The sequence below is a fragment of the Schistocerca piceifrons genome, chromosome 7, assembly GCF_021461385.2.
Source record: "Schistocerca piceifrons isolate TAMUIC-IGC-003096 chromosome 7, iqSchPice1.1, whole genome shotgun sequence".
In the NCBI taxonomy this organism is placed as follows: Eukaryota; Metazoa; Arthropoda; class Insecta; order Orthoptera; family Acrididae; genus Schistocerca; species Schistocerca piceifrons.
The window spans coordinates 582,544,721-582,616,809 of NC_060144.1; the positions used below are offsets into that span (position 1 = coordinate 582,544,721).

A 72,089-nucleotide genomic window follows, 5' to 3' on the forward strand; every position below is an offset into this window, starting at 1 on the left:
CACATTGTGTATGAAACAGTTGTAGAAACAGAAGACCTCATCCTAGAAGTTCCGTCGCTGCTGGTACCTTTGCGGACATACCTGGAATCTTGGAATGGACACAACAATCAATGGTCCGACAATGTACTGCGCGCATGCAGGCCAGTCGTAGCGCATCCGAACATTCTTGTGAACGCCGCTGCTGTAACTGCCACGTGTACAACTAGGCTTCCGCCGTTTTGCAGTAGATGGCAGTAGCGGCAAATGGTGGTGCAGGTGGTAGGTAGTAAGTGTCGTACAATAAGCTTTGGCATTTGTAAACATAACGCAATCAAAATATTACTCGGTTCGTTACTGCGTCGTAAAGCTACTCTCGACTGAATATGTCAACAAACGAGCCTAAATCTCATCATTCGCCGGAAGTTTTATCTTTCTCCTTTAACAACATGTAGAAATCTTTGCCTGAGACTCATAAAATACTGGCTGAGATCTATGGAGAAGCACCTGTTACTGAAAGAACGTGCAGAGAATGGTTTCAATGCTTCAAGAACGGAGATTTTGACATCGAAGACCGGCATGGCGGCAGAAGAAAGGAAGTCTTCGACGCTACGCTGAAACCGACGGAAACTATCACAGTAGGTTGTTATCGAAATTAGCTGATGCGTTTGACCCGAGCACTGAAAGACAAACGGCCACAATACAGCGATAGACATGAAAATGCGATTTTGCAGCATGGCGATGCTCGATCCCGTGTCGCAAAAACCCGTCAAAACATACATGGAAACTTTGAAATGGGAAACACTACCCACCCGCCGCATTCTCCAGACATTGCTCCCTGTGACTACTGCGTTTTCCGATCAAAGGCACACAGCCTGGCTGGCCAGCACTTCCGGTCAGACAAACAGAAGCTAAACGATGTCAAAGTTAGCGTAAGGACGGCTATGCGTGAAGCGTTCAGTGGATTCGAAAGTAAAATTCTGTGTACCGACTTGACAGAAAATCCTAGGAAGTTCTGGTCTTACGTTAAATCAGTAAGTGGCCCGAAACAGCATATCCAGACACTCCGGGATGATGATGGCATTGAAACAGAGGATGACACGCGTAAAGCTGAAATACTAAACACCTTTTTCCAAAGCTGTTTCACAGAGGAAGACCGTACTGCAGTTCCTTCTCTAAATCCTCGCACAAACGAAAAAATGGCTGACATCGAAATAAGTGTCCAAGGAATAGAAAAGCAACTGGAATCACTCAACAGAGGAAAGTCCACTGGACCTGACGGGATACCAAATCGATTGTACACACAGTACGCGAAAGAACTTGCCCCCCTTCTAACAGCCGTGTACCGCAAGTCTCTAGAGGAACAGAAGGTTCCAAATGATTGGAAAAAGAGCACAGGTAGTCCCAGTCTTCAAGAAGGGTCGTCGAGCAGATGCGTAAAACTATAGACCTGTATCTCTGACGTCGATCTGTTTTAGAATTTTAGAACATGTTTTTTGCTCGCGTATCATGTCGTTTTTGGAAACCTAGAATCTACTCTGTAGGAGTCAACATGGATTCCGGGAACAGCGATCGTGTGAGACCCAACTCGCTTTATTTGTTCATGAGACCCAGAAAATATTAGATACAGGCTCCCAGGTAGATGTTATTTTTCTTGACTTCCGGAAGGCGTTCGATACAGTTCCGCACTGTCGCCTGATAAACAAAGTAAGAGCCTACGGAATACCAGACCAGCTGCGTGGCTGGATTGAAGAGTTTTTAGCAAACACAACACAGCATGTTGTTATCAATGGAGAGACGTTAAAGTAACCTCTGGCGTGCCACAGGGGAGTGTTATGGGACCATTGCTTTTCACAATATATATAAATGACCTAGTAGATAGTGTTGGAAGTTCCTTGCGGCTTTTCGCGGATGATGCTGTAGTATACAGAGAAGTCGCAGCATTAGAAAATTGTAGCGAAATGCAGGAAGATCTGCAGCAGATAGCCACTCTGGTGCAGGGAGTGGCAACTGACCCTTGACATAGACAAATGTAATGTACTGCGAATACATAGAAAGAAGGATCGTTTATTGTATGATTATATGATAGCGGAACAAACACTGGTAGCAGTTACTTCTGTAAAATATCACGGAGTATGCGTACGGAACCATTTGAAGTGGAAAGATCATATAAAAGTAATTGTTGGTAAGGCGAGTGCCAGGTTGAGATTCATTGGGAGAGTCCTTAGAAAATGTAGTCCATCAACAAAGGAGGTGGCTTACAAAACACTCGTTCGACCCATACTTGAGTATTGCTCATCAGTGTGGGATCCGTACCAGACCGGTTTGACGGAGGAGATAGAGAAGATCCAAAGAAGAGCGGCGCGTTCCGTCACAGGGTCATTTGGTAACCGTGATAGCGTTACGGAGATGTTTAGCAAACTCAAGTGGCAGACTCTGCAAGAGAGGCGCTCTGCATCGCGGTGTAGCTTGCTCGCCAGGTTTCGAGAGGGTGCGTTTCTGGATGAGGTATCGAATATTTTGCTTCCCCCTAATTATACCTCCCGAGGAGAACACGAATGTAAAATTAGAGAGATTCGAGCGCGCACGGAGGCTTTCAGACAGTCGTTCTTCCCGCGAACCGTACGCGACTGGAACAGGAAAGGGAGGTAATGACAGTGGCACGTAAAGTGCCCTCCGCCACACACCGTTGGGTGGCTTGCGGAGTATAAATGTAGATGTAGATGTAAAAGTACAAAATTGGGTAGATTTATGGATCTCCTCAAAAGGCCCCCAGTTCAGCCGCGGGATTCGTATGCTGCCCGAAAGATGGGTGAACGCAGTGGCCAACAATGGCGAATACTGTCTGCCTCGAACGCTGCGTGGCCAGCACTGCAGAATGCCATACAAAGGGGCCCCGGTTCGATTCCCAGCTGGGTCGGAGATTTTCTCCCCTAAGGGAGTGGGTGTTGTGTTGTCTTGATAACCATCTCATTCCCATTGACACGCAAGTCGCCGAAGTGGCGTCAACTCAAAAGACCTGCATCAGGCGACCGGTCCACCTGACGGGAGGCCCTGAGTACAGAACATTCCATTTTCATGACCAATACTTTGAATTGTCAATTTGTTGTAAATTTTTCACAATAAACTCTCGAACTTTGAAAAAAAAAAAAAAAAAACTGCGAAAGCAATGTTGTAAACGTAATAGCATGCTGAACTATCTTCCGTGTAAACTGTCGATATCATCAGAAAATGCCGTCGGGGGACCGTATGGACCTTAACCAAAGATATTTGTTTTGATAATCTCCCCCTCCAATATTAATTTGAACGAATGGTTTAGAAAGACCCTGTATATTCGATGTCCACATATTTTTGTTCTTCCTGGAAGCTTATCTGATTACTGCTGCTCCCCTGCTAGCCATTAAAATCACATCATGGCAGCAACAAACGTCAGATGTTTGGCATTTCAACGTACCCGCACGGTGAAGTTAGAAGTAACCCAAACGTCGCTCTGTATGTAAGGGAAGATTATGCAGCGGAGCGGTTCCCTCATTCAGAACTCGAATTTAAGTGTTGGTTGTTCGCGAGGAGATCGTGCTATGCTGATATAAGAAGGAGAAACTTCTACCAGAACATATCAGAATTCGGGAGCGGCCTACGGATACCGTGTTTATTGTTTCGCTATATTATTGGTCGCTTTTGTTGGGAGGTCGTGCTACGTCCATATAAGAAGGAGAAACTTCTACCAGAACATATCAGAATTCGGGAGCGGCCTACGGATACCGTGTTTATTGTTTCGCTATATTATTGGTCGCTTTTGTTGGGAGGTCGTGCTACGCCCGTATAAGAAGGAGAAACTTCTACCAGAACATATCAGAATTCGGGAGCGGCCTACGGATACCGTGTTTATTGTTTCGCTATATTATTGGTCGCTTTTGTTGGGATCCCACCACTGCCACGCGAGTGTGGAATCTGCGTTGAGAAGGGCCATACTAGCGCCTGAGAGGGTAGCTACATTGTTCGACGGACACCGCAGATTCGTACAAAAACTCGGAAACCCCGCGAGAAATGGATGCTTCAGCATAAATGCAGATGCTAGTCAAATTCTGGAAATTTGTGGTAAGTTCCTATGGGACCAAACTGCTGAGGTTATCAGTATTTAGGTTTGCACACTACTTAATCTAACTTAAACTAACTTGCGCTAAGGACAACACACACACACCAATGCCCGAGGCGGGACTCGAACCTCCGACGGGGCGAGCCGCGCGAAACTTGGGAAGGCACCTCAGACCATGCGGCGAATCCGCACGACAAATGCTAGTAAAAAAAGGTTCAAATGGCTCTAAGCACTATGGGACTTAACATCTGAGGTCATCAGTCACCTAGACTTAGAACTACTTAGACCTAACTAACCTAAGAACATCACACACATCCATGCCCCAGGCAGGATTCGAACCCGCGACCGTAGCGGTCACGCGGTTCCAGACTGAAGCGCCTAGAACCGCTCAGCCACACCGGCCGGCGATGCTAGTCAACCCTGCAGGTTGCACTGTTGTATTTCACCACGAACGGCACCCGAGCAGTGTTCTCAAAACGTTGCAAATGTCATTCGTGGTCGGAATAGTGTTTCCGTAGTTTCAATCGCATTATGTCGGATGGAAGTGAATTCGAACGTGGGCAAATTGTTGGTGTTCGTAGTGTGGGTGCTTACGTAACAAAGGGCGCCCGAAGTGTTTTGAAGAGGATTTATACCGCATTAAGGGAGAGTGGAAAAACGTCCTCCGCTAAGTCAGAACGCGGACGTAAGTGTGTGCTGAGCGATCGTGACGGCGGTCATTGAAGAGTTGTGATGTAAAATGAGACGGCGACCGCTGCAAAACTGCATAACTGAATGTCACACTCGCGAACCATATCAGCACCAAAACATCACGAAGAGGTCTCCATAAGCCGCGAATGGCAGGCGAGTTGAGTTCCAAAACCACCCATCGGTGATGCAAACGTCCATAACAGGAAAATGTGGTGCCGAAGCCACAAAACCTGGGCTACGGACCAATGAAAGAATATTTCACACTGTTTCCAACTTAAGGCCGAGTTTACGCCCCAAGAGTGAAACATGGCTGGGGTTCGGAGCGGATTTGAAAATGGCTCTGAGCACTATGGGACTTAACATCCATGGTCATCAGTCCCCTAGAACTTAGAACTACTTAAACCTAACTAACCTAAGGACATCACACAACACCCAGCCATCACGAGGCAGAGAAAATCCCTGACCCCGCCGGGAATCGAACCCGGGAACCCGGGCGTGGGAAGCGAGAACGCTACCGCACGACCACGAGATGCGGGCTCGGAGCGGATTTGTGCAGCCATAACGTGGTATTCCAAGGGATCCATGGTTACCCAGTCAGGTCACCTTATTTTCAAAGATCATGTGACCATTTTGGATGATCAAGCGCATTCTGTGGTACAATGTTTGAAAAATGTCATACTGCCGGCTTGAGCTGCTGGTAAAATGCTTCTACACAACCAGTTTCAGTCGTCTATCAGGTTATTCACAGCATAAAGACGACGGGTTGTGAGACTAAAGTCTTTTACCAGCAGCTCATGGCGGTAACATGACATTATTCAAATATGTAAGAGCTGTGGCGCATCACCTCCAGAAAATAGATCGGTACAATGTTTTTCCCCAGTGGTGATATTCTGTTCAGAGACGACGCGGCCGAAGTTCACACAGCTTGCATATTACAGTACTTGTTTTATCTGCATCTACGTCTACATAGGTACTCTGAAAATCACATTTAAGTGCCTGGCAGAGGGTTCATCAAACACCTTCACAATAATTCTCTATTATTCCAATCTTGTACAGCACGCAGAAAAAACGAACATCTATATCTCTCGGTGCGAGCTCTGGTTTCCCTTATTTTATTATTGTGGTCATTTCTCTGTATGTAGGTCGGCGTCGACAAAGTATTTTCGCATTCGGAGCAGAAAGCTGGCGACTGAAATTTCGTGAGAAGTTACGCTGCAACGAAAAACGCCTTTAATGATGTCCATCCCAAATCATGTGTCATTTCAGTGACACTCTCTCCGCTATTTCGCGATAATACAAAACGTGCTGCCCTTCTTTGAACTTTCTCGGTGTGCTCCGTCAATCCTATGTGGTAAGGGTCCAACGCGACTCAGCAGTATTCTAAAAGAGGTGGACAAGCTTAGTGTAGGCAGTCTCTTTCGTAGATCTGTTAAATTTCCTAAGTGTCCCGCCAATAAAACGCATTCTTGCTTAGCCTTCGCCACCAGCGTTTTCCATGTGTTCCTTCGAATTTAAGTTGTTCGTAATTCTAATTCCTAGGTATTTAGTTGAATTTACGGCCCTTAGATTTGACTGATTTATCGTGTAAAACACTAATGTCGATGACCTCACACTTTTCCTTATTTAGGGTCAATTGCAATTTTCGCACCATACAGAAGTCTTTTCTAAATCATTCTGCAATTCGTTTTGATCTTCTGATGACTTTACTGGTCGATAAAAGACAGCGTCATCTGCAAACAACCCAAGACGGCTGCTAAGATTCTCCTAATCGTTTATATAGATGAAGAACGGCAAAGGGCCTATACTACCACTTTAGGAAATTCCAAAGAGTGTAGTCGAGTCAGTATTGTCAGAAACCTGTTATGAACCAACAAATGCTTTGAATATTCTACGTTTTTCCTTATCAGTCTATCTTCAAAAGGTATTCAACGAGAGTTTCATCCGTATCTTTGTGATGTTTGCTGCCCCCTAAGTAGATTTCCTCGCACTACCACTATGGTGTCGTCTTTCTCGTCTGTCTCGTTTTGCGCAATTCATCGCTCAGTTAAAAAGTGTCAAGAGTTTGAGCTTCCCGTTTACCTTTTGCAAGGCCTGCTTGAGATATGCTAAGTCATGGCGGAGGCCAACAAACTAAACAGAGACAAGCAAAACGAAGAAGCATATCCTGTCAGCGTCAGACCAAACACTCGTACTCTTCTTAGAGATGCTTTTAAATTCCACGAACCACTGCAAAGCGATTGCTGCGTGACGTACTCCTTCAGGGCGTGTCCACGGACATCATTATTACAGCCGTTCCATTATTCCTTTGAAAATAGCGTGATTCACAAAACAGCGTCGTGATGCAATTTTCTTGTGGCGTTTGATACAATGGAACGTCCAAAGGGCCGAACAGAATACTCTATTGTACCGCTGTGTTCCTTAAATAAATGGGTGTAGTAAAATTACGCCGCCGTCAGACATGCGGAGACCTTATTATCGTTCGACTTCTGCCACAGTGAAATTAGAAGTGACGGCAACAAAGAACATAGGAAAACCTTTCCACAAGAGCAGAACAGGTTAGCTAGTACCTTTACATCTGGTTTGTGACTACCTATACATCAAAGCCACACAAGTTTAACAGTGTATGTGGAAAAACCTGTCGTAGGCAATTCTCTCCATCTTGTTTCCGCACAGCAATAACCAGAGAAGACCGTTGATCTTCTCAACGGACAGCCCGTCTAAATATCCCTGGACAATTTGAAAGCTCCAAGTAGCTAACGGTGGACACGCTACCGCATCGAAGAACTGAATTACGTTACGTACGCGTTTCGTCTTTTAAAGTAAAGGGATCTTCAGTAGATTTTTTTCTTGAAAAGGTTATTTTTTACTTACAGATTCGGAACAGTTCATACCATAGTTTTTATATGAATATAACTTGCCGATACTTGTCTATATTGCCAAAATATGTATTTCCTTTCATTTGGTAGTATGTTTCAGGGCGCACTTCTATTACACTTCTGAAAATTCAGGACATATTCACGTCTAAATCTTCTAATCTGAAAAATTTCATACTTCGTTTTTCGTAATCTGAGTTATGCGAACCACTTTCCTTGCAAATTGGCGGGAATCTCAGATGCGTTACACGAGAACTGTGAACAATTGCTCACAAAGCGCCTCTTGATTTGTTTGTGTTTATGAGTGTTGCAAACCTGCTGTGTTTTAGTTTCTATTCATTTCTCTCTCTCTCTCTCTCTCTCTCTCTCTCTCTCTCTCTCTCTCTCTCTCTCTGTGTGTGTGTGTGTGTGTGTGTGTGTGTGTGTGTGTGTGTGTGTGTGTGTGCGTGCGTGGGTTTGTTTCATAGAACAGCTGTCAATTAGTGGGTAAAGGTTCCAGGCGCTCGGACGAATAGATTTTTGATTTTGCAGTTACAGGAGATAGGCAAAATAATGTGAAAGCCTATACTTACTTGGGAATGGTTTATTAATAAGGGGTTGGACCCCAATTTGCCCGTAATGCAACTGCAATTCTTCTTGGAATACTGGCGTATAATGATTGTATAATCTCCAGTGGAATGTTATACCACTCTTCGATCAGAACCTCTTCTAACTCCTGTAGTGACGAGGGAGGCGGAAATCTGCTCCGGAGTCTGCGCACCAATACCGCCCACAAGGGCTCCATAATGTTCAAGTCCGGGGACTGTGCAGGCCAGGGAAGACGCTGCAGTTCAGTTGCATGCTCCTCATACCACCATTGTACTGTCCTAGATGTGTAAATGGGTGCATTGTCGTCCTGGAAATATGGCACCATTGTTCGGAACAAGATTTGAATCATGGAGTTGCACCTGATCACCTGAAATGTTCACATAATCGTTGGCTGTAAACCGGTCTTTGAGAGTAATGATGGGACTGCAGAATACTATGATATGGCTGCCCAAACCATCACACTTCCACCTCCATGCTTAACCGTTGGAATCAAGCAATCAGGATTGTAGGCTTCGTTTGGCGTTCCCCAGACGTAAACCCGACCCGATGGTGGAAATAACGAAAACGTTGACTCGTCGGACTATATGACGTGTTTCCATTGACCGGCCGTCCAGGATTTATGCTCCTGACACCATGTTTTACGCTTCTTTGCGTTGGTTGTCGTCACTGATGGTTTCGGTATAGCAGCTCGTCCATGAATATTCGCGTTATGGAGTTCGCGGCGGACAGTGTCGATAGATAAGGTGTCTCGAAGATGGCTATTGAGCTCTGCAGTCACTTTAGACGCCGTAGTTTTATGTTGTTTTGACAAAATTCGTGTTAGCGTACGACGATCTCTCTCATTTAGTTTTGATTTGCGCCCACTATTACGTTTACACGATTTCTTTCCAAGTTTCGTGTAGGCTCTCGTGACTGTTGAAACAGTGGCTCTTGAAACATTCAATAAGTCGGCTGCCTTGGTTACCGTTGCTCCAGCTAATCGAGCTCCCACAATCTGCCCTCTTTGGAACTCTGTTAGGTCTTTCATTGCACGTAGACTTCGGCCTCCGAATGCAAATACGAAGTGTGCACTACTCGTAAACAACCTGCACTGATGCCTGGTCCGTACTGAGCACGTACAGTCCAGCGCGACACGTGCCTTACCTGCCTTGTTGGTCGTCAGACACAGCCATCCCATTACTACCACTGTTCACATTATTTTGCCTATCCCCTGTATTTGTTGGGAAGACCAGACTGCAACTGTAGGCTTCCAAGAAAAAGAAGCAGTAGTTGAAAATGGATTGAGACATTGTTGTAGACTGTCCCCGATGTTATTCAGTCTGCAAACTGAGCAAGCATTAAAAGAAACCAACGAGAAACTTGGAAAGCGAATTAAAGTTCAGGGAGACGAAACAAAAGCTTTGACGTTTGTCAATGACGCTGCAGTTCTCTGATACGACGAAGAACAGTTGAATGCAATGGATATAGTGTTGAAAAGGGGTAATACATCTACATGGATACTGCAAATCACATTTAAGTGCCTGGCAGAGGGTTCATCTAGCCACCTTCGCTATTCTCTATTATTCCAATCCCGTATAGCGCGCGGAAAGAATGAACACCTATATCTTTTCGTACGAGCTCCGATTTCCCTTATTTTATCTTGGTGATCGTTCCTCCCTATGTAAGACGGTGTCAACAAAATATTTTCACATTTGGAGTAGAAAGTTGGTGGTTGGAATTTCGTGAGAAGATTCCGTCGCAACGAAAAGCGCCTTTCTTTTAATGATGTCCATCCCAAATCCTGTATGACTCTGTGACACTCTCTCCCATGATGATCATGAGAAAACATTAGACAATGGTAATGGAATGCAATAAAAGTAAACCATCAATTGAAGACATAGTCTGAAAATAAGTCCGTGGTCATATTTTTAGCACTCCATTTTAAAGGTCCATCTTGATCACATACATTTTTACATTTCACTATGACCGGTTTCGGCTACTGCCATCTTCAGATCATAAAATGTTCTGATGTAGTATCAACGCCAAACTAAACATGTAGGTACATGGTAAGTGCTCATTAAACCAGACGAAACTGAGAGAATTAGATTGGCAAAGAAGACATTAAACGTAGTAGATGAGTTTAGGTATTCGAACAGCAAAATAAGTCATAATGACTGAATTAGAGAGTATATGAAACGCAGGCTGGAAACGCCGGCCGAAGTGGCCGTGCGGTTAAAGGCGTTGCAGTCTGGAACCGCAAGACCGCTACGGTAGCAGGTTCGAATCCTGCCTCGGGCATGGATGTTTGTGATGTCCTTAGGTTAGTTAGGTTTAACTCGTTCTAAGTTCTAGGGGACTAATGACCTCAGCAGTTGAGTCCCATAGTGCTCAGAGCCATTTGAGCAGGCTGGAAACAGCAAGAAAAGCGATTCTGAGAAAGAGAAATTTCTCAACATCGAACGTAGGTATAAACGTGGTGGAATTTTTTTCTGAGTGCAGCCTTGTACGGAAGTGAAACGTGGACGATACGAGTTCAGACAAGAAGAGAAGCTTCAACTTTTATAGTCCTGTCTTCCTCAGTTGCTGTGTTCTATTACGGTATATTAATAATTTTTACTTATGGACCGTCTGACAGCAACTGAATAAAACACAATTTTAGTGCCATACGCGTTTCGCCTTTATTTTCTGCAAGGCATCATCAGTGGCTTGGGATATGCACATATGTTAGCTATTTTATTTACATTTTTGTCATTGTGCCTATAGGTTATAAACAGTTCTGGTGGTTGGTATTTCCTATTAAGTAGTAATGTTTTGAACTGTACTTACAGGTTGCGTGGACAATTTCCTACATATTACGCTCCTGTTGCATTTTTGGTGTTGTTCTTCTTCTTATGAACGCCAATTTGCGGTTTTTTTCCCCCATTCCACAACACTATGCACTGAACGCTTGTTTTAAAGCAATGTTTTGGTTTCTGTTGCCGACTGTCAAATGTTTTTGCCAAAGATCGAATGCTATTGCCAAACAATAGTGGAACTATTGAACAAAACTACTTTCAGTTTGAGAAAGAATATTATCTACAAACTGATGGACTGCCCATGGGATCCCCAATATCAGGAACACTAGCAAACATTTTCATCAGTCACCTAGAAAATCAGATATTTGATAAGATAACCACAAATGAAAGTTTCAAAATCATATATTGGTACAGATACGTGGATGACATTATTTGTCTGGTAGATGAGCCAAGTGAAAAAATAGATGAACTCCATTCAGAAATAAACAGAGCTCATCAGAACATAAAATTCACACTTGAAAAAGAAAAAGAAAATCAAATAAATTTTCTTGACATTACAATTAAAAAAGAAAATGGTAAACATACATTTAACATCTTTAGAAAACCAACAGCCACGGACACAATAATACATTCCACATCCAACCACCCCCACAGCCACAAACTTGCAGCACTAAGACACATGTTACATAGATTAAACAGAATCCCACTCAGCAAGAGAAACCATGAACAAGAAATGAGTACAATCATAGAAATAGCTAGGAACAACGGGTATGACACACATGTGGTACACAAGCTCAATCAAAAAATAAAAACACAAATAAAAAACAAACACAACAGTTCCACAATACAAAAGAACTCACAAGCTGAAAACCTACAAACACACTCAACAAACACACACAATGACAACACCACACAGAAAAGAACCAGATGGTACACCATAACCTACACACAAACTAACACACAGAGTTGCAAACATCCTAAAGAGACAGGGCTTCAAAATAGCATATAAGCCTGGGCAAACCCTTCAATCACACCTAAGCCAGCCAGCTACCAAGAGAGACAAATTCCAACAATCAGGAATATATAAACTTGAATGTCAAAGTTGTGATGCAGTATACATAGGCATGACATGCAGGAATTTTCAAACAAGTTACAAAGAACATGTCAGATGTTGGAAGTATGAAACAAACCATTCCACATTTGCACAGCATTTAAAACACTACAACCATCATCCTACAAACATGGAACAAGAAATGAAAATAATGAGAATAAGCAACCATGACAAACATGTTATACAAACGCAAGAAAACTTCCACATCCAGAATGCCATAGCAGAAAACAAACATTTGATAAATGAACAAACACACATCAGCACAGGCTCCCTACTACACTTAGTGAAGGAAATGATAAAATAAAACAAAAAATAATAAAAAAGAAAACTCTTCCCCCCATCATCTGGAGATACACACACACAGCACAAAAAATATATATCACACCAAAAAAACACACACACACAGCACAAAAAATATATATCACACCAAAAAAAAACACACACACACACATACACACACACACACACATACACAAACGCACACACAAATGCATACACGAACAGACCACAGATACTTCAATAGTTACACTCATAAGTTTGGCAATAACATTCGATCTTTGGCAAAAAAATTTGACAGTCGGCAACAGAAACCAAAACATTGCTTTAAAACAAGCGTTCAGTGCATAGTGTTGTGGAATGGGGAAAAAGGCCGGCCGCGGTGGCCGTGCGGTTCTAGGCGCTTCAGTCCGGAGCCGCGCTGTTGCAACGGTCGCAGGTTCGAATCCTGACTCGGGCATGGACGTGTGTGATGTCCTTAGGTTAGTTAGGTTTAAGTAGTTCTAAGTTCTAGGGGACTGATGACCACAGCAGTTGAGTCCCATAGTGCTCAGAGCCATTTTTTGAATGGGGAAAAAAACCGCAAATTGGCGTTCATAAGAAGAAGAACAACACCAAAAATGCAACAGGAGCGTAATATGTAGGAAATTGTCAACGCAACCTGTAAGTACAGTTCAAAACATTACTACTTAATAGGAAATACTAACCACCAGAACTGTTTATAGCCCATAGGCACAATGACAAAAATGTAAATAAAATAGCTAACATATGTACATATTCCAGGCCACTGATGATGCCTTGCAGAAAATAAAGGCGAAACGCGTATGGCACTAAAATTGTGTTTTATTCAGTTGCTGTCAGACGGTCCATAAGTAAAAATTATTAATATACCGTAAGAAGAGAAGCTCTTGAAAGCGGTACTACGAAAGAATGCAGAGGACTGGATTGGGCGATCATGTAACCAATGAGGAGGCATTGAACAGAATTGAGGAGAAAAGCAATTTGAGACATAGCTTGATTAAAACAGGTTGACAAAACATATTGAGGCGTCAAGGAACAGTCAGTTTAGTAATGAGAATAATTGTGTGTTGGGGGGGGGGGGAGAAGGGGGAGAGGAGGAAAGGGTGAGAGTAAAGGTTGTAAAGGGAGAACGTAGCTTGAGTAGAGTAAGCTGACTCAGATGGTTGTAGGATATCATGGTGGTTTGATCAGAAATATGCAGACACTGTTGCATAATGCAGAACTGGCCATTAGATGTCACGAGACTCGGACCAACCAATATGCAGTGTGGAGAAAAATGGTCACGAAATTTTAACCCTGGATAGCTGATGCCAGTAGGAACCAAAATTACTAATGTTACCTAGGTCGACAACGTACAATTTTTAAACTACGGAAACATGGCGTCACGCGCTCCGATTGGCCGCGGGGTTGCCCTGTTGCCGAATGCTCTGGACAACGCATGACCGCGAATGCTTTGCCTGCCGGAGATTGCGATGCATCCAAGGCACCCCGCATGCTTAGTGGTAGCGTGCCAGCTTTCTACTTTGGGGGCCGAAGCGAATCCGATGGGGTCCCGACGCATCCATTGTGGTAAGACGTACCGGGAATAAACCCGTCAACAGCTGTTAGTTCGCGTGCAGAAAATTTTTTACAAATGGTGTAGGCCTTTTTTGTAGCTCTTTTTTGTAGCTAGGACATTGTTTACTTAAAGCAGGTGCTCGAACTGGCGACCATCTGGCGCGACACAAGCTTGGTAGCGTCGAATGGTGTTTTGCCGAACTCTTTCAAAGATTCCCGGCATTGCCCTGATGTGATTGGCGGCATGTTGAATGCGATCCATTAAATCCTCTTCTTTTCTTGGTGGTTCGTGTCCGGGTGGGTGAACTAAAACCTTGAAGAATCCCCACAGGGAAAAGTCTGGTGGCGTGAGATCTGGTGATCGCCAGCGCCTGTGCCAATTACCCGGCCGTCGAAGAGTTCATTTAAATATCCGCGCAGAACACGATTTTTGTGTGCAGGCGCCCCATCGTGCTGCAACCACATGCGTAGCTGTATGTCAAGGGGAACATCCTCCAGCAGGCTGGGTAAAGTTTCTTGCAAAAAGTGAGGGTAATTTGCCCCAGTAAGTCGAGGAGGTAGACAGACCATCCCATCAGATGGTCATCGACAATGCCTGCCCAAATGTTGAGCGAAAATCGTTCCTGGTGTCCGCGGACGTACGTGACCTGATGATTTCCCCTTGCCCACTGATGAACGTTTCGAGTGTTGTAAAGGCAATCCCGATGGAAGGTGCACTCGTCGGTAAACAACACAATGGCGGGAAAGTCGGTATCTCGTGCAACACGTCGCAGAAATCACTGGCAAAACCATAGCCTGTGTTCATAGTCCGCCACAGGATTTAGGTCTTGGACAGAGTGGAAATTGGGTGCTGGCAGTCATCCCTCAAAATCTCCCAGACTAACTGATGAGTGAAACTACTGGCGTTGATATGTCAACGGGGACAGTTGAAAATGTGTGCCCCGACTGGGACTCGAACCCGGGATCTCCTGCTTACATGGCAGACTCTCTATCCATCTGAGCCGCCGAGGACACAGAGGATAGTGCGACTGCAGGGACTTATCTCTCGCACGCCTCCCGCGAGACCCACATTCCAAACGTATTGTCCAGCACTATATTCATAGTGCCCCTGCCCAAATACACTCATTACTCACGGCTTTTTGCCGATTCCAGTAAGAGTTTGAGATGTTTATATTTTCCCATCTCCGCATTGCAAATGTTTTGAGTGAAATGCCCAGTCGATGCGCTGTTGTTTTCACGTCAATTCTACCAACATTGAGAGTTGTTTAGTTTTCGTGGTTTTGTAAAATTCCTGGATTCGTCTCGTCGCTGTGCAGCCTATGAAAAGGATTGCGGAAGAGTCCCAAATAAATTCCAAAGTACAGTGCAGTTTTAACACCAATATATTTCCAGGACTCTGGTGTCCGAGCCTGGTGAACTGTACCGGTTACCTCACATGTACCCAAAGTTGACATCAAACGACACAGTTCACAACAATCAACAAACGAGTGAGCCTACAGTACATTTGCTCGCAACCCTAGCCAAAAAACGAGTGCCCAAAGGCGCCTGCGTGACCTCTATTTATACTTTTGTTAACAATTATCTACAATGAAAATTACAATTTTATGTAAAATCACAATTAAAAGTTAAACCGAATATGAGCTACACATTGCTAAAAATTTACAATCTCAGTGCTGAACAAGGTGAGCATATTTTCAATTTAAGTTACGAGTTAATATAACGTTTTCTGACTAATTACGTTACAGGTAACAATTACATTTCTAAATTTGTGTATAACAGATCAACTAGTACCTGAATTTTAGTGCTAACATATATCGGAGATTCAATTAACATGCTTTATTTATATTTTCTATTTAATTTGCTGTAGTAATTTTATACTGATAGGTTTACTGGTACATCCTGACCATGTGCTACATTTCTTTCAATTAGTTACAGTATTAATTTCACATTTATATTATGTTTCTCGCATAAGAACAATGTTAATCAGCAAAGCATCGTTTTCGAATTATATGTATACCGAAATAGTGGTTATTTTTGTATCTAATTTGGAAACAGGTCCCTTTACAATTGGACAATTAGGACTGGTGTTTATCTTTAATGCATTCCGAGAGGTTTTGATAGGTAGCAATGAAATACAGTAATATTTCAAGTTCGGGCACTGTTTGTGCATCCGCACAGAAGAAGATGGTCAAATGGCCGGTGAGCCTTATATAATCTCCGATGAGTGTCCAACCGCTCGAGTATTTGTCGTAGGTGCTTCCTCGAAGCGCTCGAGAAGAGCCTCTTCAAATGCAGCATCCCGTCGTGGTCGAGGTCTTCCAGCATAACCATGATATCCCGCTAAAGAGCCTGTTTTCCCAACTCGCCGGTCAATTGCTATAAACGTTTGTGGGTGTAGGTGGCGTCTTGCTCCATATTGTTCCTCAAACAACCGTCGAGCTCCATGCGCATTACCCTCAGCTAGTCCATAAAGAAAAACCGTATTTCGTTCTTCAGACGAATACTGTGCCGCCATGATTACTGTATGACTAAATCGCAGGTGACGTGTGGGGGCTCCGAAGAGAAGCTTACGTGTGAATGCCTCTGACGTGAGGTGGAGACAAACAGCAAGACCTATTAGACACGCGTGCGTATCACGTTGGGGCAGTCACGAGGCGAGGGTCGTTTGTGTGTGTGAACTAGTGTTGCCAACTCTAAAAAAACCCGAGTCGCTAGATTCAGTATCAAAAGTCGCTAGAAAGTCTCTAAAACTGATTTTACTAGGGGTGTACTGAAAATTTCGTGCTGTGAATGGTGCAATAAGCCAGTGAGGAGGGGGGGGGGGGTAATAAAATATTAATAAAAATTGTCTCATACCTAATTGCTAAATTGTCTTAATTAAATGACGCATCGCTTGCAACAACATACATATAAAATACGCTAACGTTTAATTAAACATGTTATCATAATCGACGCAACACAAATTGTTGTTTCAATCACAGTTGTCAAATATACTGGAAATATGCAACTATATTTGTAACAAAAGAAAGCAAGAACTCAAATTAGGTTACAAAATATATACATACCGGTATGTGAGCTAATCATCGTCGTCACTCGGAAGATCGAATAACTCTTCTCCTTCATGCTCTAACAGAACTGTAGTTGGTATTCACTGAGGCGTGCGAAACTGCAAGCTAAAGAGAGTGACAAATCCAACGGATCACTACCAAATGCTCCAAACCATATTCTCTCTTGAGTTGTTCGAAAAGCCCATTGTTTATTCCAACTATTGCAGAAGCATTATCTGTGCCAGTTCCTACCATATTAGCGATTGGAAGTTTGAGATCTTTCAAAGAATTCACATGAACAGCAGTTTCTACTACAGCGAGTATGAGAAATGCTGATCTAATGGTTTGGTTCTTTACACTATAGTACCGTATAACGATACCTAGCATTTTAGATATTGATACATCTGTGGTTTCATCTATTAATACACTGTATTTTTGGTCACCTATATCTTCAACCAATTATTGTGTAAAATATGGAGCCAAAACTTCAGTTGTAATGTAAGTGCACTTTGTACGATGTAATTGCATGTTTTTAGTGCCCTCCTCACCGGAAAACACCTTCTTGCACAGTATTCCTAAATGATCTACAGCTAAAATAGTACAATGTTCAGCAATAAATAAAGAAAGGGAGCCTTCCTCTCTGCTTGCTATTTTAACTGTAGTTTTCGGAAAAATTTTCATAGGTAAGGTGGTTTGTGTTTTCTTTAAATCAATTTTTTGTTTATGCTTAATAGTTTTCGAATGCTTTGTAATATCAAACAATTTAGCATAAAACTCTGTTGCACATACTAGACATCTTGCCTTGGATAAGTCTCCAACGACTGGTTTCAGCCACCCATTGAATTCAGGTTCTGCTTCCCACGGATCCCGATATTTTTGAGCGTACTGCTTCTTCTTCTGCAGTAAATCCATTATGTAAGCCACCACAAAATAAGTTTCACCAATTTGTAATCACTGAAAATACATTAAAACTCAGGCGAACTAGAGGTCATGAAAAAATCTACTCACTCAATAACTTGATATCAGTCCTATTGTTCATTGTTTATAACGTAATAATGTCTGAGATACCCCCACCGAATTGTTCTTGTGTTACCACTGTGCATGTGTTAATAATTTGACTGCGAGTTAACACTCCGAAAAATTAGAGGCTGCTGGACAGAAATGTATTTTATTATACTTAATATTACGTATGTTTTTTGTCAATTCGAAAAATAAAGGGAGTTCAAAAGTTGAAGAATTATAGATCGATACGCTATCGACGATAACAGGCTAGTGGGTAATGAATAATGAATTGTTCTATAGTCAAGGTTTTCTTACTGTGTAGGCAATTCCCACATTCAGGTTTACTAAATGCTGAACAATGCTACATGATCTGCTAAGAACTTAATTTAACTTAGTAAATCTACAACAAAGTCAGTGTAGTACCCATTCTATAGTTAAAATCTTAGTGTTGTTAATGAAAATACTGGCCCAAAATAGTTTTGATTTGTACTTCAAAAGTCGTCAGTACTCCAAAAGTCGCCAGATAAGTCGCTAAATAATTTTTGTCGCTAAAAAGTTTTTTTTGCCGCTAAGACGAAGGCAAAAGTCGCCACTTCTAGCGACAAAGTCGCTAAATTGGCAACACTGGACTGTGAACCGACAACCGTACCGCTGCCCGTCAACCGACGAACGGCAACAGTGCAATCCCTCGGCCAATTGGAGCGCGTGGCGCCAAGTTTCCATAGTTTAAAAATGGTGCGTTGCCGACCTACACAGCGTTACAAATTTTGATTCCTACTCGCATTAGCTAACCAGGATTAAAATTTTTCTCCACCCTGTAAAAGGAAGCGGGGAGTATTTTGTTAGTAGAGAAGTAGTAAGAGCGGAATGGGTCTGTCAGGAGAGCACAATGATTTCGAACACGATTTACTCATTGGATGCCACTTGATTTAAAAAAGCCATCGGTGACATTTCAACCCTTCTAAACCTGGCCAAGTCGACTGTTGGTGCTGTGATCGTGAAGGAAATGCGACGGAACAACCATAGCTGTATCAAGAGCTGCCTGACCTCATGTACTGAGGGACAGGGACCACAGAGCATTGCGGAGGATGGTTATAAATAGTCGCATGAAATCAGAGCAGGGAATCACGAGTGAGTCCCAAAGTGCCACCAGCAGTCCAGCTACTGTAGCACAGCGACTGTTCGTAGGACGTTAAAAAGAATGGGTAGAATGGTCGAGTGGCTCTTCATAAGCGACTCACTGCAAGTCAGTGCACAGTGGATGACTGAAAATGGGTGATTCGGAGTGATGAATCACGCTGTAATCCGTGACAATCCTGTGGAAGGGTTGGGTTTGGCGAATGTCTGGAGGACATAACCTACCCATACATGTTGTGGCAACAGTAAAGTGCGGAAGACGTGGTGTTAGGTTGTACAGGTGCTTTTACTTGTTGGAGTGTGCTCCACTTATTTCCGTTAAGACCACATGGAAGTATGTAACGCATTTTCCACGGCTGTGTATTTGAACAGTAGAGGAACAGTTCGGAAACGATGATTGGTTGTGCTGTTGTGGTGATGTACTGTCATAAAGCATCATCTGTAAGTAAATGGTTTGTAGACAATAACGTTCTGAAACGCAATGGTTCGCGTTCACCTTGACCTCAGCTCGCTCCCAAAGGAGGTTACCCCAGCTTCGGTATACCGCTCACGGTTTGTCGAACTTCGTTCGAAGTTCATTAATACGATCTTCATTTATACAGATGGCTCTAAGACCAATGACGGTGTCGGGTGTTCTTTTATTGAAGGGGCACACAGTTTCAAATACCGGCTCCATGGCCATTGTTCGGTCTTCACAGCTGAGCTCTTTGCCCTCTACCAGGCTGTTCTTTACATCTGCCGCCACCGACATTCTGCCTATGTCATCTGCTCCGATTCCCTGAGCGCCATCCAGAGCCTCAGTGATCCGTATCCGGTTCACCCTTTCGTGCACCGGACCCAACGCTCTCTTCAGCAGCTGGCGGACGACGATTCTCCGGTTACCTTTTTGTAGGTTCCTGGCCATGTCGGTATCCCTGGGAACGCAGATGCCGCGGCCAAGGCTGCGGTCCTCCAGCCTCGGACAGCTTCTTGTTGTGTCCCTTCATCTGATTGTAGCGCATTTTATCGCTGTGGCATGCCGATTGGGCTACACTTACGGACAACAAGCTTCGGGCCTCGAAACCTCTTCCCACGGCTCGGACGACCTCTTCACGCCCTTCTCGGCGGGAGGAGGTCGTTTTGGCCCAGTTACGAATTGGACACTGCCGGTTCAGCCGTCGCCATCTGCTGACGGCTGCGCCGGCGCCGCTCTGCCCGTGTGGGCAATTGCTGGCGGTCCGCCACATTTTAACGTCCTGTCCGGATTTTAATACACTGCGCGTTGATCTTGGCCTGCCATGTAGTCTGGATGCCATTTTAGCGGATAACCCGGGAGCAGCTGCTCGCGTTCTTCGTTTTATCCACTTGACAAACCTGTCTAAGGACATTTGATTTTGCTGTTTTTTTTTAATCCTTTGCCTGTTGATGTCTTTTATAGTGTTGTCCCTTTTAGTTGCTGTTTTAACCTAACTTAGTCGGGGCACTAATGACCATTGTAGTTGTGCGCCCTAAAACCACATAAAAAAAATCGTCCAGCGCTATGGACGGAATCTGGTCACTGCGCATCGGCCATGGCATCCTGCTCCGGATAGGGCACTGTCTTTTTAGCCATCGACATCTTTTAAGCGGTGATCCTCCCCCACTCTGTCCCCACTGCTCTCAGCTGTGGACGGTAAGACACCTTTTTCTTGAGTGCCCCTATTTTACTCCGTTACGCGCCCGTCTACAGCTGTCGCCTGATATATCTTCCATTTTAGCAGATGAGCCGATCGCGTTCTCGAGTTTATTAGTGCCAGTGAGATGACGTCAGTCATTTGAAGCTCTTTTTGGGGACAACCAACCCCCTTCTATAGTGGTTTTTTAAGCTTTCCTTCTGTTTTTAGTTTCTCCAATTTTTTGAGTTTCGTTCCCATTGCTGCTGGTTTTCGGTTTCGTTTTTTACCATTTCCTAAGTCACAGACCGGGCGCTAATGACCGTAGCAGTTTTGCGCCCTAAAACCATTAAAAAAACGGCATCCTGCGCGGACTGCACGTGCAGGCCCCGTGTCGACGAGGTGGCTACAGCGCGGCTGAGTTTGTGTGTGTGGGGTTTCAGCAGGCGGCCCGCCGGCGCCGCTACCGCTGTTGGTGGTGGTGGTGGTGCAGCTGGTGGTGTGGTGGAGCGGGCCGGCGCGCTGCTGGGACGACCTGCCGCAGACGACGTCGGGGTCGCTGCGCGGCGAGGGCGTCGCGACGCCGTCCGGGCGGCGCGTGCTGCGCCTGCTGGGCGTGCGCTACGCGTCGGCGCCGCGGCGCTTCGCCGCCCCCGAGCCCTTCTCGCTGGAGGACACGGCGCGCGTCGTCGACGCCCTGGAGTGGCCGCCAGCCTGCCCGCAGCCGCACAACCTCACAGAGGTCGCCTACCCGCAGGTAGGGGCCGCACGCACTATCCACTCACCGCGAGAGTCGCAGCACCGTTTCCCTACCTCCTCACACACTTCGTTACTCGCATCTTTTCGTTCCTGTGCCTACGTAGGCCTACCGGTTCGCTGGTGTTCGTATTCCTACAAAAGACGTCGAGTTGGAACAGGGTTTTGGAATAATTTGTGTGTCGCAGATTAGTGAATTATATAGTGGTCCATTGATCCTGACCGGGCCAAATAGCTCAAGAAATAACCGTCAAACGAAAAAACTACAAAGAACAAAACTTGTCTAGCTTGAAGGGCGAAACCAGATGGCGCTATGGTTGGCCCGCTAGATCGCGCTGCCTTAGGTCAAACGGATATCAACTGCGTTTTTTTAAATAGGAACCCACATTTTTTATTACATATTCGTGTAGTATGTAAAGATATACCAATGTTTTAGTTGGACCACTTTTTTCGCTTTCCGATACATGGCGCTGTAATTGTCACAAACATATGGCTCACAATTTTAGACGAACAGTTTGTAACAGGTAGGTTTTTAAAGTAAAATACAGAACGTAGGTAAGTTTGAACATTTTATTTCGGTTGTTCCAATGTGATACATGTACCTTTGTGAACTTATCATTTCTGAAATCGCACGCTGTTACAGCTTCTTACCTGTAAATACCACATTAATGCAATAAATGCTCAAAATGACGTCCTTCAACCTCAATGCATATGGCAATACGTGTAACGACATTCCTCTCAACAGCGAGTAGTTCGCCTTCCGTAATGTTCGCACATGCATTGACAATGCGTTGACGCATCTTGTCAGCCGTTGTCGGTGAATCACGATAGAAAATATCCTTCAACTTTCCCCACAGAAATAAATCCGGGGACGTCAGATCCGGTGAACGTGCGGGCCATGGTATGGTGCTTCGACGACCAATCCATCTGTCATGAAATATACTATTCAATACCGCTCCAACCGCACGCGAGCTATGTGCCGCACATCCATCATATTGGAAGTACATCACCATTCTGTCATGCAGTGAAACATCTTGTAGTAACATCGGCAGAATATTACGTAGGAAATCAGCATACATTCCACCATTTAGATTGCCATCGATTAAATGGGGCCAGTTATCCTTCCTCCCATAATGCAGCACCATACATTAACCCGCCTAGGTCGCTGATGCTCCACTTGTCGCAGGCATCGTGGATTTTCCGTTGTCCAATAGTGCACATTATGCCGGTTTACGTTACCGCTGTTGGTGAATGACGCTCCGTCGCTAAATAGAACGCGTGCAAAAAATCTGGCAGCGTCCCGTTATTTCTCTTGTGCCCAGTGGCAGAACTCTACACTACGTTCAAAGTCGTCGCCATGCAATTCCTGGTGCATAGAAATATGGTACGGGTGCACTCGATGTTGATGTAGCATTCTCAACACCGATGTTTTTGAGATTCCCGATTCTCGCGCAGTTTGTCTGCTACTGATGTGCGGATTAGCCGCGACAGCAGCTAAAACACCTACTTGGGCATCATCATTTGTCGCAGGTCGTGGTTGATGTTTCACATGTGACTGAACACTTCCTGTTTCCTGAAATAACGTAACTATCCGGCGAACGGTCCGGACACATGGATGGTGTCATCCAGGATACCGAGCAGCATATGTAGCACACGCCCGTTGGGCATTTTGAACACAATAACCATACATCAACACGATATCGACCTTTTCCGCAATTGGTAAACGGTCCATTTTAACACGGGTAATGTCACGAAGCAAACACCGTCCGCACTGGCGGAATGCTACATGATACGTACTTATACGTTTGTGACTATTACAGTGCCATCTATCACAAAGCGAAAAAAGTAATCCAACTAAAACATTCATATTTCTTTACGTACTACACGAATATGTAGTAGAAATGGGGGTTCCCATTTTAAAAAACGCAGCTGATATCCGTTTGACCTATGACAGCGTCATCTAGTGGACCAACCATAGCGCCATCTGGTTTCCCCCTTCAAGCTAGACGAGTTTCGTTCTTTGTAGTTTTTTCGTTTGATGCTTATTTCGTGAGACATTTGGCCCGGTCACTATCAATGGTCCACACGACAAAAATGCAGCACTTCGTGATCGGCATGTGATTTCTCATCCCAACTCAGAACAAAAGTGTATCTAGCAAAACCTAGTCTCTCTAGTAGGGTTAATAGAACTACGATTAAAAAAAGAAAAAACGAGGCTCTGGCAACTCTGCAATTGCATGCAGTGTGGCCAAGAGCACGAAGCATGTACTCTTTACTGTGCCGCAGCTGGCCCATCAGTTCAGTGACACAAAGAAATGCCTTGGGGAACGGATATGCAGACTGCTGCAATGTTAGTTGTTTTACAGTTAAAGCATCAAACTATATCTAATATCTAATTTACACCTCCACAATGTAGTATATTGTGTATTTATTTCTGTTAATGTTACCTTTATTTAAACATTATGACGTAACATGAGCTTCTTGCAGACGTAAGCAACCACTTAGTTTCGTTCGTGGCAGAAAGTAATAGTGGATACGAGTTTGTATCCAATGAGGTACAAAAAGCACAAGAGTTAGGCTACATCAGACTGCATGTTATATGCTACGCACAGTAACTCCACTCTTTATATTTGACGTCCAGGTTTATCTTCATAGAGCCAATACGTACACATCTGAGCAACATTAATTTTAGAGGTGATGTTCAAACCGAGCACCTTGCATCTGAAAATGCTTTTCCACTCCATGGATCAAGCTTCGCTGGACCCTATACAACATACCTGCATCCACCATTGACGAAGCGGCGTGCACACGAGCTATTAGGTCGTGTACATCCGTGGGTGGAGTGCCTCTCTCAACAAGCTACGACAGGTGGTAGCGTAGTGCGGGCTGCTACACATTTCTCTGTACATTACGATGTGCTGCACGACGTGACAGTGTTGCCAGCTCCACTGGCAGTGTTGCCAGCTCCATGTGACAGTGTTTCCAGCTCCTTGGGTATATATAGGATTAAATATTCTCAAAGTCAAGATCGGAAACAAATTTTATTGTGCTTACTAGTTTGAACCACACACGAGCCATCTTCAGATCATAAAAAGCAGCCTTCATTAGTGTATTTGCCATAACGCCTTAACACGTAGTTTGTTTAAAAATTTATTTTGACAATATTCATACGGATTGTATTGGAGAGTAATTTGACATATTGTTCATATACAATCAACTAGAGCGAAGGCCATAAAACTAAGGCATTATATCGCTAAATCTTAGTAACTAACACATTTAATCAGTATTTGTGTTGTGTCTCAGTTATGGAACAACACAAACACCGATTAAATTTGTCAGTTATTGTTGCTTTTACGATAAAATGTCTTAGTTTTATGTCTTTCGCTCTAATTGATTGTCTATGAATGATATGTCAAATTACGATACCAATACATTCCATATCAATGTTGTCAAAATAAATTTTTAAACAAACGATGTGTTAAGGCGTTATGGCAAATACACTAATGAAGGCTGCTTTTTATGGCCTGAAGATGGCTTGTGTGTTACTGGAACAAAAACTATCTGTCGATACATACTCACTGCAGATTGAGGAAATATCTTTCTTTCAAACACCTGGTTCCGTATTCATACGAAAGAAGGACTTCTGTCAATGGGATATCGTAGAAAGTTAATAGTAATTGACAGAATGTCAGAGTAAATTAGAAGTAATATCTAGCGCTCCGCAAGGAAGTGTTACAGGCCTTCTGCTGTTCCTAATCTGCGATTTAGGAGACAACCAGTAAAGTGCCGGTTCTTTAAAGACTCGAACTTCCGTGTATAGAAAGTGCTTCAAACTTCTCGTCACTTCCCAAGTGAGTTAATGGGTTACATATGTGACCTTAAGCACGTGGCGAGAAATGGTATAGAAAATATTTGAAATTATATTTAAAGTTTGTTGAAAGACGCCAAATGCTCTCGTTATCAAACATTTAATGAGTGTAGTCTGGACAATTTGCGCTCCATCTTAAGCATAAGCTACCTCTTCACGCAACGGCTTTTCGCGGATGATGCTGTAGTATACAGAGAAGTTGCAGCATTAGAAAATTGTAGCGAAATGCAGGAAGATCTGCAGCGGATAGGCACTTGGTGCAGGGAGTGGCAACTGACCCTGAACATAGACAAATGTAATGTATTGCGAATACATAGAAAGAAGGATCCTTTATTGTATGATTATATGATAGCGGAACAAACACTGGTAGCAGTTACTTCTGTAAAATATCTGGGAGTATGCGTGCGGAACGACTTGAAGTGGAATGATCATATAAAATTAATTGTTGGTAAGGCGGGCACCAGGTTGAGATTCATTGGGAGAGTGCTTAGAAAATGTAGTCCATCAACAAAGGAGCTGGCTTACAAAACACTCGTTCGACCTACACTTGAGTATTGCTCATCAGTGTGGGATCCGTACCAGATCGGTCTGACGGAGGAGATAGAGAAGATCCAAAGAAGAGCGGCGCGTTTCGTCACAGGGTTATTTGGTAACCGTGATAGCGTTACGGAGATGTTTAATAAACTCAAGTGGCAGACTCTGCAAGAGAGGCGCTCTGCATCGCGGTGTAGCTTGCTCGCCAGGTTTCGAGAGGGTGCGTTTCTGGATGAGGTATCGAATATATTGCTTCCCCCTACTTATACCTCCCGAGGAGATCACGAATGTAAAATTAGAGAGATTAGAGCGCGCACGGAGGCTTTCAGACAGTCGTTCTTCCCGCGAACCATACGCGACTGGAACAGGAAAGGGAGGTAATGACAGTGGCACGTAAAGTGCCCTCCGCCACACACCGTTGGGTGGCTTGCGGAGTATCAACGTAGATGTAGATGTAGAACGCTATGTCTATGACGTTATGTCTGCTGCACCGTCTCATACAGCGATACAATTGTGCAAGTACAGTCAGTGGTATGTGTGAGCACAGTCTGCAAAATGTATCGCGACTAGAGACAGTAGCGCAGAAGTAATAAATCTAAACGTCATGCCTGATGCTGTATTTTCACCTGACAAATAAGGGTATTTGTGCGCAGTGAATTACGTTGCCTTAAAACATATAAAAAGGTTCTAACTGTAATCAGTGAGGATCAAATTGTAGATATTTGAAAGTAATGTAAAATCTGTGCCCCTTTACCGGTGTGAAACATGGAAAGTGACAAAACAGTTAATCCACAAGCTACAGACATTCAACAACAGATGCCTGAGGAACATCCTGGGGATACGGTGGCCAAATCTCATCTCTAACGAAACTCTTTGGGAAAGAACAAACCAGAAGCCAATTGAGCTGCAAATCAGAAGCAAGAAGTGGAGATGGTTAGGACATACTCTTAGAAGAAGACCAAATGAACGTATTGCTAGAGAAGCAGTTGACTGGATCCCGCAAGGACGACGGAGACGAGGCAGGCCCAAAATGGCATGGAGACGGGCAGTCGAAGCAGAAGGCCATCAGCAAGGAATAGGATGGGAAGAAATGTACTAGCAGAAGACAGAACAACATGGCGATCCTTTGTTTCAGCCCTATGCTCCACATAAGGAGCTAAAGGAATTAATAATAATAAATAAATGAATAACTGTAATACCTTTAATGTAATAGCATATTTTCCCTCAACGACCCCACGTGGCTAGCGCCCGAGAGGGCAGACTTGTGGTTCCCTTGGCCGCGCAAGAACCTGTACGGCTACGCCGTATGGCTTGTTTGCTGCAAGGCCAGAATACGCAGAAATAGTGCGATGACGTATGTAATAGCATGGAGACTGTCAATACAGTGACTATTGTTGTGGCAAGAGAGGCGCGCCCTAACAGTGGTGCCCTAAACGGCAGCTCTGGACACAAGAGTGGGACCACGCCGTTTTTACCGATGGGGACCAGTTCTCCGAATACCATCACGACGGGTGTAACCGTATGTAGTCTCAGAGATGAACAATCGTTGCCACATTGTATTGTTCATTGCTATTCGGGTCCAGTACTTGGTGTGATGGTATGGAGTGCCACTGGGTATACCACTCGATCACCTCTGGTTGGCACAGCGAGTATTTTGGACACCGGCTGTTATATTTGCGGCCTGTGAACGCTGGTGCTTTTCTACATCTACATTTATACTCCGCAAGCCACCCATCGGTATGTGGCGGAGGGCACTTTACGTGCCACTATCATTACCTCCCTTCCCTGTTCCAGTCGCGTATGGTTCGCGGGAAGGACGACTGCCGGAAAGCCTCCGTGCGCACTCGAATCTCTCTAATTTTACATTCGTGATCTCCTCGGGAGGTGTAAGTAGGGGGAAGCAATATATTCGATACCTCATCCAGAAACGCACCCTCTCGGAACTTGGACAGCAAGCTACACCGCGGTGCAGAGCGCCTCACTTGCAGAGTCTGCCAGTCGATTTTTCTAAACATCTCCGTGTCGCTATCAGGCTTACCAAATAACCCTGTGACGAAACGCGCCGCTCTTCTTTGGATTATCTCCTCCGTCAACCCGACCTGGTACGGATCCCATATTGATGAGCTATACTCAAGTATAGGTCGAACGAGTGTTTTGTAAGCCACCTCCTTTGTTGATGGACTACATTTTCTAAGGACTCTCCCAATGAATCTCAACCTGGTACCCGCCTTACCAACAATTACTTTTATATGATCATTCCACTTCAAATGGTTCCGCACGCATACTCCCTGATATTTTACAGAAGTAACTGCTACCAGTGTTTGTTCCGCTATCATATAATCATACAATAAAGGATCCTTCTTTCTATGTATTCGCAATACATTACATTTGCCTATGTTAAGGGTCAGTTGCCACTCCCTGCACCAAGCGCCTATCCGCTGCAGATCTTCCTGCATTTCGCTGCAATTTTCTAATGCTACAACTTCTCTGTATACTACAGAATCATCCGCGAAAAGCCGCATGGAACTTCTGACACTTCCCCATCTTCAACGTCTCTACGATGTTATCTTTCAGCAAGGTAACGCAAGACCGCATCCTGCACGTGCTCGAGCTAGTCCTGACCCATCTCGACAGAAAGTGCGTTACACTTTTGCCCTTGCTAGCGCAATCTCCAGACCTCTCTCCTAATGAAAACATCTGGCATGGGTTGCCGGGGATGCTGGCACACTATCACTCGCCAAATGCAACGACTCGGGCACGGAGTAAATCTGCGTGAAATTAGGTACCCATACTTGTCATGCCAGCTCAGTCTGTCTCGATGCTTGGCAGCGGTAGAGACATTGTTGACGCCAGATGTTGCAGCTTCGATTATTACATTTCTCCCTATGTACACCCTCAATGCGCCCACAAATTTAATAATGAGTTGTTCATACTATGCCGTATAAGGACAATAAGCAGCAGAGAGATTCGTGTATCTGTGAAAAGATCTCTGCGCGAAGTATACATAATACCTTAGGAAAAGATCTTGCGGAGAACCCGAGAAAATTCTCTCCCTATGTAAAATCGCTAATCGTGTCTAAGGTTTCAGTCCAGTCTCTCACTGACCAGTCTGGTGCGTCAGTACAAGACAGCAATAGGAAACCCGATTTTTTAAATTCCGTTTTTAGAAACTCGTTCACGCAGGAGAATCGTACAAAAATGCCGTCGTTCGACCATCGCACGCAGTCCCATGTGGTCGACATAGTAACGAGCATCCCTGGCGTAGAGGAACAACTGAAAGAGTTCAAAACAAGTAAGTCGCCAGACCATGATGGAATTCCAATTCGGTTTTACAGTGTGTACCGTGTGGCATTGGCCCCTTCCTTAACTTGTATTTATCGCGAATCTCTCGCCCAGCTCAAAATCCCAAGCGTCTGGAAAAAAAAACGCTGGTTATTCCTGTATATAAGAAGGGCAAAAGAACAGAACAGACTCGTAAAATTACAGGCTGTAGCCTCGAAATGGGCTTGTTGCAGTATTCTAGAACATATTCCGAGTTCGCATACAGTAAAATTCCTAGAGACTGAAATGTTTATGGCCACGAATGATCGTGATGTTAGAAAGCGTCGCTCGTGCGAATCTCAAAATGTTCAAAATGTATGTGAAATCTTATGGGACTGAACTGCTAAGGTCACCAGTCCCTAAGCTTACACACTAAATGCTTCAAATGGCTCTGAGCACTATGGGACTTAACATCTCAGGTCATCAGTCCCCTAGAACTTAGAACTACTTAAACCTAACTAACCTAAGGACATCACACACATCCATGCCCGAGGCAGGATTCGAACCTGCGACCGTAGCAGTCGTGCGGTTCCGGACTGAAGCGCCTAGAACCGCTTGGCCACCGTGGCCGGCCTTACACACTACTGAACCTAAATTATCCTAAGAACAAACACACACACACACACACACACACACACACACACACACACACACACACACACACACACATGCCCGAGGAAGGAGTCGAACCGCAGGGACCAGCCGCACAGTCTATGACTGCAGTGCCCTAGACCGCTCGGCTAATCCCGCGCGGCTGCGAATCTCAACTTGTTCTTTTCTCATATGATATACTGCGAAGTATTGATGAAGGGCAATAGGCAGATTCGATATTTCTACATTTCCGAAAAGCATATGACTCAGTTGTCCACTCCCTACTGTTAAGGTAGATACGAGCATGTGGAATGGGTTCCCAGGTATGTGAGTGGCTCGAAGATTTCTGAAGTAATAGAACCCGTATGTTCTCCTCGATGGCGAGCGTTGATCAGAGACAAGGGTATTGTCACGACTGCCTCAGGGAAGTGTGATAGGATCGATTTTATTTTCTATTTACTTAAATGATCTGGTGGACAGAAATCTGCGGTTGTTCGTTGACGATGCTGTGGTGTACGCGAAAGTGTCGAAGTTGAGTGACTGTAGGAGCATACAACAAGACCTAAACAAAATTTGTAATTGGCGTGATGAAGAGCAGGTAGCTCTAAATGTAGACGAATGTAAGTAGTAAAAACAAACTGTAATGTTCGAATACAGCATTAGTGTCTTGTTAGACACAGTCGTGTCATTTAAATATGTGGGTGTAACGTTGCAGAGCTATGGGAAATGGAACGAGCTTGCGAGGATTGTGGCATGGGAGGCGAATGCTACAATCCGGCTCAGTCAGCACGCAAGTATTATGAAGACGCTCCGGGAACTCAAGGAACACTTTTGAGAAAAATTGGAGATCCAGCCAGCATTTGAAACTGACTGAGAAAGATTCTACTGCCGCCAACATACATTTCTCGAAAAGGGCCACAAAGATAAGATACGAAAAATGAGGGCTCATGTTAGACAGTTATTTTTCCTTCGCTCTATCTCCGAGTGGAACAGGAAAGGAAACAAGTAGTACTACGGCGTACCCTCCACCATACAGCGTACGGAGGCTTGCGGAGTATGTATGTAGATATAGATGTAAGTGAAATTTATTTATTAGCCCATGTTATAGTAGTGGATATTGTGTTTTCCTATCTTCTTAAATTTTGTTGTGCTCTTTCAGTAAGGGGGCTATATATTTGAAAGAGAAAAGTGATTAAGGGTTAATGCAAAGCTGGATAAAGAAAAAAAACTACATTGTGCATAAGTAAGAACACAAGTAGGTGAAACAATTTTCAGTAAACATCTTTTATAACAGTGAAAAGTCAGCTGTATTGACGCAGAAAAATACAGTGAAACTTCCTGTGGCAGATTAAAACTGTGTGCCGGACCGAGAGTCGAACTCGGGACCTTTGCCTTTCGCGGGCAAGTGCTCTACCAACTGAGCTACCCAAGCACGACTCACGCCCCGTCCTCACAGCTTTACTTCTGCCAGTACCTCGTCTCCTACCTTCCAAAAGCTGCGAGGACAGGGCGTGAGTCGTGCTTGGGTAGCTCAGTTGGTAGAGCACTTGCCCGCGAAAGGCAAAGGTCCCGAGTTCGACTCTCGGTCCGGCACACAGTTTTAATCTGCCAGGAAGTTTCATATCAGCGCACACTCCGCTGCAGAGTGAAAATCTCATTCTGGAAACATCCCCCAGGCTGTGGCTAAGCCATGTCTCCGCAATATCCTTTCTTTCAGGAGTGCTAGTTCTGCAAGGTTCGCAAGTGAGCTTCTGTTAAGTTTCGAAGGTAGGAGACGAGGTCCTGGCAGAAGTAAAGCTGCGAGGACAAGGCGTGAGTCGTGCTTGGGTAGCTCAGTTGGTAGAGCGCTTGCCCGTGAAAGGCAAAGGTCCCGAGTTCGAGTCTCGGTCCGGCACACAGTTTTAATCTGCCAGGAAGTTTCACATCAGCGCACACTCCGCTGCAGAGTGAAAATCTCATTCTAGAAAAATACAGTGTTTCTGAACGTTGTGTGGTACAGCAAAGGAAACAAAACACAGTGAATAACGCATACGAGTTATATGCTTTGGCTTATAAATAATGTTCCTGTTTGTTTTTTGCGAACAGATAATTGTCGGTAACGACACATTTCCTATTGTTCTCTTTTCTCAGTGGTGTGAAATCCTTTGAGTTTTGTTTTGTCCATTAATAAGCTCTACCACTGCTAATTTCTTAATCTGTACTGTATTCAAGCTTTTTGTATCACGCATGTTACCTTATTTTCAGCGTTCGGTACTGGGCTAAGCGAAATTACGTTGTGTTGACGTTCCATCTCTTGTGAAGATATCTCCGGATGACGGTGACGTACCCTTCCGTTCCACTGGCGTCCACTAAAAAAATAAAGTGTCGTGTGACTAGGGCCTCCCGACGGGTAGGCAGTTCGCCTGGTGCAGGTCTTTCGATTTGACGCCACTTCGGCGACCTGCGCGTCGATGGGGATGAAATGATGATGATTAGGACAACACAACACCCAGTCCCTGAGCGGAGAAAATCTCCGACCCAGCCGGGAATCGAACCCGGGCCCTTAGGATTGACATGCTGTCGCGCTGACCACTTTTTGTTTTGTTGATCTTATTTTGTTCTATATTGTTCGTTGAAGTTGTTCGTGGCGGACGTCCGACGACACTCGTACAGGTAGTTCGTTGATCCGTTCACTCAGTTTTTTTTTATTACAGAGGGTAGGTAAACCCTCTGACCGAACACGCTGAGCTACCGTGCCGGCTATTCGTTATTGGTCGTTGTATTTCTTCGTGGCGGACGGCCGATGACGCTTGGTAAAGTTAGTTGTTGATCCATTAAATCAGTAGAGAGGGCAGCTAACCCTCTGGCTGAACACGCTGAACTACCGTGCTGGCGCCACTGAGCTACCGGGAGCGGACAGTCGTCCACTGAGAATCGACCACAATCGACCAGTTACCCTGCTGACGTTCGTTTGGTTGGGCAGAATGTACCGTTAGCTTCGACACGCCTGCTTGCTATATTTCGTCCGATGAGTCTACAATTTCCCGTAAAGACCACGTAATAGGCAGCAGACATACCGAACGCAGTAGGTGCTTCCTCGCCGGCTATTGGTATTTGCGTGTTTCTCCGGTGTCTCGGCGCTGGACAACGGCCCGCAGGAGCCAGTGCAAGGTCAGCGACGGCCGGGACAACCTTGGCGCAGGTTCGGCTCACCGACCGCTCTTTATCTGAAGCCCGGCGCCGCTGCCCGCTCTCCGGGAACGGTTTACGGGCGCTTCGCGTGCTGTTATCGCACCTCTGTCTGCTGACGTCACGCCAAACAACGCTTGCCCCCCTTCTAACAGCCGTGTACCGCAAGTCTCTAGAGGAACGGAGGGTTCCAAATGATTGGAAAAGAGCACAGGTAGTCCCAGTCTTCAAGAAGGGTCGTCGAGCAGAAGCGCAAAACTATAGACCTATATCTCTGACGTCGATCTGTTGTAGAATTTTACAACATGTTTTTTGCTCGCGTATCATGTCGTTTCTGCAAACCCAGAATCTACTCTGTAGGAATCAACATGGATTCCGGAAACAGCCATCTTGTGAGACCCAACTCGCTTTATTTGTTCACGAGACCCAGAAAATATTAGATACAGGCTCCCAGGTAGATGCTATTTTCCTGGACTTCCGGAAGGCGTTCGATACAGTTCCACACTGTCCTCTTGTAACCTCCCCCTCACTTATCGACCTTAATGACAGTGAAAAATTAAACCGCGTGTACCTAATGGAAATTTGGGAAAAGCAATCGTCACCGAAGTTAATCTATCGGTAAAGAGGGAGGAAAGGGTTACATCTAAATGAAAGGAAAAATGCAAATGAAACTGGTGGAAATTAATTTTGAAAAGGGGTAAAGTTAATAAAGAAAGTAAATGTGCGGCCGTTACGTTAACAATTAACTAGCGGTAATTAGATATTTGAGATTTGGGGGAAATCACGGTCGCCAGTCCTAAGGACAATTACTATAGTAACTGAAAAAGAAAGGTTATTACACATATAATTAACACTAGAAGCGTGGCAACTGAATGTTGACACGTGTAGTGTGAAATCTGAAAGTTTGTCAGAAGTAATAAATTTCGCTACACTCTGACTTAATTTAGCAAAAGAATTAATAAAACCGGAAAATCGAAAGTTAATTTAGTGACTGAAGTTAATAGTGAGCTTTCTTTCTGAAGCACATCGAAATCCAGTAAAATACGGTTAGTCTTGGACTACCTCAACAATCATTTCAAAAGCAACTTGACTCTACGCAATTTAGAAACAAGAGATTTAACTTTGAACTTGAATTAAATGATTCTGAACTATTAACAATAGTAAAATTTAGTACGTACCAAGCTGAGCTGCAGTCACAGGTAAGCTAAAATATGCTAACAAAACTCGCACTCTAAATTTGTGCTCGTGTAACCTAAATATTGTAGCCAGCTACTGAACTTCGAAATTAAAGCAGTGAAATCTAATTATATTATTTTAATGCTGGCGTTTGAATTTCAACGACACTCGGGTTCATTTCGGAAAAGGAAGGGACCCTGCTTGGCAATGCAATTGGGACAATGAGCAACAAAGGTTCATGCTAAGTTGCTGTAATTTTGCGAGGCAGATGGAACAATTTGAAAAGCTGAGGTCTGCCATACAGTTCTGAAACTTTACGTACTTTTAGTCTTCCTTGTTGGTTGATTGAAGGTTTGAAGCCGTCGATCGAGGAGGTGGCGACAGTCACTCATTGTCGGCCGTCGCTGTTGCAGAAGCTGGATGTTGGCGCGCCTTCATCTCGGCACGGTCTCCAGGCGAAACGGGCTCTTGATGTGCGCCAGCTAATGCTTCCCGTCCGCGACACCATGTCAGAAACTATCATCGCGAGTCGAGCGCAATTACATGCTGCCAAACCCCGAAAGCGCGGCAACTCGCGGGAGCGTCACACAACACCTGCTCCACTCGCTACTCCCGCCAGACTCTCTCTGTTCTGCCCGCGCTCCACGCGGCAGAGTTAACACTACCAAAGATCCTACACACTTTGATTCTTCACACGACCTATCGATGTAATCGTTCGATAGCAGTTTTCCCTAGGCAAGACCCAGCGTAAAAATACAAATGATATTTACGAAACAAACCAATTATACATCGACATAAATGCATAAATATATATATACAAATAGTAAAACAATTACAATATATAAAGAGACAGAAATGTCATATCTTGAGATAACAAAACAAGGAAAAAAAATAATAGTACAATAGATGAAAATAGGAGGATATGCATTTCCGGCGTTACACGTGCCCCACATTGTCTGAGGATGTTCGTGTAACGTAAACAGACTCAGAAAATGTCCCAAAAAAGAAACAGCGGAAATGCATATGCTCAAAACATCAACAAAAGTTAGCATTCGTCTAATTAACCATAAATCGATTTTTAGACCATAATAATTGAGTGGAGACACTCCTAATCTTATTCCACTCTGTCACCTTGCACAAAATGAAACAGGTTGACAACATATTAAAATTCATAGAAAATATAGAAAATGGTTTAGCTATTCCAAAGTCATTAAAATTCGTAACACTATGAGAAATGGAATACTATTTGCAAAATTAATTAGATTGCATGGTCATAAAAACAGGTAGATCAAAATACGCAAATAAATAATTAAATAGACTACACATTTTATATAACCTTTTCATAATTAATATTCTCGTCACGAGAATCTACTTAACGCTAAACAAGAAAATAATATTCAGTAGATCGAAAAAAAACATAAATATTGACAGCAGAATTCTTTCACATCAGCTGTCCGGGAAGAAAAACTATTCCGCCTTGCGTACCCGCAAGTACAAAGAATGCCGAGAGCGGCACGGAGAGCCTACGGCGGCACAAGAGCCGACAGCGGCTCCGCCTCGTCAGTATTGTTGCGCCCGCCTGTGCGGCACGCTTGATCTCACTCGCCTGTCTAACGGCATTTCCAGAACGTCCGCTTCACTGAATTCTTTGGAAAAAACTCACTCCCGAGTAATCTCAAGGAGTCCATTAACACTATCACAGTGGATAACTCAACACTGTCCATCATCACACGCATGTACTAGCCTGAAACTTAAAACAGCGTCTAAGTACATCGGCAATTACTAGTAAAACACATATTCATGAAATCTTACAGCTAGTTACAAAATCATATTTACATTGCTTAATCTACTGTGACTCAGCTGAAAACTTAAACTAGCAGCTTGGATTTTTCAATTGATAAATAATCACTCTCTCTTAAATCATTTAGTCAAAATTAATTACTTATTAATTACAACTTCTTTAATGTCCTCTTGGTCAGGCAAAAGCATGGCAATCTAGCAAACCTTAAATCTTACACTCTATATTTACATATTGTACAAATTACCCATTGTGTGGTATTAATCGATCCTAGGTTGGTACAATTTCAAGTCTACTATATTCCGTATACCTAATCGTTTTCCAGAGCTTGGATACTCTAAGCAATAAGCATTTGTGTGAGGTATACCAATGACTTTATATGGTCCATTATAAACAAACTTAAATTTAGAGATTTCATTGTCTATCTCGCTCGATTTCTCATGAGCTTTTACAAGTACTAAGTCTCCGATTGCAAACTTAGCAAAACGCGCTTTAGCGTCATGACGACGTATGCGAGCATCAGCTTTTAGCTTCATTACTTCTCGCAAACGATCTTTTTTCACACCAATACTAATGTCAATCCGTGGAGGGAATTTGATTACCTCTTCCACTAAACTTTTACTTCTGTCATCCAACAGGATTTCCTCTGGAGAAAATCCCGTAGATTCATGTCTCAAGGTGTTCATAATTCTCTCAAATACTGCTACATATTTGCCCCATGCCCTATGGTTGTGATGGCAATAGGTACGGCAAAGTCGGCCTAGCTCGCGCATATACCTCTCAGCGGGATTCCCAGCCGGACAATAAGCTGAAATATGGATCACCTCGACCCCATTACTTTCCATGCCTTCATTCCACAACTTAGAAGTAAATTGTGCCCCATTGTCTGATAGAATCGCCTTGGGCTTGCCAATATGAACAAAATAATCGTTCACAAGCTTGCTATAGACCGCTTTGGCTGTAGCTTTCCTAATCGGGTATAGTTTGATGAACTTGGAAAAAGCTTCTAGCACTACTAAAATGTAGGCAAAGTTTCCTGATGACTTGGGCAAAGGTCCGTACAAGTCCACGCACAGTAACTCAAAGGTGTCGTTAGGCCTTATACTTTGCATAGGACCACGACTCGTACAGTTGGTAACCTTCACCTTCTGACATAAATCGCAAGTTTTCACTCTGTCAGTAACTCGTTTTAACATGTTGTTGAAATGCACTACTTCACTCAGCTTTTCCGTACATTTCTTTGGTCCACAGTGACCATACGCCAAATGGTAGTAGTCTATTATTTCCGTGACGTATTTGCTGGGCCAGCATACCCGCCAAATATTACTATCTTCGCCCTTACGTATGTACAAGATATGATCGTATATCTTGTAATACTTCCTTAATTTCTCTCCTGGACTCTTTTCATCATATCGGGTTTTCACCATATTTAAACAACCATCCTCGTTCTGATGACGACGTAGATTCTTACAAATGTTACCGAGAGGTTGTAACAATGGAAAATTGTATTGAAATGCAGGAGGATCTGCAGCGAATTGACGCATGGTGCAGGGAATGGCAATTGAATCTCAATGTAGACAAGTGTAATGTGCTGCGAATATACAGAAAGATAGATCCCTTATCATTTAGCTACAAAATAGCAGGTCAGCAACTGGAAGCAGTTAATACCATAAATTATCTGGGAGTACGCATTAGGAGTGATTTAAAATGGAATGATCATATAATGTTGATCGTCGGTAAAGCAGATGCCAGACTGAGATTCATTGGAAGAATCCTAAGGAAATGCAATCCGAAAACAAAGGAAGTAGGTTACAGTACGCTTGTTCGCCCACTGCTTGAATACTGCTCAGCAGTGTGGGATCCGTACCAGATAGGGTTGATAGAAGAGATAGAGAAGATCCAACGGAGAGCAGCGCGCTTCGTTACAGGATCATTTAGTAATCGCGAAAGCGTTACGGAGATGATAGATAAACTCCAGTGGAAGACTCTGCAGGAGAGACGCTCAGTAGCTCGGTACGGGCTTTTATTGAAGTTTCGAGAACATACCTTCACCGAAGAGTCAAGCAGTATATTGCTCCCTCCTACGTATATCTCGCGAAGAGACCATGAGGATAAAACCAGAGAGATTAGAGCCCACACAGAGGCATACCGACAGTCCTTCTTTCCACGAACAATACGAGACTGGAATAGAAGGGAGAACCGATAGAGGTACTGAAGGTACCCTCCGCCACACACCGTCAGGTGGCTTGCGGAGTATGGACGTAGATGTAGATGTAGATTAATTTACGTCCCTCAACTTCTTTAAAATAGTACAATTTGACCACTCCATCTGCCTCATCTTTCAATAGACCTTGATTAGACTCGGGCAACCGCGACAGCGCATCCGCTACGCAATTGTCGGTCCCTTTTACGTAACAGATGTCATAGTTAAATTGGTGTAAATACAGCGACCACCTAGTCAAGTCTTTCGTGAAGTAGTTTACAATCCTTCAGATAAGTGAGCGCCTTATGGTCCGTATGAATAATCACCTTACGGTCCCATAGGTAACCCTTGAACTTCTTGAATCCCCACACGATAGCGAGACACTCTTTCTCAGAAATCGTAGTTTCGCTCACTTTTTGATAAAGTTCGACTCGCGAACGCTATCGTCCGGTGTTCCTTATCCTCTCCTTTACCAACTTCTTGGAACAGTTCTACCCCCACCCCGTAATTCTACGAATCCGTTCCCAGATGGAAGGGTAGCGATAAATCAGGATGAAATAGTATGTTAGATCTTAACAACTCGTCTTTTAATCTCTCGAAAGCGGTCTGACACCCGTCAGTCCACACAAACGGAACATTTTTGTGTAAGAGGTTATTCAAATTTTCATCATTAAACACTTGTCCTTTTACAAATTTACGGTAAAATCCTGTGAGCCCTAGAAAACTTTTTAACTGTTTCCTAGACTTGGGTGGAGGACAATTCCTTATTGCCTCTAGTTTCTCTGGGTCTTTCGTAATACCAGCAGAGGTAATTACATGCCCTAAAAATTTCAGTTCCTGCTTCACAAATTCGCATTTCTTTAGCTTTAGAGTCATTCCGCCACGGCGCAATGCTCTAAAAACTTCATCTAACAGGTCACAATGGTCATGCCAAGTGGCATTGGCCAACAATAGGTCGTCAACATATACAGTTAATCTTGAACTCAAAGCCGGTCCTAGCACTTTATCTAGGGTCCTGATGAATACGGACACAGATATATTAAGTCCAAACGGCAGTACTCTATACTGATAACACCTGCCCGCAAACAAGAAGGCGGTGTATGGCCTAGATTCTTCTTCGAGTTCTATTTGCCAGTAACTAGCTGTCAGATCGAGGCTAGTCATGAACTTAACGTCATGAAAACGTTGCAAAATCTCCTCCATACTCTCTGGTCTGTCTGTTTCACGTTGAACGACCCTATTCAACGTGCGTGCGTCAATCACAATACGCACACTACCATCCCGTTTTGCTACAATGACCAAACCGTTATTGTATGGGCTTGTACTTCTTTCAATCACTCCCCATTCGATCATCTTATCTATCTCCCGTTGCACTGCTTCCTTTTTGGACAGCGGTATAGCATACGGTCTCACGAAGAATGGTTCGTGCGGAATGACGTGCAACTTGCATTTATATCCTTCCACAAGACCCGGTTTGTCTGAAAACACACTCTTATTCCTCATTATTACTTCATACAGGCCTCGTCTTTGTTCGTGTGTTACGTTTGACACACCGTCTACAATACTTTCCAATTCACTCTCTACACTATTGTCAATGCCGAGATTCCTCACATTACAGTAGTTCAAATTCATACCTACGTCAATACCATTCGGCCAGTTGACAATGTGTATAGGCTGGTATTGCCTATGCACACCGTCTCCTGCCTCGTCAAAACTAACTACTATTGTTTTATCTTGGGACGTACATGTCAAAGTTTTGCTTTCGCAGTTAATCACTGCACGGTACTTTAATAGCCAATCTAACCCGATAATTACTTCCGTAGTTAAGTCTGGCACGACGACAAACTCTTGTTCAAATCGTGCCCCACATATCTCGAAGTTGACAAAAATCTGTTTTGTGACCGGTTTACTGGCCATCCCAGTAGCACCGATAATTTTCACTCCTGTTACTGGCATAACTACGATGCCAGGTCTGTCTTTCAGTAACTCAAATATTTTCCCAGATACAGCACTCAATTCTGCACCGGTGTCAATCAACACGTTTAGTTGTAGGTCGTGCATATTAACAGACACTACTATCTGTCTACACTTGTCGTCGACTGTTTCTTTATTTTCCCGCAGTAAATCCTCGTCTATATCCAGGTCATTCCAGAAAAAACCATCCGGCTTTGACCCTAAATCCGGTTTATCTGGCGGCTTTTTCAGCCTCTGTTCACATACAGTTTTAATTTCAACACGTCTGTCCTGAGGCTTAGTCTGTAGCTTCGCCTCCAATACCGAAACCTTTTCCTGTAACTCGTCAACTAGTGAGTGCTGCTTTGCTATCACTTCACTAATTGTCACCTTCGTTGATTCCTCTTTGGTCAGATTGATCTCATCTGCCAATCTACCTGGAAGAATGTGCCCAGTAGCATCTGAAATTACTTCCTCTGGATCTGCGCAACCCACACTGCTACCGTCTGACCGTATAACGTCAGCTCTAACCTCATACACGCTGTAATCTACGTGCTTTTCTACCAATCGTTTCCGGCTATCACTAAAATTTTCGTAATCTTTCTCCTTAATACTCTCGCAATGTTTAAACTGGATGTTCGCGTCGGATGGGTCGGCTACTTCTACCACTACAACTTTCGGTAAAGTCTGCCGGTTAGGGCCAGAACTTTCCATCACTTCACAATCACTATCTTCCTGCGGGACGAGACGCGGCAAATCCTGCCCGCGCTCCCCATAAACACTTCTCCCGTACAGGCCCCTATAATCTCTTAGTTCGTCGTATAAGCGACCGAACTGCCTTAACCAGACCTCATCCCTCTCTGCATCCCCTCGCTCGATGACGGACGTTTTATCCGACATCTGATCTTCTTTCAACACTTGCGAATCATTCTTAAACTCAATCTCCAGTTCCGCTGTGGGTATTACAGCTGCCACTTTATAGTGGATTTCCGGAACACTACTTAAATTGTTCTCACTGACAGTGAATGTATTTTCTACTGCCGTGTCTACAGCTGATCTACTACTTGTGGGCGCACTCCTTTCTCCTAATACTGGCACACTCTCCCGCCGTTGATTATTCCATACGGAATTTTCATAACGACGACACCTGGGTTTTCTCCTGTTATTGGGCCGCCAAAATTTCTCCACGCCCGGTCGGCCCCTCACCGGCGCGGCTAATGGTTTCCCTGTCTCGTCCCAGCAGATATGCTCCCCGGATACTGCTGAGGCGGCTGGTCACACCCTCTGGCGTTATTACTATTCTGCGCAGCCCGTATCATGCTAGTATGATACTGGTTTCCGTCATTCCGGTTATTATTTGCATTGTACCGATTGTCATTACGGCCCGAACCATTATTGTGATTGCGGTATGCATTATTCCCATAGTTATCGTTGTTGTGGTTCCTGTTGTTGTTACCACGGCCTCCACCACTGTCGCGATTATTGCGCCAATTGTCCTCGTCCTCAACTCTTTCCAGGGAATCATTGATTGTCCTGTAATTGCTTCCTACGTAGCGTTTTGTATCATCTGGAAGCTTCTTGTAGAGTTCCCAGACTATTTCGGATTCCGTGCGGCGATCACGCAAATATTCCAACTTTCGGATCCAGCCCTCACAAAACTCCTTCATCGAAACGCGCGAATTCGCATCGAAAGGCCTCGATACGACAAATTCGCGCCAGACACCTTGCTGTTTCTGCTCTGACCAATATTGAGCCAGAAACAAATTTTTAAACTCGTCAAAAGTCAGGTTCGTAATGTTGAGGTTTAAGCCCCAACGCTTGGCATCACCAGCCGACACATCAATAACCGCATTAATTTTTCTCTCATTAGTCCATGATCTGGGTAAAACTCTTTCACAATTTTTAATGAAATCCGTCGGGTGTATACCGCCTTTTTTCAAGGGGTCGAACCGCTCCTCTTTCGTCAACAACTCCGAACTATGTGCACAGATTGGCACATAGCTCTGTTTTTCGTCAAGTTTCCTTTCTAATTCCGACACCCTCGTAATCACTTGGCAAGTGGTTGTCGCAAGCGTTTCCACTTCCCTCTTTTTCTCTTCGCAGGTATTAGCCTGCTTCGTCACTTTGGTATCTACTTCGTATACTAAAGCCTTTAAAGTTTCCACCTTCTGATGATCCTCTTTTCTCACTAATTGAATTTGTTCCGTCACCTTATTCTCGATGATCGGAGCAACTGCGTCTCCTACACTTTTCTCGATTCTGCTAATTTCGGAATCAAAACGAGTATTTATGCTCGCAATTTCCGCCTGAACGCCTATCATTTCCTGTTTAAGATTACCGATTTCGGTATTAATTACAACAATATCTTCTTTGATTTTATCAACTTTTGTGTTAACAACTCCAACATTGTTGATAACAACGTTAATAGCTTTGTTCTGATTGTCTAGCATCCGTTCAAATTTTTCAGACTGAGCTTCTTGCTTGGCAGCCTGAGCTTCTTGTTTGGCAGCCTGATCTTCTTGCTTGGCCGATTGACTCTTGATTTCGTTAATCAAAACATTCAATAAATCAGTTAAATTCCCGGAAACTACCGGTTTTACTTCCGTAGCGGCTTCCTCTTTAATTGTCCCCCCGTATTCGTCATCAAGGGATTCAGATTTGATTTTCACTTCTGATTCCGAAACATTTTCTAAACTTTGGAATTCCATTTCTGCTCTTTGTTGCGTTTCGGCGGTCGCGTCTTTCATGCTAGCCGCCTGCCCCTGAACAATGGGTACCGCGGTGCGCGTTTCCCACTGTTCGACCGATTGTTCCGTATCCAAGTCTACCAAATTTTGGTAATTGTTGCCTTCACTCATTTTAATAATTTTCAATATAAATGCCAAATCTCAAATATAATTAGGACTACTCCCACTACTTATTCTCGCTGACGTAACGGCCTGTACGTAACCAGTACTTTGTTACGAGATTTGCACCATACAAAATTCGTGTCCAGAACAACCTCAAAACTGAAGATTGTCCTGTCACCAGGTCGCCACGTGTAACCTCCCCCTCGCTTATCGACCTTAATGACAGTGAAAAATTAAACCGCGTGTACCTAATGGAAATTTGGGAAAAGCAATCGTCACCGAAGTTAATCTATCGGTAAAGAGGGAGGAAAGGGTTACATCTAAATGAAAGGAAAAATGCAAATGAAACTGGTGGAAATTAATTTTGAAAAGGGGTAAAGTTAATAAAGAAAGTAAATGTGCGGCCGTTACGTTAACAATTAACTAGCGGTAATTAGATATTTGAGATTTGGGGGAAATCACGGTCGCCAGTCCTAAGGACAATTACTATAGTAACTGAAAAAGAAAGGTTATTACACATATAATTAACACTAGAAGCGTGGCAACTGAATGTTGACACGTGTAGTGTGAAATCTGAAAGTTTGTCAGAAGTAATAAATTTCGCTACACTCTGACTTAATTTAGCAAAAGAATTAATAAAACCGGAAAATCGAAAGTTAATTTAGTGACTGAAGTTAATAGTGAGCTTTCTTTCTGAAGCACATCGAAATCCAGTAAAATACGGTTAGTCTTGGACTACCTCAACAATCATTTCAAAAGCAACTTGACTCTACGCAATTTAGAAACAAGAGATTTAACTTTGAACTTGAATTAAATGATTCTGAACTATTAACAATAGTAAAATTTAGTACGTACCAAGCTGAGCTGCAGTCACAGGTAAGCTAAAATATGCTAACAAAACTCGCACTCTAAATTTGTGCTCGTGTAACCTAAATATTGTAGCCAGCTACTGAACTTCGAAATTAAAGCAGTGAAATCTAATTATATTATTTTAATGCTGGCGTTTGAATTTCAACGACACTCGGGTTCATTTCGGAAAAGGAAGGGACCCTGCTTGGCAATGCAATTGGGACAATGAGCAACAAAGGTTCATGCTAAGTTGCTGTAATTTTGCGAGGCAGATGGAACAATTTGAAAAGCTGAGGTCTGCCATACAGTTCTGAAACTTTACGTGCTTTTAGTCTTCCTTGTTGGTTGATTGAAGGTTTGAAGCCGTCGATCGAGGAGGTGGCGACAGTCACTCATTGTCGGCCGTCGCTGTTGCAGAAGCTGGATGTTGGCACGCCTTCATCTCGACACGGTCTCCAGGCGAAACGGGCTCTTGATGTGCGCCAGCTAATGCTTCCCGTCCGCGACACCATGTCAGAAACTATCATCGCGAGTCGAGCGCAATTACATGCTGCCAAACCCCGAAAGCGCGGCAACTCGCGGGAGCGTCACACAACACCTGCTCCACTCGCTACTCCCGCCAGACTCTCTCTGTTCTGCCCGCGCTCCACGCGGCAGAGTTAACACTACCAAAGATCCTACACACTTTGATTCTTCACACGACCTATCGACGTAATCTTTCGATAGCAGTTTTCCCTAGGCAAGACCCAGCGTAAAAATACAAATAATATTTAAGAAACAAACCAATTATACATCGACATGAGTGCATAAATATATATATACAAACAGTAAAACAATTACAATATATAAAGAGACAGAAATGTCATATCTTGAGATAACAAAACAAGGAAAAAAAATAATAGTACAATAGATGAAAATAGGAGGATATGCATTTCCGGCGTTACACTCTGATAAAGTAAGAGCCTACGGAATACCAGACCAGCTGTGTGGCTGGATTGAAGAGTTTTTAGCAAACAGAACACAGCATGTTGTTATCAATGGAGAGACATCTACAGACGTTAAAGTAACCTCTGGCGTGCCACAGGGGAGTGTTATGGGACCATTGCTTTTCGCAATATATATAAATGACCTAGTAGATAGTGTCGGAAGTTCCATGCGGCTTTTCGCGGATGATGCTGTAGTATACAGAGAAGTTGCAGCATTAGAAAATTGCAGCGAAATGCAGGAAGATCTGCAGCGGATAGGCGCTTGGTGCAGGGAGTGGCAACTGACCCTTAACATAGACAAATGTAAGGTATTGCGAATACATAGAAAGAAGGAGCGTTTATTGTATGATTATATGATAGCGGAACAAACACTGGTAGCAGTTAGTTCTGTAAAATATCAGGGAGTATGCGTTCGGAACGATTTGAAGTGGAATGATCATATAAAAGTAATTGTCGGTAAGGCGGGTACCAGGTTGAGATTCATTGGGAGAGTCCTTAGAAAATGTAGTCCATCAACAAAGGAGGTGGCTTACAAAACACTCGTTCGATCTATGCTTGAGTATTGCTCATCAGTGTGGGATCCGTACCACGTCGGGTTGACGGAGGAGATAGAAAAGATCCAAAGAAGAGCGGCGCGTTTCGTCACAGGGTTATATGGTAAGCGTGATAGCGTTACGGAGATGTTTAGCAAAGTCAAGTGGCAGACTCTGCAAGAGAGGCGCTCTGCATCGCGGTGTAGCTTGCTGTCCAAGTTTCGAGAGGGTGCGTTTCTGGATGAGGTATCGAATATATTGCTTCCCCCTACTTATACCTCCCGAGGAGATCACGAATGTAAAATTAGAGAGATTCGAGCGCGCACAGAGGCTTTCCGACAGTCGTTCTTCCCGCGAACCATACGCGACTGGAACAGGAAAGGGAGGTAATGACAGTGGCACGTAAAGTGCCCTCCGCCACACACCGTTGGGTGGCTTGCGGAGTATAAATGTAGATGTAGAATGCTGCTCACACCCTCGAAGGTAGCGCGTCTTCGGCTTATGAGCTGAAATTTAAAAACAACTGTACGTAGAAGAACTGAAGGCAGCGACGAGTTACCAGAACAAGTGGTCAACAATACAATGCTCTACACTTACAGAAAACCAGTCCGGTTCGGACTCTTGAGTACAATTAGCAGTAGCTGTATGACGTAAGGATCCAAATAAATTTATCAGCATTCGACGGAGGTGCCACTGACATCAGTGATACGAGGGTCACTCCAAAAGAAATGCACACAAATTTTTTTTTTAAAAAATCAATCTTTTATTCTGCATGTTTGAAAGTTTTACAGTGTGTAGATACGTCCTTTAGCTCTATCGGAGAGCTCCGCATACGCTGCGCAGCGGACCCAGCGACTGCACCGTGCGGAGATACCTTCCCTGGTGCGCAGCAACCGACCGACTGCCTGCTGGTCCGTCAGCGACTGCTGCTCCGTCGCGACTGCCCTGCTGGTGCGTCTCCCACTCACTTCCACACACACGACGGCGGAAATGCTGGCTCGGACCCAACCATGCAGAGGAAACACGCCCACTGGCTAAACGACATCCCTGCACCCGGGAAGGGTAATAGTAGTTGAAGGGGCCCAGAAGCGCGCTGAGAACCAGTTACTCGTCGCCTGATGAGACGACCGACCTCTCACAGGCAGTACACCGACAACATGTAAGATGACTTGTCGAGGAAATAACGCCAACTACACACACAACCTGAGAAGCACTTGCACGAAGGCTTGAACGATACCTAACAGCAATTAAGCACGCACGAAGACAAATGGGGAGTCGATGCACACACACACAGCCGACTGATGAACGACCGGCGAGCCGAAACGCGTCGTCCGGTAGGACGACTGACCAGCGATCCACCGAGACCGTGGCCCGGCTCAAGTGATGCGTGGCGGCAGTGGTCGGGCGGGCCATGTCGACGCAGACCTCACTGCTCCATCCCGACTGCACTAGTGCCTCGTTGCAACTCCCCGACTGGCAGGTCCGGACTGCGCTCCAGACGCGTTCCCACTGACTGGCAGCGTGAACTCGAGACCCTAACTGGCTTACATCTACATCTACATCTATACTCCGCGAGCCACCTTACGGTGTGTGGCGGAGGGTACTTATTGTACCACTATCTGATCCCCCCTTCCCTGTTCCATTCACGAATTGTGCGTGGGAAGAACGACTGCTTGTAAGTCTCCGTATTTGCTCTAATTTCTCGGATCTTTTCGTTGTGATCATTACGCGAGATATATGTGGGCGGTAGTAATATGTTGCCCATCTCTTCCCGGAATGTGCTCTCTCGTAATTTCGATAATAAACCTCTCCGTATTGCGTAACGCCTTTCTTGAAGTGTCCGCCACTGGAGCTTGTTCAGCATCTCCGTAACGCTCTCGCGCTGACTAAATGTCCCCATGACGAATCGCGCTGCTTTTCGCTGGATCATGTCTATCTCTTCTATTAATCCAACCTGGTAAGGGTCCCATACTGATGAGCAATACTCAAGAATCGGACGAACAAGCGTTTTGTAAGCTACTTCTTTCGTCGATGAGTTACATTTTCTTAGAATTCTTCCTATGAATCTCAACCTGGCGCCTGCTTTTCCCACTATTTGTTTTATGTGATCATTCCACTTCAGATCGCTCCGGATAGTAACTCCTAAGTATTTTACGGTCGTTACCGCTTCCAATGATTTACCACCTATGGCATAATCGTACTGGAATGGATTTCTGCCCCTATGTATGCGCATTATATTACATTTATCTACGTTTAGGGAAAGCTGCCAGCTGTCGCACCATGCATTAATCCTCTGCAGGTCCTCCTGGAGTACGTACGAGTCTTCTGATGTTGCTACTTTCTTGTAGACAACCGTGTCATCTGCAAATAGCCTCACGGAGCTACCGATGTTGTCAACTAAGTCATTTATGTATATTGTAAACAATAAAGGTCCTATCACGCTTCCCTGCGGTACTCCCGAAATTACCTCTACATCTGCAGATTTTGAACCGTTAAGAATGACATGTTGTGTTCTTTCTTCTAGGAAATCCTGAATCCAATCACAAACCTGGTCCGATATTCCGTAAGCTCGTATTTTTTTCACTAAACGTAAGTGCGGAACCGTATCAAATGCCTTCCTGAAGTCCAGGAATACGGCATCAATCTGCTCGCCAGTGTCTACGGCACTGTGAATTTCTTGGGCAAATAGGGCGAGCTGAGTTTCACATGATTTCTGTTTGCGGAATCCATGTTGGTTATGATGAAGGAGATTTGTATTATCTAAGAACGTCATAATACGAGAACACAAAACATGTTCCATTATTCTACAACAGATTGACGTAAGCGAAATAGGCCTATAATTATTCGCATCTGATTTATGACCCTTCTTGAAAATGGGAACGACCTTCGCTTTCTTCCAGTCGCTAGGTACTTTACGTTCTTCCAGCGATCTACGATAAATTGCTGATAGAAAGGGGGCAAGTTCTTTAGCATAATCACTGAGAACGACCGGGAAGTAATAGCAGTCGAGCAAAGATACTACGAGAGGGGATACATCGATACGCGCCGCTCACGGTCAGGCAAAGCAGTGACAGTGGTAATTTAAATTAACGTAGTGAGATGGAAGTACGTTAAAAACAGGGTGTAAAATACACGATGGAGGGAACACGAGCCACACACTGCTCAATAATGTTATGCATCTGGTGTAACAGCGGCGGTGTAGTACGCGACGAATAGCTTCCCCAAGGTACAACCATCACTGCTGACATTTGTCAACAACTGAGACGTGCCACGCGGAGTGGCCGCGCAGTTTAGAGGCGCCATGTCACTGACTGCGCGGCTCCTCCCGCCGGAGATGATTCGTGTCCTTCCTCGGGCGTGTGTGTGTGTGTGTGTGTGTGTGTGTGTGTGTGTGTGTGTGTGTGTGTGTGTGTGTGTGTTCTTAGCTTAAGTAGTGTGTGAGACTAGGGCCGATGACCTCAGCAGTTTTATCCCTTAGGAATTCACACACATTTGAACAATTCACACACATTTGAACATTTTGAACTGAGACGTCTCGCAGACGCAGTCTAAGAACAACGACCAGGAAGTCTGCGAGACGCGATGCTTCTCACAGGTAACGCCCGCACTCATTCTACTAGACTGACAAGAAACACTATACAGGAACTGCGATGAGAAGTCATTTCGCACCCACTTTATTCACCTGATGTTGCGCCCTCAGATTTCACCTTTTCCGCTCTCTGTCGAACGATCTTCAAGCAACTTCCTTCCCGGGTGAAAATGCGCTCCGATCGTGGCTTGCCGACTTCTTCGCCTCAGAACCACGTGACTTCAACAGTCCCAGAGTCACTGAGTTACCCCAGCGTTGACAGACTGTTGTAAATAGTGAAGGAGAATATATTATTGATGACTAAAGTCTCTTATGTGTATCTGGTGTGTTTATTAAACTTACGGAAAAACGCTACGAATTTACGCACCAACCTAATATAAACTGGAATATCATGTCGCCATAAATATTTTTTCACTATCAGTGCAAATTCGTTCAAAGTTTATATACGAGGGACGACTGAAAAGTTCTCTGCCCACCCAATAAAGGTTGTCATTAATCCAAACTATTTTTCAACGTAGTCCCATTTCAGGGTCGTACATTTTTGCCACCGCGACATTATATCCTCCTTATAGAATTTTCTTCTTGAATGGCAGAAAAGACCACCACCGCAGCCGTGACGTCATCTGTTCGATGATGGGTTCGAGACATATGTTTCTTGAGCTTATCGACGACATGAAAGTCTGCGGCCAAATTGGCTGAATACGATGGGTGCCGTTGCAGTTCGAAACCACAGGAGTCGGTGGTAGACATCGCAATGACGGATGTGTGAGCGAGTGCGTTGTCCTGATGAAATAGCACCCGCTTTATCAACATCCCGAAGCGTTTCACTTTGATGTTGATGCCCCCCCCCCCCCTCGAACGTATGAGTTGAGCAGCATAATATGCTGGGTTCACTGTTACACCTTCTACGAGGTATTCAGCCGACATAACACCGGTGTAACGACCATCTGCTTTCACGACAGTCTCAACCGCACTAGAGATACCGTTTCACAAATGACCGCAACACTTCTCGAACGATCGACCATGGAATGTTCAGCTGTTGTGACACAGCTCGTACACTGCTTGAAGGGCGCACACAGCGTCTGGCTTTCCCAACCGTGGCAATAGTAACGTCAACAATTTCTGGCACAACCGGACGTCGGCCTCTCCTAGGAGCAATTCCCACATCGCCAGTTAATTCCAACTTCCGAATCACGTTCTTCAGCCCCTGTGCGGAAAGAGGACCTTCCGCATCCCTTTAATGCATCGATGTTCACGAAGAGCAGAAGCATTATTGCCGTTGTTTTACTAAAACAGCTATAAGAGTAAAGCCGTGCTCACCTTGTCCAGGCCCATGTTGACTGTCTGCAACTGTAATGCACATTGATGCTTCTGTTCCAGCCATATGTTGCCGTGTCAGTACCGGCACGTAACGACAACTTATAACATTAACGCTACCAACAACGCAAATCTCTCAGCGCACAGTCTGAACGTCATTACTATAAAGTTGTGCACCCACAGGGTGCATACATGATGGACGACATAAAACACAGTACATACGTAGTAGAGGTGAAGTGGTATATGCGTAACGAGAAATTGTACATATTTCACCACATGCGAAAGGAGTATAACATACGTGAATAACGTTCATGTTTGACACAGGTCACACTCCCCTATAAATGTCAATATCGAACTCTCAGTAAGGAATATACCCACATCGGGCACTAATGCACATTTTAACCCGTTATTCATGCTGGCTACCAAACTGTTGAGTTCCCGAAGCATCTCCACAACACTTTCGTGTTGTTCGAATGTACAGGTAACAAATCTAGTAGTCTGCCCCTGAACGGCTTCGATGTCGTCCTTTAACCTGACCTGGTACGGATCCCAAACAGTCGATCATTACTCAAGAACAGGTCGCACCAGCGTCCAATACGCGCTCTCCTGAACAGATGAACCACTCTGTCCTAGAAAACCCCCAAAAAACCGACCAGTCCCCTTTCCTACTACAATTTGCACATCCTCGTTCCATTTCATATCACTTTGCAACGTTACGCCTAGGTATTTAAACGACTTCACTGTGTCGACAGCACATTACTAATGCTGTATCCGAACATTATGGGTTTGTTTTTCCTACTCACCAGCATTAATTTATGTTTGTCTACATTTAGAGCTAGCTGTCATTCATCGCACCAACTAGGAATTTTGTGTAAGTTATCTTATATCCTCCTGCAGTCACTCTATTTCGACACTTTACTATACACAACAGCATGGTTATGTAGTAAGTTACAGCTGTTCCTTAGCAGTTGTCGAGCAGTGCAGTTTCCCGTCTACTCTGGCTCGAGTAGCGAAAGTTTAGTTCTAACTAACCAGTGTTAGATCACTGACTGCAAGGGATGAGTGCTGCTATAGTGAGCTGTTCCCACAACGACAGCAACCACACAGCTTCTGAGGTTGTTGCACTACCTGTGTTTCGTGTTAAACGTTTTGACGATTACATATCACAGGCTTTTCTTTGATATGAACGTATTTTCACAGAACAAAGGAATCTGCAGCTAAAAATCAGGTAAATCAAAACATTTGTAACGTTCTTTGTGCTTATGCAAAGACTTAAATGAATGCATACAAAACTGGAGCTATAGTGTAGCGTGTCGTAGCTGCAAGGGATGTGCTTACTCTGAGTCATTGTTAGTAAAACTTTATACGAACTGATTGGGCAATGCAACTCCCAGTACTGATAAAGAAACACAGTCAGTGCAGAATACATTCAGCCACTTAGGCACTGAATAATCTGTTCCTGTTCAGAACTGATGACTTCGGCCCCTGTGCACATAACAAATAAATAAAACTGTCTTACCTCTACAACGGCAACAGTGGATCGCGTTATATTGTGCTCTCTCAAGAAGAATAATAAAATATACTAGCTACAGGCTCAGCCGTGTGCAATGCTGGCCGTAATACTTTGAAATATACGAGGGTAATCCCAAAAGTAAGGTGTCCTATTTTTTTTATAAGCACATAGACCTGTTTATTTCTACAATGATTTACATGAGTTTACAGCTTGAACATTTAGCTATTTTTCGACATAATCACAATTTCTGTCGATGCATTTTTATAGACGCTGTGGCAGTTTTTGTATGCCCATCAGCTCTCCGCCATGCTGTTCAGAAAGTTATGAAACTCTTCTTTCTCCTGGTCATCGGAGCTGATCCGCTTTCCAGCCAAATGTTCTTTTAACCTAGGTAATAGGTGATAGTTACTGGGCGCCAAGTCAGGACTATAGGGTGGGTAGGTGATAACGTTCCACTGAAACTGTTGGAGGAGAGCAACGGTTCGCCGAGCGATGTGTGGGCGAGCGTTGTCATGGAGAATGTGTACGCCCTTGCTCAACATTGCTCTTCTCCGGTTCTGAATTGTCCGTTTGAGTCTCAAAGTACCTGTCAGCGCTAATTGTGGTACCAGCGATTCAGCTCCAACGACGAGGTGAAAGAAGAGGTTCATAACTTTCTGAACAGCATGGCGGCGAGCTGGTATGACATGGGCATACAAAAACTGCCACAGCGTCTACAAAAATGCATCGACAGAAATGGTGATTATGACGAAAAATAGCTAAATGTTCAAGCTGTAAACTGATGTAAACCACTGTAGGAATAAACAGGTCTATGTACTTATAAGAAATAGGAGACCTTACTATTCGGATTACCCTCGTACATGAAATTCTTTTGGCTGATAAATGAAAACATTTAAGAAAAATTGAAAGTCTTAAAAAAATACGTATGACCCGACCATGGAGGTGGTAGTGATTTGGGTGAGTTACTAACACTGAGTTTTTCGATAGTGAAGTTGTATTCGAAGTTACGTTCGGCCTTTCAAAACATCTGACAATTGAAATTACATTACTCAGAAAAATTACATCCTTTTTACTAAATGAAAACCTTTCTTTGCTGACATAGTCACAAACAATGAGGCAACTACTATCTAACATCAGTAAAAAGCATAAAGACAAATCTTCAAATTATGCATACCTGTGTTAACAAATCTTAGAAAAATTACAAACTTGAAATATCTAAGTAGCCTATACGTCAAATCTGTTTACATTCATACTGGAGTTACTCGATATTGAACTCACTGTTAGCAATTATCAGCCAACTCATTTGCACTAATGCGCTGGCAAAAGGCAAGTAATAAAAACCCAACTTCTTTACTTTAACTGCGAGAAGACTTCTCCTTCCACATTTATATTTCCAATAATACATGTACTCGTAAAGCTTCTTTGTAATATCAATCCAGTAATCCTTTCTTGTCACAATTAAATTTACATTTCATCATTTCGCTTTACATTCCATTATAAAATCAAACAGCATTTATATCCACCTATTTTATGTGGGGTGTAACACAAAATATTGGTACGAGAGAATTCCTACATTATGATTTAACACTTGGTGGCTTTACAGAGCACACCACAAAAACTGCCTACTGCATCCTCTTTCGCTGTTTGCTGATGATACAAGCATAATTATTAATCCAGTAAAAGAAAGTCCGATAGAAAATGATACAAATAATATCTTTGGAAAAGTTATTAATTGGTTTTCTGCGAATGGGCTTGCTCTGAACTTTGAAAAAAACACAGTACATCCAATTTTCTGCTGCAAAAAGTATAATTCCTTCAATAAATATAACACATCAAAAGAAGTCAGTAGCCAGGGTAGAGCAAACTAAGTTTTTGGGTATACATAGTCACATTTTGGATCTCCTTAACCAAATAGGTTCAGCAACTTTTACAATCAGAATAATTGCTAATTTTGAGGATGTAGAAATTAGTAAGCTAACATACTTCACATACTTCCACTCTCTGATGTTATACAGAATAATATTCTGGGGCAACTCAACACTTAGGCAAAAGGTATTCACTGCTCAAAAGAAAGTAGTTAGAATAATGTGTGGGGTTCATAGTCGCACATCTTGTAAAAATCTGTTTAAAAGGTTAGGAATTCTTAGAACTGCTTCACTGTACATTTGCTCAGTAACGAATTTTTTTCTCAACAGCATGGACCAGTTTAAAATCAACAACGTCATTCATGATTACAATACTAGAAAAAACAAAGACCTACTCTATCCTCTACTTAACCTATCTTTGGCACAGGAAGGGGTAAAATATGCTGCTATAAAACTTTTTGATAAATTACCGTATGAAATAAAATGTCTGACATACAGCAGTAATAGTTTCAAAAACAAATTGAAAGCATACCTCCTTGACAACTCCTCCTACACCACAGATGAATTCTTGAATATGAGTAAATAAATCTGAAGATATAATGTATGCATTTTGTGCCATTTAAGGGAATGGGATAGACACTAGAAATATTTAGGTATAACACTATAAAGTAAAAAAAAGAAAAAAAACCTTGTTTTCTGTGTCCTTTTTTGTGCATTTGACACGTTCCACATCATAACGGTTTTTCCGTGCTATTGATCAATGGAAAACGTAACGAACTCACAGACTGATGCACACTCACTGCTGTGCGCCAAGCGCTCTTACTCCAGCACTAAAATCTCTGACCAGAAGCAGTATCTTTGGTTCTGCAGTCGCTCGAAGTCAGCGATCCGCTTTATAGAGCCCATCAGAGACATACATCGTTTACAGTATAATAGTTTCATTTTAGTTTACATTACAGTATTCGGGCACTCCAGTAGATTTCTTTCACCTTCGTTACTCTGTCACGATCTACCGGAGACCACGAGTGCCTTATAGCCGTGAACAATCTCCGAAATTTTGTCGGTGGAGTTCGGTTCCATGCTGCATACCTAGCGAAGTGCCTGTGATGTTCTGGCTGTGCTAGTAAGTTCGTCAAAAGAGCTACGCGAGCCAGAATGGTGTGTGGGGAGTTGCGTCACACTATTGTGTGTCTTCGCAGGGATGTCTGCAGTAACGACAAAGCCAGAGAGAGAGAGAGCTCAGGCTATGTGTTGCGCGACCTTGGGCAAGGTGAACGTGCGCGCTGCGGCGTAGGATGTGACAAGGGAGCGTTGGCGGTGGGTGGTTAAGCCGTCGGCACACGGACCGTGCTGTCCAACGTTAACGTTGAGCGTGCCAAGTTCAACGTGCTGCTGAACGCTCAGGAACGATGCGACTTGTGCATTCGGTACGTGGGCCCCAACGTGGTATACGCGATCGCAACGCACTCCAGCGGCAGTTGAGGGATGTTTCTAGGTCGTAAATCACACTGTTCACTCAACGGGCGCGCGTAAAATTTCCACGTTAGCTCCATTAAAACGCGCGTTTCCTCCGTCGTCCACCAAAAGGAAAATACCATGCCCAATCATTAAGGACACAGGCTTATAAAAGTGCCATTACAAATAGTGCGGTACAAATTTGGAATACTTCTCCGCATAAGACAAACATTATTTCGTCATTCCTGCATTTTAGTAAAAGCCCGAGGTCAGTCTTACTTGATCACTGTTCCTGCCCAGCAACAGAGAATTATGAAGCGTAAAAGAAAAATGAGCAAAATATCTTTATACAAGTAGCGCAAGCTGTCCTGTAGATTTAGTCAATTGAACAAAGTCACCCCTCAAAAAGAGGTTTACATACCATTAAATATTATAGTATATACTTATATTAAACTAATAATAAAGTATCAGAACCTAATAAAACGCGAATGTTAGGAAAAAATTTTGGAAGTGTGAAGACGTGAACCAATGCCCCAACAAACATCTCAATACAGGTCAGTGACGCTACGCGTTACGCTCTTTTTTTTCTTTTTTTTCCCTCTCTCTTCTCGTTCTTGATCGTTGTTTGCTCGTTGCGGACGTCACAGGACGCAGGACATCCGTAGAAGTTCGTTTGTTAATCCTTCTACTCAGTTTTTTTTATTACCGAGGCCAACCAGCTCTCTGACCGAACACTCTGAGCTACCGTGCCGGCATTACGCTGAACCAAGAACAGATGCCTTGCATCTAATCATAGTATCCTAGGCCTTGCTGAAAACCTTAATCGTAGATATGTTACTAATTGCAATATAATTATAACAAATTGTACCAAGAAGAATGCGTTTTGGGTGGCTCTTCAGTGTGTCGCTGCCTTCAAATAGCCTACTCTCACAATATGCAAGTTACAATAATTCTTTTGCCACCGAATATGAAGTTTCTCATTATTGTATTGGAATGAATCACACAGTTAACAACGGGTTTTCCAGTGATTCTCAATTTGCTGGTGCTCAGAAACGTCACATATACATTGTTGTTGTTGTGGTCTTCAGTCCTGAGACTGGTTTGATGCAGCTCTCCATGCTACTCTATCCTGTGCAAGCTTCTTTATCTCCCAGTACCTACTGCAACCTACATCCTTCTGTATCTGTTTAGTGTATTCATCTCTTGGTCTCCCTCTACGATTTTTACCCTCCACACTGCCCTCCAATACTAAATTGGTGATCCCCTGATGCCTCAGAGCATGTCCTTCCAACTGATCCCTTCTTCTAGTCAAGTTGTGCCACAAACTTCTCTTCTCCCCAATCCTATTCAATACCTCCTCAGTAGTTATATGACCTTCCCATCTAATCTTCGGCATTCTTCTGTAGCACCACATTTCGAAAGCTTTAATTCTCTTCTTGTCCAAACTGTTTATCGTCCATGTTTCACTTCCATACATGGCTACACTCCATACAAATACTTTCAGAAACGACTTCCTGACACTTAAATCTATACTCGATGTTAACAAATTTCTCTTCTTCAGAAACGCTTTCCTTGCCATTGCCAGTCTAAATTTTATATCCTCTCTACTTCGACCATCATCAGCTATTTTGCTCCCCAAATAGCAAAATTCCTTTACTACTTTAAGTGTCTCATTTCCTAATCTAATTCCCTCAGCATCACCCGACTTAATTCGACTACATTCCATTATCCTCGTTTTGGTTTTGTTGATGTTCATCTTATATCCTCCTTTCAAGACACTGTCCATTCCATTCAACTGCTCTTCCAAGTCCTTTGCTGTCTGACAGAATTACAATGTCATCGGCAAACCTCAAAGTTTTTATTTCTTCTCCATGGATTTTAATAGCTACCCCGAATTTTTGTTTTGTTTCCTTCACTGCTTGCTCAATATACAGATTGAATAACATCGGGGACAGGCTACAACCCTGTCTCACTCCCTTCCCAACCACTGCTTCCCTTTCATGCCCCTCGACTCTTGTAACTGCTATCTGGTTTCTGTACAAATTGTAAATAGCCTTTCGCTCCCCGTATTTTACCCCTGGCACCTTCAGAATTTGAAAGAGAGTGGGGGACTATTTTACCTGCGGAATATTTTACTCAAGAGGACGCCATCATCATTTAATCACACAGTAAAGCTGCATGCCTTCGGCAAAAGTTACGGCTCTAGTTTCCCCTCGCTTTCAGCCGTTCGCAGTACCAGCACAGCAAGGCCGTTTTGGTTAGTGTTACAGAGCCAGATCAGAAGCCTGAAATGAATGCCAATATGGCGCCTCACAACTCTGTACTGAAGGGAGACGGCGTGCACGTGACGTAGGTGGGGTTGTGCCATCTCATTGGCCAAGGCTCAGACGCACGCTCAGAATATCTGACATGCCAGATACTGCTCCGCACGGCCGGAAAGACTCCCGAACGTGCTATTCCACGCTATGACGTCAGAAGCTCTGCACGCTCAACGTTCGGATGCACGGTCCGTGTGCGGACGGCTAGTATGCTGGCGTATATGTACGATCTGTTACAAGAATTTAGAAAGGGATAATCTCAGTTGTGATCCCTTTGTGCTCCTGGTAAAAAGCGTCCAAGTATAGAAGTCTCACGGTGATTACTTGCATATGGATGTAATAATATAATACGACACACTGTACTACATGCATGTGAACATCACATTTCCACTGCAAGCTAGAAACAGGCGAAAAGCAGTCACAAATAACAATGTTTTAATTGGTTTGCAGTGATGAGAGAAAGCATTTCAATTGTTGCATGCACATTATCAGCATTAATAAACTAATTATACAACAGGCTACACAAATGAAGAAAATGGTCAGTATTATTACGAAAGTAGGAATATCCTAAAAGAATGTTACGATTAGATATATTTAATTTGTTGAAATGAACAGCTGACAAAGACAGATCCACTTTCATGACAATGTTTTTCGAACTCCAACTCACAAGGCACACATGGCTAGCTTCTGCATTTCTGTCGCGCGCATTAGCCTCCACTGCTGACAATACACTGACCATTGTGTTGTCCGACAGATCAGTTGTATTTTTTTCTAAATAACAGCTATTTTATACGCAATCACACATTGTCAGTTTGTCAAGCCGTAGGTGAGTAACCAGTATCTGGCATGTGCCTATCATTCCGCCTGAAGGAACGCTCGTTATTATTTTAACACTGCTCAGATCAAGAGCAGGAATAAAATCCTTTGGTAAGTTTCCATTCCAGTCGCTCAGGGTTGTGGGGATTCCATCAAAATTCCAACAGAATTGGCAATCTATTATTATGTGAGTTGTTAACCTTTTCTCATTCGAAGAAGCATCACCGTTTGTTAGTAACGGCCACATTTCTCTTGGTGACTGGTTTAATTGTACTTCCTTTGTCACAGTATAATTTGTCAAACTCATCCCATAGCAGCTATTGAGACAGAATTCCGAAATGGAGTGCCTCATTAAACAAGTAATTGGCAATCACAGTGCTCCAAAGCTTACGAAAAACTTCATAGTGTCGGTTTGCAGTAACATACAAGAAGAGATTTCATATTTATTTTCATTCTAGGAAGCTCTTGTTTCGCTAGCTGTCGATAACTCTTAAAAAATTACAGTCACTGGAGTGAAATAAATAAAAAGGGGAGTATAAGTAGTGATATATTGCCATAGATAAGAAAGTTCCGCGTGTGAAAGAATTGGCAAAACACTCTCCTCCTTGTGTGCTATCATTCGCCAAACTTTCGTTTCGATGTCTCGAGCGGTTTAGGAGATACGAGAGATGTTGCGAGTATTTCACTCTCGCGGGCGTGAGATCGGAAGTGAGCGCGCTACATGGGATCCATTTTCTCGAGATCGGAGGGAGATATAGACCTCCTCCTAAGTCTAAACAAAAATTCAGGATGTTAGCTAAATTTCATACGCAGCAACATATGGTGTAATGCGCATCAAACGCAAAATCATAGCGACCCCTAATTTTCGTTTCCAACTTTTTGAGTTTTGCGTAGTGTCTTACTAAAATGTGTACATCACAATAAGATTGGTCATTAGCGAGGTGATGGGCACTTCGCCACGAAGCTGACGTATAACGCTACAAGTAAGGCAAAAATCATATATTTTCCGTGAATAGTTTCTGTAAAATCGTTTGAGAAAGGTTGCGCTCGCTTCCGTTCTGTCAGCGCAGAGCGTCGCCAGTCGGCGCGTGCGAAGTACGGTGTACACGTCGCAATATGCGCTGCACCCGCGCGACCCGAGTGGCACGTGCGTGTCGCGCTGTAGTGTCGTGTGACGTCACACGTGCTGTACTCGTCTCAATTTGCGCCTAGCCTTAGGGAGCGAGCGCCGAGCTGGACGCGGCGCGACGCTGACGCGGAGAGGTTGCGTGACGCCCGGCGCTGCCCTCCAAAGGCGAGGCGCCGCCCATCGACCGGCGGTTTCGCGGGCCGCACTACCTCACCACACCTGGCGTGCGCCCCGCGCCACCGACGCGCGCTAATTTCGATTAACGACCAGCAAGCGCAACATTGCGCGTGCTTTCAGGAATCTTGCCATCACGAGCGGTCGTGAAACCGACCCTCACGAAACGGCGAGCAAGCGGCGCACTGTCGTGAATGAGGTTCTGTGCAATTTGTCGTTATGTTCTCATCGCTGTAACAAATTGTTGCGCATTCCACTAGCTCAATTTATTTTTGACACACTCTTTTTGCAGAACTTACTTTATACTTTCACATAATCCCATTACGGCAAGTAGAAAGAGAGAGAGAGACAGAGAGAGAGACAGGAGGGTGATATACAGGGTGGTCCATTGATAGTGACCGGGCCAAATATCTCACGAAATAAGCATCAAACGAAAAAACTACAAAGAACGAAACTCGTCTAGCTTGAAGGGAAAAACCAGATGTCGCTATGGTTGGTCCGCTAGATGGCACTACCATAGCTCAAACGGATATCAAGTGCGTTTTTTAAAAAAGGAACCCCCATTTTTATTACATATTCGTGCAGTACGTAAAGAAATATGAATGTTTTAGTTGGACCACTTTTTTCGCTTTGTGATAGATGCCGCTGTAATAGTCACAAACATATGGCTCACAATTTTAGACGAACAGTTGGTAACAGGTAGGTTTTTTACATTAAAATACAGAACGAAGATAAGTTTGAACATTTTATTTCCGTTGTTCCAATGTCATACATGTACCTTTGTGAACTTATTTCTCAGAACGCATGCTGTTACAGCATCATTACCCGTAAATACCACATTAATGCAATAAATGCTCAAAATGATGTCCGTCAACCTCAATGCGGCAATAAGTGTAACGACATTCCTCTCAACAGCCAGTAGTTCGCCTTCCGTAATGGTAGCACATGCATTGGCAATGCGCTGACGCATGTTGTCAGGCGTTGTCGGTGGATCACGATAGCAACTTTCCCCACAGAAAGAAATCCGGGGACGTCAGATCCGGTGAACGTGCGGGCCATGGTATGATGCTTCGACGACCAATCCACCTGTCATGAAATATGCTATTCAATACCGCTTCAACCGCACGCGAGCTATGTGCCGGACATCGATCATGCTGGAAGTACATCGCCATTCTGTCACACATTGAAACATCTTGTAGTAACGTCGGTAGAACATTACGTTGGAAATCAGCATACATTGCACCATTTAGATTGCCATCGATAAAATGGGTGCCTATTATCCTTCCTCCCATAATACCGCACCAGACATTAACCCGCCAAGGTCGCTAATGTTCCAGTTGACGCAGCCATCGTGCATTTTCCGTTGCCCAATAGTACATATTCTGCCGGTTTACATTACCGCTGTTGGTGAATGACGCTTCGTCGCTAAGGAGAACGCGTGCAAAAAATGTCATCGTTCCGTAATTTCTCTTGTGACTAGTGGCAGAACTGTACACGACGTTCAAAGTCGTCGCCATGCAATTCCTGGTGCATAGAAATATTGTACGGGTGCAATCTATGTTGATGTAGCATTCTCAACACTCACGTTTTTGAGATTCCCGATTCTCTCCCAATTTGTCTGCTACTGATGTGCGGATTAGCCGCGACAGCAGCTAAAACACCTACTTGGGCATCATCATTTGTTGCAGGTCGTGGTTGACGTTTCACATGTGGCTGAACACTTCCTGTTTCCTTAAATAACGTAACTGTCCGGCGAACGGTCCGGACACTTGGATGATGTCGTCCATGATACTGAGCAGCATACATAGCACAGGCCCGTTGGGAATTTTGATCACAATAGTCATACATGAACACGATATCGACCTTTTACGCAATTGGTAAACGGTCCATTTTAACACGGGTAAAGTATCACGAAACAAATACCGTCCGCACTGGCAGAATGTTCCGTGATACCACGTACTTATACGTTTGTGACTATTACAGCGCCATGTGTCACAAAGCGAAAAAGTGTTGCAACTAAGACATTCGTATTTCTTTACGTACTACACGAATATGTAATAAAAATGGGGGTTCCTGTTTAAAAAAACGCAGTTGATATCCGTTTGACCTATGACAGCGCCATCTAGCGGGCCAACCATAGCGCCATCTGGTTTCCCCCCTTCAAGCTAGACGAGTTTCGTTCTTTGTAGTTTTTTCATTTGATGCTTATTTCGTGAGATATTTGGCCTGGTCACTATCAATGGACCACGCTGTATACGTGCGTATGATAAACCCCTTCCCTCAAAAATATTTCTCCTTCATACCTCCTCTGTGTTACCACATATGACGTCTCACCGATCTCATTTGTTCTAAGATTGAGCAGAAAACAGGACGTGAATCCGTTATCTTGAGAATGTAAGTAACTCTTAGCGAGGAACTGATATGTCAGTAATTAAATTTCCAGTCAGTTTGTTAACACTGGATGCCACTCGCTTTTTATTAGCAGAACACGAGAAACAGCACAATTACATTCCACTTTAGAATCACATATAATTTCCATTCTTCAACTAAATAATGATTCAAATGGCTCTGAGCACTATGGGACTCAACTGCTGAGGTCATTAGTCCCCTAGAACTTAGAACTAGTTAAACCTAACTAACCTAAGGACATCACAAACATCCATGCCCGAGGCAGGATTCGAACCTGCGACCGTAGCGGTCTTGCGGTTCCAGACTGCAGCGCCTTTAACCGCACGGCCACTTCGGCCGGCAACTAAATAATGAACTGCTTATTTCCATAGTTACTATTAAATTGTTCTCAGTTACGTATCCATATAACCATACATTGCTAATAAAGTCTGAACCTGACACCGACCGCGGCAGACAACATGTCTGTCGTGAAAGACTGCCGGTCCAGCTCCGATCTTGCAGCCGAATCACTTCGCCCGCAATCTTAAGTTAGGTGCGATCCGAAGTTCACCGAAGTGCTTCGTCTCCCTTTTTGTTCAGCAGTTCTTTATTGTTCTGCTGGTTATTAATAGTTGTGAAATTATGGAATGATAGCACTCTATTGAGAAATGCTTTCATTTTAAATTCAAATAAATATTGTGTGTAGTCTTTCTATTACACCCAAGCACCATAGAAACTGGCATAGGCATGTGTATTCAAACACAGAGATATGCAGAATACGGCGCCTATACAAGACAGCAATTGTCTGGCGCAGTTGTTAGATCGGTTACTGCTGCTACAATGCCTGGTTATCAAGATTTAAGTGAGTTTGAACGTGGTGCTATAGTCGGCGCACGACCGATGGGACACAGCATCTCCGAGGTCGCAACGAAATGGGATTTTCCCGTACGACCATTTCTGGAGTGTACCGTGAATATCAGGAATCCGGTAAAACATCAAATCTCCGACATCACTGGGGCCGGAAAAAAGATCCTGCAAGAACGGGACCAGCGACGACTGAAACGAATCTTTCAACGTGACAGAAGTGCAGCCCTTCCGCAAATTGCTGCAGATTTCAATGCTGGGCCATCAACGTCAGCGTGCAAACCTTTCAACGAAATATCATCGATATTGGCTTTCGGAGCCGAAGGCTCACTCGTGTACCCTTGATGACTGCACGACACACAGCCTTACATCTCGCCTGGGCCCGTCAAAACTGGCAGCAGACTGTTGATCACTGGAAAACATGCTGGCTGGTCGGACGAGCCTTGTTTCACATTGTATGGAGCGGATGGAACTGTACGGGTGTGGAAACCATACATCATGTATGTCAGCAGGGGACTGTCCAAACTGGCAGAGGTCTTGTAATGGTGTGGAGCGTGTGCAGTTGGAGTGATATTGGATCCGTGGTAACGTGTAGGCACTACTTCAGACATTTGTCGAGCCCATGCCACGTCATGTTGCGGCACTTCTGCGTGCTCGCGGGGGTTCTACACAATATTAGGCGGGTGTATCAGTTTTATCAGTTTATTTGGCTTTTCACTGTGTTAATAACAAAAAATTGTCATTTTGGCGCGCAACTTCCGAACGCAGCAGCCAATCGCGGAGATGGACAACAATTTAGGCGGTCTTTGTCACGATACCCGACCGAGCAAACGATCTGTCATCGGTACAAATGGCTCTGAGCACTATGGGACTTAACATCTGTGGTCATCAGTCCCCTAGAACTTAGAACTACTTAAACCTAACTAACCTAAGGTCATCACACACATCCATGCCCGAGGCAGGATTCGAACCTGCGACCCGTAGCGGTCACACGGTTCGAGACTGAAGCGCCTAGAACCGCACGGCCACACCGGCCGGCTGTCATCGGTACCTCACACCACATTACGTCATATTCTCACTGCAGCTTCTCAGCCGCTCCGAGAACTTCTACATGAATATGATGGCTGCAAAGCCAGAAATATTACAACATCCCATACCACAACCTTCGGGTTGTAATCGCCCTCCAAGTAACGAAGCATTTACAGCAATTCTAGCACGCTACGCAATCGAGAAGCTAGAAGATAGCCGCCATTACGCGGCTAATTTGAATTTTAATACGTTTCTTTACAGTAGCACAACTGCTCGCGCAGCTAGTAAAACGTTACTGTTTCACAGGAGCATGCGGACCTGGAGGACATTTTATTTACATCTGAACAAGTAGGCGTGCAACAAATGACTTTTTTTTCAGCTTGCCTGGCTACATACCAAAACACGTAATTTCCAGTCATGGTGGAAAGGTGTGGGACTATGTATTTTTAAACCATTATAGTGAGAAGTATTTACAATGGTAGTCATTTAGAGTGCCACAGTTGATTTTACGGAGCGGAAATAGGTACTTTAAGTGGACGTTGTTACGGACACTTATCGTCACGACATTGTTTACGTCACGTAGTCACAACAATTAGATGCAAGTCTAAATTCACGATTACTAAAGTAAATGTGGCTAAGAATTGTCCCGTAATTTACGTCGGAAACGAAAGTGCTAGGATCAGAACCCGTGCAGTATTTGACGAACTAATTTTCAAACAATACTTCGATTTATTCACAGTAAGCCATAAAAGCATTTAATTATAAATAATAAAAATTATTTTCAAATTCTAGGCGCCACAGTGCCATTTCATTTCATAGCAGGATCGCTTTGTCATCCGCTGCACTCTTACAGCACAGCCGTAAGTGGACAATGCTTTTACGCCCCGATTTCTTGCCCCCTCATGGCCCTCATGGCCCTCATGCCCCTCATGCTGAGCTTACATTTCAGTAGGATAATGCCGGCCCGCGGCGAGAGTTTGTGCTGCTCGTCTCCCTGCTTGTCAAACCCTACCTTAGCCAGCAAGGTCGCCGGATCTCTCCCCAATTGAAAACTTTTGGAGCATTGTGGGGTGGGCCGTCCAACCATCTCGCGATTTTAGCCAATTGGACATAATTTGGCACGAGATTACTCATCAGGACTTCCAGCCTCTCTAGCAATCAATGACAAGCCGAATGAATATCTACTTGCAAAAGCGCCAGTTGTAGGTCAAAGCATTGTCGACTTGCTCACTATGTGAAACTCTAATTGAATAAACCGTCCAGAATTTCTGAAATTGTAATCATCTGTTTGTGTAAACACGTACTTCCTTCGTAGTGAGCCGGGTTTTTTCCTTTTTTGTCTTGCAGTGAAGTTATGTACTCTATACAATATTCACATTTAAGTCTTCAATGTGGAGATATGTAGGAAATTTTCAATCGAGTAAATTCTCAGGTGTATATGAATGTCGTGTGGCTAGGCCTCCCGTCGGGTAAACCGTTCGCCTGGTGCAAGTCTTTCGAGTTGACGCCACGTCGGCGACTTGCGCGTCGATGGGGATGAAAGGATGATGATGATTAGGACAACACAACACCCAGTCCCTGAGCGGAGAAAATCTCCGACCCAGCCGGGAATCGAACCTGGGTAATTAGGATTGACATTCTGTCGCGCTGACCACTCAGCTACCGGGGCCAACAATTCTCAGGTTACACTTCCGTAGAACTCACTTTACAGTTCTTTTAAGGAAGAAAGCATATTTACCATAATAACTACTAATTTGTTGCAGTTTCTGGTGCTGCGTAGTTGTATACAATCGGAAACCTTCTGCACTTCTGTGACTTTTTGATAATATGTAAAATGTCGTATGTCACTTTAACCATTTAACGGATTTTTTTTTTAAATTTTCCATTAAGGTTCTTTATCTGGACATAGAAGACTAGTCGGTGTTGTCGTGTTGAGCTATGTCCTTCAGATACTTCCTATTCTTTTCTGATGGTCAGCCATACCTTGTTTGCATTGCCACACAGAAATAGATGGTTTTTCGGTACCAGTGAGATTGCAAGTGGTACACTGTGGAGAATGTGCCACATGAACGGAATATAGTCTTGAGTTTGTTTGAGAATTTTCTGTACCACTTTATTCTTCCTTTGGTGGTTAATAGCGGATCGTGAATATTCTTCCAGATTTTGAGCCAGTTGTTCTACGACATTCTCACTTTTATTTTGCATCAAGCTCTTTCAATGCGATCAACGTTTTTCATTTTAGTAAAACTACATTCTATAAGAAAGTGATTCATATGGTACAATTCGTATCGGGACATTGTGGACATCTGTTGGGGGTTAAGGGTGTCCGGCGCTATTTCATTTAGTAGTGATGCCGCCATGTTAGTAAGTCAGTTCTTCCACTATTCCTACGTTTTATATACGGTATGTGCAGCGCTTGCGCTTTATTATACGCATCTGTAAGTTTTAAATCCGCCATTGTCTGTAGTCAATGTAAGCGCTTCATATTTGCCTTGAAATAGGTATGCGCGGGTGACAAAGTGACCGAGAAAGGATGAAATTCCTTTGACCACATCTTTCGGCAGTGGCAGGACTTACGCCACGTAATTTTGGACATTATGTAATGTTCACCGAATGCACCCTCTGTATTTCGTCAAGAATCCTTAGGATGTGTTGACACATAATGAGTCGTATGTAGGTGAGGATTTATCTGTAATTTATAGCAGCTGTGTGTCGTATATTACACGTGAATTCTATCTGAAGACATTTCATATTGGTAATCTTTTTAATTTTTCCTTGAGTGAGAGTTTCTAATCTACGATCAATACTCATTATTCCAGACTTATTCCTGTTACTTGAATAATGATATCAAGCCAGCGCCTGTATTTGAATCTAACGTCGTGTATCCTTTTTTTTAAAAAAGTTGTCCCTAACCATGCTGGACTTGTTGCCTCGGAAGGTACGGTATCCAGTTAATTTTGGTCCGCTGCAGACAGTTCTGTTCACTGCACTTGTAAACGGTTGTGGATGGCAGGTTGCGCTCCCTGAAGATGACACTGTTTGGTGTCGAAAATGGTAGCATGTTTTAATAAGAATAAACGATGTTTGATTCAAATAGAGCTGCTGGCTTTATCATTACTCAAGTTCTTCGTGTCTGGCTGCAGCCCCATTCTCCTTGCTGGATTATCAGACACTATTTCTGTTACACCTCGTGCCTCAGACACTATTTCTGTTACACCTCGTGCCTAAAGTTTGGAGGCTCCCTAGGTCTCTGCCTCTTCGTTTTCTTCCATTTGTTATTTCATTCCTCGGCCCAATTCGACTGGGAAAAAGAGGGAAGAGAGAGTAGAGTTTAATATCCTGTCGACAGCGAGGTCATTCGAGACCGAGCACAAGGTCGGATTACGGAAGGTTGGGGAATAAATTACGCCGTGCCCTTTCAAAGCAATCATCCTGGCAGTTGCCACGAGTGATTAAGCGAAATCACAGCAAACGTATATCTGTGTGGTCGGATGCGGATTTGAACTGTCTTCATCACGATTGCGATCCAGTGTGCTAACCACTACGCAGCCTCGCTCGGTACGCCTAGCTGGCCGGAGAGGGGAGGTAGGCTTGGTGATAGTCAATACCACCGCTCTCGCAGCTAAACAAAAAGGAAAAGTGGCTTTAAAAACAGTGAAACAATCAACCCTGCCCTGGCGTACGGGACTACAAGTCCCACCGCCACACCTTCACCTGCCCATGTTAGGTAAAATTCTTCTGCTTCACTTATGTAGTACTATCACAGCCAGAGGGTGGTACGGGACTACAAGTCCCACCGCCACACCTCCAAAGCGAATTGCAGTGACGGAGTCACTGCCCTGTGGAAATTTATTGCCTCACCAACACAGTTAGACCGCAATAGACCGGTGATGCTGTATTGCTGGAAATTTACTGCCTCACCAACACAGTTAGACCGCAATAGACCGGTGATGCTGTATTGCAACATATCACCCCGGACTACAAGTCCATTAAAAAAAAAAAAAGTAAGGTTTATATGGCTGTGAGCACTTGTCGCACGGTTCCATATTGAAGCGCCTAGAATCGCTCGGCCACACCGGCCGGCGAGGATAACACATTTATGAATTACTCGGATTTTCCCTTGAAAATATGGTAGTTTTTCGTGTTGGAGACACACGCCTCGATAGTTTTGGTAAGTAGGGATGAGCGGAAACTCACGGGTTTACAAAAGATTGCTCGACGGATTGTTGAGTACTGGACATCAGTCTGCGACCCTTACCAGGCTAGTTACATGGAAAGGGTAGAGGAGATACAACGTCACGGTATCGCTTAGAAACCGCGAGAGAGTTGTGGAGGTGCTGAAAATATTCTTGTTACACGCCAGAGGAGAGGCGTTGTGCATCATGGAGACCATTACTACTGAGATTGCGACAGCATACGTTCCGGGAACAATCTGGACACGCACTACTTTCTCCAAAGTTAAATGACAACGGCGAGAAAATCAGACAGGCTAGAGCTCGTACGAAGGTCCACTGCAAATCGTTCTTCTCACGTTCCTTTCGCGAATGGAGGGGGGGAGGAGGAAAAATATTAACAGAAGTACAAAAGGGCTCTGAACACTATGGGACTTAACATCTGAGGTCATCAGTGCCCTAGAACTGAGAACTACCTGAACCTAACTAACCTAAGGACATCACACACATCCATGCCCGAGGCAGAATTCGAAACTGCGACCGTAGCGGTCCAGACTGAAGCACCTAGCACCGCTCGGCCACAGCGGCCGGCACCAGAAGTACTCTCCGCCACATGCCGTAAGCTGAAATGCGGAGTATTGACGTAGATGAAGACCTGTGACATTAATGAATAGTTTTATAAAATCACAGTCTGTCGTGCTGTATTTCCATTAATAAACACGACTAGACTGTAATGGCCACGTTTAGGCCTTCTTCTTGTAGCCAACCATGCATGAGATTTTGTACCGGGTGGTTATAATTAAACTTTCCCTGTTTAACACGGAAATTAACTACCGTACGAGGACCAAACTTCGTAGCATTAATGTCAAGGACGCCGAGCAGCGCGCTTGCAGAAATTTGCGTGGTTTGCACCTCCCTGTCCCCGTCCTCTTCCATCCCGTCTTTGGGGGAAGAGAAATAATGCAGAACAAATTCAATTGAAACACTATGTGCTGCTACGGTACATCACACCATTACATACCGGCCCATTACCGCTATAAAAGGGGCTCAATGTGGCGCCCATCTGTGTCCAGAAGAGTCTGAAAGCGCAGGATTGCATTCTGCACAGCAGAACTAAGCATGTCCGTAGGTATGCTGGGTACCTCTCTTGATAATCTGCGCTTCAGATCGGCACATGTGTGAACGTTCCCATAGCAAACCCTGTCCTTCAGGTAGCCCCACAACCAGAAATCACAGGGAGTGAGATTAGGTGATCCTGCCGGCCAAGCCATCTTGCATGAAAACCTTTGAGTTCAATGCGTCTCTCTCCTGGGGGGGGGGGGGGGGGTGGAAGACCTGCGGGCGGAGCGTATCGCAGTAACACTGGCCAATCACACTGCACGTTTTTGGTCCTTGAACACCAACCTGATCAAAAAAAGAATGGGCGAATGACGAATGTAGCCGTAAAGCCACACCATACGGCGACACGTTCACCATACAGAGGAACTTCATGCACAGTGACTGGAGGTGAAGATCCCCACACTCGGCAGTTCTGTGTATTCACTTCACCTATCAGAGAAAAATGAACTTTATCCGTCCATAGGGTGGCCCTGTACCAGCCCTCATCACCTTCAATCCTTGCGGGAAAGTGCAGAGCGAAGCCATCACGTCGTTGTGCATCCTGTGGTGCAAGCTGCTGGACGATATGGATCTTGTACAGATACTATTTGAGAATGTTTCTAAGCACCTTGTGTACAGTGGACCACGGGATGTTCAACTGTCGTGGTAGCACGCACACTGGCTGACGATCGGGAATTGTTCGCAGCGTTGTCTATCATAGCAACAGCGATTTTATCAAGCACGTGTGGTGCAACTGGTCGTCGGCCTCTTCTGTAAATATTAGCTGTTCCAGTTTACTGCATTGTAGTAACCTATTTCAACTATCCCCTGACAAATGATCAGGATAGTAAGTAGTATATTCAAATCTTTTATGTTTTATGTTATACTTGCTGACATGTTCCTCACCCACGAGAATCATCTCATTTTTTGGTCTATGAAACGAAAATTGAATCTAATCTAATCTTCCCGGAGCGACACCCAATTCCCCAGTTGATTCGAACTTCACCATGCTCCGTACAGCAAGTGGAGAAAGAGGACCCTGTAATTCTTTCAGCCAGAGATATTCTCAAAGTGCAGCTGCTGCGTTACTGTTGTTTTGATAATAAAGTTGCTGCTTTTGTCCGAGCTCATGTTGACACGTGAACAAGTGCAGTGTGAGTGGCCGGGTGTGTGAGACTGAATAACGGTGGCTGACTACGGCACCTGGTGGCCATAGTTGGAACTGGATGGTGGCGCTGTGACGCATGGAAATCTTGCACATCATACTCTCGATGTCAATGCTACCAACTTTGCTACTAATAAGGTAATTAGTTTCAGTGTTATTAAATTGGGAAAGTTTAATCATAACCACCCTATATTATTACGAGGCGCCTAATGCACATGTATAACAGGTACGTTTCCAAGCGAATCATCTAGGAATATACTCCGTCAAGATTTGCATAACCTGACCGCAGTCGCTGGCGTCTCCCTCTGGCCTGTGAAGTACTTGTCCACGGCTGGTCACATTCTGACGTGGAGACCAGGTTAGCCGTAATACAGAGGTAAGAGGCGCGAACGTTAGTGGGTTCGTATACATTATTTGAAGTCTCCTGAGTAAGCGCTCCAAGTTTTCCGTCACTTCCGACAGATACCGTAGCTGCACGACAGTTTCAAAACGGCGCCTGCAGGTGATTTACGTTACAAGCAACGTGCCGGCATAGAATTTCTCACTGCAGAGAAAGAAACTGCAGGGAATATTCACAAACGCTTCTGCGAAGTGTATTGAGCGTCCGCTGTCGACAGAAGCAGGGTACGGAAGGTGAAGTCATCAGAGGGCGGTTCGGCGGAGCTCCGCGATTTGCAGCAGTCGGGGACACCGTCCACGGCTGTCACGCCTGACATGTTGCAGCGAGCTGATGGTGTCATTCCACTTGTTTAGGCCATTAAACAAGGCCATTTGTGGAATACATTTTGAGGACGATGAAGAGGGGATTCACACAGTGAAGCATGGGCTCAGCTACCAGGACAAGGATTAGTACCGACAGGCCATACACCCCCTTGTTTCGTGCTGAAGGAAGGCCATAGAACGGGATGGAGATCACAAGATAAATCTTGGTGCAATAATTTACCAACAGCCGTAGTTCACTGAGGCTTTTTGCAGACGATGCTGTGGTGTATCGAGAGGTTGTAACAATGGAAAATTGTACTGAAATGCAGGACGATCTGCAGCGAATTGACGCATGGTGCAGGGAATGGCAATTGAATCTCAATGTAGACAAGTGTAATGTGCTGCGATTACACAGAAAGATAGATCCTTTATCATTTAGCTACAAAATAGCAGATCAGCAACTAGAAGCAGTTAATACCATAAATTATCTGGGAGTACGCATTAGGAGTGATTTAAAATGGAATGATCATATAATGTTGATCGTCGGTAAAGCAGACGCCAGACAGATTCATTGGAAGAATCCTAAGGAAATGCAATCCGAAAACAAAGGAAGTAGGTTACAGTACGCTTGTTCGCCCACTGCTTGAATACTGCTCAGCAGTGTGGGATCCGTACCAGATAGGGTTGATAGAAGATATAGAGAAGATCCAACGGAGAGCAGCGCGCTTCGTTACAGGATCATTTAGTAATCGCGAAAGCGTTACGGAGATGATAGATAAACCCCAGTGGAAGACTCTGCAGGAGAGACGCTCAGTAGCTCGGTACGGGCTTTTGTCAAAGTTTCGAGAACATACCTTCACCGAAGAGTCAAGCAGTAATTTGCTCCCTCCTACGTATATCTCGCGAAGAGACCATGAGGATAAAATCAGAGGGATTAGAGCCCAGGCAGAGGCATACCGACAATCCTTCTTTCCACGAACAATACGAGACTGGAATAGAAGGGAGAACCGATAGAGGTACTCAAGGTACCCTCCGCCACACACCGTCAGGTGGCTTGCGGAGTATGGATGTAGATGTAGATGTAGATGTATTGTAGAAATCTATTTTATTTTATGAACTTCTATGTGCTAT

At 44.1% G+C, this 72,089-nt stretch overlaps 1 non-coding gene across 1 annotated transcript; it reads left to right on the top strand.

Annotated features, from left to right (window-relative positions):
* The first annotated feature begins 31,669 nt into the window (after window positions 1-31,669).
* On the top strand, window positions 31,670-31,744 carry Trnas-uga. The gene has a single exon. It is a non-coding gene; the product is annotated as a tRNA-Ser (tRNA).
* The last annotated feature ends 40,345 nt before the right edge of the window (window positions 31,745-72,089 follow it).